Below are 72,089 nucleotides of genomic sequence, written 5' to 3' on the forward strand. Positions count from 1 at the left end.
TCCTTGGATCCATGGGGCATGTCATTGGCTTGAGGAACACCCATGGAGATACTGCTATAAATCCTCAAGGCTCAATGAACCAGTCAAAGTGGCTATAGAGTGGTTAGCAACGCACAAGGAAACAACATCTGAGAGAGCAACAACATCAGCAGTAGTAGAGGGCAGCACACCTGCGCATGACAAAGGCAATAGGAAAGTTATCAATAGCGCAGAGGCAGAGCAAAGCTGCAAATTTCAAGGAAGATCCACTTGTATTAAGAGAAGCTTTGGAGATTGAGTCAAAGAAGCGACATCACAACAGAAGGATTGTGCAAAGACAGAGGGAGAATAGAAACTAGATGAGGTAGAGAAGAAGTTGTGGGAAGTGAAGCAACAAGTAAGGGAAGAACAAGAGTTGTGAAAAAGGGAGAAGGAAGGCAGCAAGAATAGGAACAACAGGAAACGCAATGTGTACACATTGATGAAACTGTGCAAATATAGGTATTGATTCATCAAAACAGCTAGCAGATAAAAAACAAGGTGAGCAGTCGCAGGAGTAGGACTTTGCTCAGGAGATTGAACAGATGGACATGAATGTGGTTCAGCCAGAGAAAGATCAAGATACAGACCTCATGCCCAAGGACCAAGAGGTCACTCCACCGGCTTCACCAGATCCAGGAGTAGAGAAAGTCCCAAGTGATCAAGGAGACACCGAAATCCTTGAAGACAATCCAAAAGCAGATGTGCACAACATATCCTTTGACGAGTCACAACACAGAGTTTTGCAGTCGCACAGAGTGCCCACTCCAGATGTCCATGCATCTCATGTGAATTTTCAAGAACAAGTGATCATGTCCGATGTGCACAAACATCCAGCTGCATTGGCCGATGCTACAAAGGCATATTCTAAAGCCACCAGCTCAAGTGTGAGATTCTTGATAGTTGAGAACAAGCACATGGATAAGGAATTGCAAGTAGCCAAGCAGGGAGAAGAGCAAGCTACAACATCCACCAGAGTAGAGTTGAAGAAAGAAATACTTGATGAAGTATCGTCTCTTGAGACAATCATGCAGAAGTTGTACTTCAAGTTCGTCACCGTGCATAAGTCAGTTGTCCATCTTAATGGTGGGCAATAGAGTTTGCTAGGAGAGCATGCATCTTGATAGACATACACACCGTTGTCAATCACATGCATATGTGGACAATGAGGTACAAGGGAGACCCATTATACTTGCCAAAGGCAGTGGAGTTGAAGGCACGCATCCAAATTCAAATCCGAAACTATGAGGAACTCCCACAACTCATCACCAACTTACAGGATTCACATGCATGAGTGTTCAAGAGCATGGATGTCATTATGTGCACGCATACGATCCCATCCATTGACACACTCACCGAAGTGAAAGAAAAGAACCAATTCTCACTGGAGCTAGACACGTACTTTGAGCAGTTGATGCACATAGTGACCAACGCACATTTGCAGATGAGCGTAGAAACTATGCACCAATATGTCGTTGGTCCGACTGCACTCAAGACCATGATGCACATTCTATATGATGAGTTGGACAGAGGTGTCAAATCATTGTACACAGATGCAACAGAGGCAAGAGTTTGCTTTTAGAAGGATGTCACCACAAAGTACGTGGACACCATAATAGAGTACCAAGCTTGGCATCAGTTCACTACCATCGATCACCAAGAGGATGTTGATGAGTTAGTCTTCCAACAACTATCTTAGTCTTAGTGATGCCTTGCATGGCTTACTTAACCCCATTTTTGTCTCACATGGGTACATGTGCAGATTGTATTGTAAACATGTTGTAAAGTGAAAGAGCAAGTTTCAATAGTAGAATGTAAACAATCATGTGTAAGTTGAAGAGTCATGAGGGTAGCTCAAGAGTCACAAAGGGGAATGTTAAGGGTCACCCCACCCTTTGCTCTATATATAACCTCATAACTCATTGTACATGATTTTTGGAGCCAAGCTTCTGATAGGTATAACTTAGAGAAAGCTTGGAGTGTATTGTAACAAGCCTTGGCTTCTCCACAGTGTAGAGTGAGTACATCTCTTTGGAGGAGCAGGCAAAAGTGATTGTAATGTTCCACTATTGGGGCTAGTGGATGTCATGGTTGTATGTTTGATTGGATATTCCACTCTTTTAATAGAACAAAGCCATGATGTTTCATGCATATATTGTTATTGTAGTTCTGCTATTTTGTTACTCTAACGATGTATGTAATTGTAATTTATGCATGTATGTATGGACTACTCCGTATGTGTTTGTATGAATCTTATCGAAGCGTGTTGTTGGTATAACTCATCACTTTGGATAGTTGATGATTATGCTTTCCATCTTGTGATGTCTTTCAGCACGGTGTTCCCTTTCAAGCTGCATTCTATAACAGGCTTTTAAAGGGTGCACTCCTCTCCCCTTCCATGTGTTAGAGCCTTTCATGCATCTCCCTCGACTTGCAATATAGCTTCATCCTTTCATGCATCTCCCTCGAATTCAAATCCCAACAAAAAAACATACATTTGTATGGCCAGTATAATCAAACTACCATGCCTCATTTCCTGGATGAACCTGAGAGGAAGAGAAAGGTAGACACTTTTGTAGACTTTATGAGGTCTTTCTTAGAGGGGATTGATGAGTATGATGCATTGGACCCCAAGGTCAGGAGGTATCTATCATTTTTGCAGTTTTGTCATTTGAAAAATAAGCATATATCAAGAGTTGGATCTTCATATAGAGGGGGGAAGTTAGAGGATGAGATCTAGAGAGACCTCGGGAGGAGGAAATTTGGCTTTACATTTCAGGAGTCATGGACCCAAGGGCACAGGTACACCAAGGGAAAGGCCCACTTCATGGAGGTGATTCCTGACATCAAGCATGAGGAGGAAATAGTGTGTGAGAAAGATAATATCAGTAGTTGTGAGGAGGACTTAGGTCAACCTAGTGTGACTAAGGAGTCACCATTTTTTGAGAGCCCATTGATGGATCAGGTTGAGACATTTTCCAAGAGGGTAGAGTGTACTCTTGTAGGGCCATCCACTAATGAGGCGCCAATAGGCACAAGGGTCACAAGATTCGTGACAGAGTTTCTAAACAAGAACCACCAACATCAGCATGGAGAGAACCGTGAGGAGCATGAGATAGATGAGGATGTTATGCACAATGAGTTATTTGTGGAGGGACAACTAGTGACTCCTATTGAGCCCATGGTAGAGGAGGGTGGGTAATAATATTTTGGGCCTGCCATCATTGGGGAGCATACATATGCATAGGTTTCCAGCAGGGCTGCAATACTTCCTGACATTAGCTCTCTTCAGGCTTATATAAGTGGGACTTACAACATTATTATCCCACCTCTACGCATTGGATAGAGGGAGGCAAAGTTGTCTAGATAGATCATAGGGGATGACCAGGTCGGCGAGAGTGAGTGACTTGAGCTGAGCATGGAGGGCTTATTTACAAAGGAGATTGTACCTTCGATCCCTCCTTTGGGATTGGATGGCGAGAGGTACTAAGCTGGTACCTGATGGAGCATGCTAGGAGGTTGGATATATCCATGGCCATAGTTCAGCAGAGGTCGTGGGTTACCAAAGGGGCTAGAGGGAAAGACTATTGTTGGGATCCAAGTGGGATTCCCCATCACATCATGGACTTAGTTAATGATGGAGTTAGCAGGGTGGTGGATCCAGAGACTGATCTTGCCCGCACTTTCGGGTCTTCATCAAATTCTCAAGAAACACTAGTGACATGATGGATTGATAGGATACTGGGTAGACACCATGAGTTGTCCTAGCTTGTTGGTTAGGCATGGGGTCGTAGGATGACCAACATACTCTGGTAGGGGCTAATCAGAGAAGGTGGCATCGACATACCACCATACAGATCATTGTATGGGGATGAGTATTTTTCACAAATATGTGGGGCACATAGGTCACCCAGCTGCAACACCTTAGTGACACTTAGGGAGGTGTGTCTGTCATATCTCTCTAGTAATATCAGGAGGGGAGGTCCACTCATCCGATGTTATGGAAGTGAGTTAGTGGAGACGATGATGCAGACAAGATGTGGAATGATGCATACTAACACAGCTTTTGACCGTGGCATCTAGAGGAGTATATGGGTATACAGTGATGTGCAACAGTATGTAGAGGAGCACGAAGGTGCATGGTGGTGTGTAGTGATGTGCAAGGTTGCACCATGGTGTAGGAGGGATGGTTCACATAATTTTTCATTTCCTCATAGACTTATGTACACATCAATACTAGAGGGATTCCAGCTAATATAGGATGATGTGGCTGCATGTAGGAGGATCCAATGTTGCACATAGATGTGCAATTGGGTGCAGTTGTATGCCAAGGGGAACAAGGGTATATGGTTATATTTTATAGTGTGTGGTGTTGCGTGACAGACTGGGGGAGTGTTACTAGAAAGGAGATTCCTTGACGACGATGTCAGGCATGGAATTGAGGTGGGAATACCCAGGTTTGGAGAGTGGGTTGGACACATGGTTGGTTGTGAGTTTCTGGACAAGTTCTTGAACATACCCATCAAATCCCATGCATCTATCACTCTTCGGCACCACACACAGTCACAGAGGAGTTAGGTCATGTCTCTTGATGCTCACCTCATGAGAAACAATGCACAAGAGGTTCATCTAAGACAATTAGACAGAGCACGGGGCATTGAGAGGAAGACTCCCTAGTTTAGGCATGTGGTCGAGATGAGAAATGATTGAAGGAAAAGGATATTCGATGTCACTGTGTGGTTTGGAAAGCACAAGGTAGTTTAGCATGCATTAGATATATTCATGATACATGGAGTAGTTATATGGATGGCATGCAAGGACCAAATATGAGGCACAGAGGGATTCCAACAGTTATCAGAGTTATGTCGCAACAGATCTCGCTGTGGGATCTAGGGATTCAATTGGCTAAGAGGTCACTCCATTTCATGATGAGTAGGATCATGGCAGAGAGTGATCTAGTTCACTCTTCATTTGACATATGGGGGAGTGTCGATGCCTTTGTCACATGGCAAGGCCATTTTTCCTTATTATTGCTTCGAACTGAGATTGATAGTAGATGGGTAGACATTGATATCATGGAGATGCCAGGGTGGGATGTGCTTGGCCTTCACAAATTTTTCGCCATCGGGTTCCAGGAGAGGAGGATACAACCTGCACACAATGGGAAATTTGTCATATTTAAAGTAACATAGCCTCAGCATGGTGGCACCCTTCCGAGACTAGCATGGGATCTAAGCATCACAGGATTTCACGGTTCAACTATTCTCACGAGGTGATGTGATTCCTATAGGTAGAGATCATTCAAATCTTCCATTGGGTTTTAGTGATTCACTGATGACATGGGAGACTTCACCAATATGGCAGGATATCTGCTAGGAGAAGACCAGGTTTGTTTCAGACCCTAGTGACATAGGATTAGTTCATGTGTTGGTGGCACGATAGTGAGGAGAAGTTCAGTGGCATATTTGGGACCCTAGCATTAGCTTGGACAGCATTTGGATCAGCAGCCTAGGGTGATATTGCTTGAGGAAAAGAATTTTTTGTTAGGGAGGACTGTCATGTTCCCATTTTTTTGCATGCAAAACTCACTTAAGAGTTTTTGCAAAATTTTGGAAATACTAAAAAGGGGAAATATAATTTTGTGAGATAAGGGAGAAATTATTATTTTAATGTGATGGCGACAAAATAATATTTTATTGGAGGAGGAAGGAAAAATATTATTTTAATGGAATATGGTGGAAAACTAATATTTTATTGAGTAAAGGAAAATTATTATTTTATTGGAGAATGGTGGAAAAATAACATTTTATTGAGAAGGAGGAAAATTACTATTTAATTTAAAATGATTGTGAAAGGTATCCTAGTGGAAAATGGGCCCCACCAATAAAATAATAGGGAAAAAGGGAGATTTTAGAAGCTAGAATGAGGTTCAAAGGAGAATTATAAATAGAGGATTGGGCTCAATTGGAGGGGATTCTATTCTATCATTTCTATTTGACATTGTTAAGAAGCTCAAGCAAGTTTGAAGAGTTTCAAGTGAATCTCAATAGCTAATTTAGGTGGACTTCGAGTGCCACCTTAGTTATCTTTTAGGGAATATTATCTCAGATCTTCCATTATGCTTATTGCAGGGGTATTCCAGCATATGAGTTGATTGTTGCAGGGTCTCCAATGTTATGATTTTTATTTTTGATTGCATTACTAGTTAATCTCCAAGGGTTGAACTCGTCTCCATCTATAGGGCCAAATTAAACCTTGTACCAGCATGAAGGACCAAATATTTGCCATATCTTCTAGGAGTCCAAGTTGTGAAGGAGGAGTTTGTATTGCAAAATTCCAGATTTAATTATGCTAAGAAATCTCATATATCCAAGGACGAACTTGTATTCAGTGTCTTCATCAATGGAGCAAAACTGATAGATCAATTCCCAAATTTTAAAATCTAATCTATAGTAGAGATATCAAGTAGTTTTCCATCACATTATTGAGGTTGAATTATTTTTGAAAGAGGATCACAATATGTATTCTAAGGAGGATCAGACCATTCCAAAAATGGAGGTTGAATTATATGTTACTAACAGTTATTTTCAAGGAGGAACGAGTAGTATTCTCAAGAGACTGAATGGATTTAGGGATTGTTTTCTTTGGGTTCAATTTCTGAAGATGCAATGACAAAGAGAGGGAAAAATTCACCTTTGTTTCTTACTGAAACATTTGTTCCCAACACTGATGTATAATCTCTTAAATCAGCCATAGTCCATTAAAGGAAAGAGACAATTGTCCACCATGCATAATGAGTTTCAGATCCAAGAATTTCCCTTGTGATGACTTCATAATCAAAGCAGAGAAGCATAAAAAGGAATGTTGTAGCATCTTATCAGTTGGAGTGGTTGAATTGCACAATGTGTGTCCAAAAGGGTAACTATTGGCATAGTTTGTAGCAGATGGATAATTGTTTGAGTATCCAAGAGAGTTGTCAAGTTATCAAATCAGTCTTGGAGAATTTTTCATGTTTCATCCTCCAATGACATTGTAATTGTTGAATTGTGCTCTTAATTAAATATTGTATTTTTGCCCAGAAATTGATTAGTGTTCCTTCAAGTTTTTTGTACAATTGTTTGACAAAATAATTTATGTTGTTATTTGAGGTGAATTATCAAAGTTTTCACACTATCTGTTCGTAGAAAGGTGTCAATGAAAGTCTAAAATATTTTTGAAACATTTTCTTCAAATCAATTGGAAATAATTTTGTCATTGTATTGAAAACACAAACATACACCTACAGTAGTTTACTCACAAACCATTTGACAAAATATCTCATTGGGAAAACTCACTTACCTTAGAGAAATTAGTGGTGTTTGAGGCCATTCTCTAAAAGGGATATTACACAAAAACACCCCTTCAAATTAGGGGGGGAGTGTTATACACCTAATCCTCAAGGATTGGGTGAATAAATTGTAAATATGTAAATAAAGGGAAATTTGAATAGTTTGAATTGGAACTGATCTTGGAAGATGAATTCAAAGCTCTCTCATTTATGTTATATAATTTTATTCTTATCAATGCAATAGCATCTAAGTTTTAGATTTACTTTACCTACCATGACCATGTTAATCAAAATGTTAATAAATAATCGTTACAACTATTGGTAAGTCATTGTAATACGAATTGAGATAATATGTCCACATGAAACAAAATGTTTTGTTTTTATATAATCATTCCAAAATATAAGACTTATAACATTAAATTATATTAACCATCATTCATCACTTCAATTGTTTTCATTTCGCAAGTTACTCCATGCCTCATTCTTCGTCACTTGTAGGTGATATTGTACTTGGGTTATTTGCAATGTTTTGTAGATTAGCTTGATTTTCTTTCACCTTTTTATGCTCCATCTACACACATTCAAATAAAGAATAATGAGTATATCAACATTTATAGTATAATATGCATGATTGTGTAAATCAATAAATGTACCATAGCAATGACTTATACATAAACAATATGCATTATTTTGAAGTCGTGCTTCATATCATCTCTCGACATATGTTATTTTGGCTCCACTCTATTCTTTATTCCCTACAAGTTTCATATACCATGATAAAGTATATATATCATTAAAAGTTTATTGTTATTCCATTGCTTAGATTATAGGGGATGTAAAACAATAGATCTACTTACAAATTATTCAATTAACTCTTGATACTCCAACATATTCTCACAACCCATATAATCCAATTCCATTCAAATTTTTGGATGAGTCTTATTTAGACATTATCACACAATACATCCATGATATGATTGTGAATTAATTAAAGTATAAAACTTCACAATAAATATGAAATGTTAATTAAAGCAAGAACTGCTTAAAAAATCTACAACCAACTCTCTCTTGCCTTGTCATCTTGTCTTATATATCTTTAATGGATTTCACAAAAAAAACAATTGAAAATTAATTTTTTATACAATAAAACTTCCTGATTACACATAGAAAAACGATGATTACGAACATTCAATTCATATTGTCATCGAGATAGCTATTACCATGATTCAATTAGTTTAACTTTTTATTCTTTCCTTGTACAATTTTTTGGACATCCCTACCAACATATTTTGAATTTATTTTTGTTCATTGTGTTTAATTTTCTTAATATTGATGAAGAATAAAAAGAAAAATAAAAATTGGGTGCTATTTCTATGAAGTAAATAAGTAGAAATAATAATTTGGTAATTTTTGGACTAGTATATACATGTTATAGAAAAATATGGTTAATAATCGTTCTTTCTAAATAATTTTTTTAGTTATTGTACATTTTTTCTATTGCAAATCTTAGAGGTATCATTCACCATTGTTATAGAAATACTTTTTATAATTTAAATGTAACCTAATTCTTGGATTCATTTCCCTTTAAATAGTGAACAATTTTATGAAGATTTTTTCAAGTTTTTTTCTCTGCATGATAGATGTTAATCAATACACATAACTTAAAACTATAAATATATTGAAAAATGTTACTTTTATATTAAAATTTTAACTCACCATATTCTCTTTGCGAGACATGCTTCTGTGCTCATTGCTACATGTTTCTCTTTGACCTTCTATTAATACAATATCTACATAATAAAAGTATGTCAATTATAAAAACACATTTTATAGATTAAGTAAAAAAAGTATGCATAAAATTGTTTTCTTGCGAAGAATGCACATTATATATTAATAGAATTGGTGCATTTATGTTTGCATGGAGCAATGCATACTTCAATGCACAAAACTCTTATGCAGTAATACACTCATAGTTTTTCATGCCAAGCATTGCACTCCACATTACTAAACACAATTATGTGTATCTACTATATAATGTGCACCAAGAAATATAAAAACCTTTTTATAAAAAAAATGAGGATGGGATTTGAGATCCAAATAAACAAGGCTCCTAATCCATTGAGGTCAACAAATATCCAATGCTCCCTACAAAATATATCATAATGAAAGGGTAAATAAGCTAAACATGACCCACTACTAGGATTTATAAAAACAAAAAACAAAAAATCACCACCAATTTATGGTTTGCAACATTGAAGGTGATTGTAAACCCTTTTATTTAGTTGAAATGAACTATAAATATGAATAAATAATAAATAAAATAATTTGAGAATTTGTGATATTGAGGGAAAACATTTTAAGATAAAGAAAATGAACTTGCTTACCTAAAATTTCTTTTATGTTGATTTGTATGCAATTCTTAGTGTCCCTCAACAATTTTTCCTCTTTAGAAAATTTGTCCACTCAAATCTCACTCTTGGTAAATATCTCTTTTACAAGCCTCTCCTCTAAATTTAGAGTAACAATGGATTAGGGTTCTATTTAAATAATGTTTACAAAATAATTATTTCACTATTTTTTCATTTGATTTTTTTTATAGATTAATGAAAAGCATGTTTTCTATTTAAAAAATAAATTAAATTCACAATACCTTTATTTTAAGTGCACAAATGTGTTATATTATTGAAAACACACCAAAGTAACAATTTCATTCGAAATGAAAGTGCAAACCTCTATAAATAGTACTTTGTGGAGGTTTTTCTTTCTTAAGGCTTAAGTGTAGGTGCTTTCTCAACTTGAATTAAAATCAAGTCCACTAAATCATCTAATATAAATAACTACGTCAATGCATCTATCTAAACTAGGTGAACCAACTACTTTACAAAGGCCTTCACAATTATGTTTGAAGTTAACATGTTACATGATTTAATTTTTTTTTTAAGAATGCATGCATGTATTAATTGTGGTGTTTACTCAAATGCAAGTTAGGTGGGTGAGGGACTAATAATATCAAATGGTTGATACTTCAAGTTCCTTGTTCCATATCATTCCAAGTTCACTAAGTTTTCTCGTCTTTTGTAGTTAAATCTATTTTTATGTTTATATTTTGATAATATGATTGAATATATGTCAGTTTCATACTTGCATGTAAATACCTATGCATTGAATTTTGTAAGATCCAAATTCAAGATCAAGTTTGGATGCATAGGTCAATACAAGGATGATGCAAGCTCTTATCTAGAGTAGGATATCATAGGTAGATGGCATATGAAAATAGAGAACCACTTTACCTTGCCAAGTGTGACATGTCATCCAAGGTGAACAGGACTTCATCGCGAACTAGATCATTATCACACCTAAGTTATATACAAATTTTCAAAATGGAAAGAATTGAAGGTGCATCCTCAACTTGTCACTCTAATGACGAAATAGCAAAAGTTGATAGTATGATACTTGCAAGTTTGGTCAAATATCCAATACGATATATATAAAAGAGACATATGAGCACTTCCTAGCCTGATGTTGAGTATGAAGTCCAATCCTATGAGCCATGTAAAGGTTTAAATGCTTGATGCATGTCTCTATACCCATAGATACTAATTGAGGACTGTGGCATTGTTTAATGGTGCCATTACCAATAAGTAGCCCCTCTTTTAAGGATGAAGCTATATTGACAAACCAGTCCACTTCATAGTTGTTTTTTGACAAGACATGGTAGAATGTGATTTAAGAGAAATTGAGCATCACTTGTCTGGCTCGGACAAATAAAGATGCTAAAGAATTATCAACTGGCATGGAGATAGCAACCATATGGTTGAAAACTACCTTTGAGTCTCCCACCACCACCACTGATTGGATACTAGAGCCATAGCTATTCTCAAACCTTGTAGTAGGGCATAAACTTCTGCTTGGTTATTGGACATGATACCAAGTCCCCATGTGAAGGAAGTCTGACTTGTTCCTCTAGGGTCCATGATGACTCTCCCCTACAGTTTCCACCCCAAAATTCCCCTTTGAGGCTCCATCAAAATATAAAATATAAGAGTGTTGAAAAAATTTCCATTTTTTATCAAGGGTGCTTCGTTGAAGCCACCAGTTTGGTCTAGTGTTATGTTTGGACATACTAAGGCCTGTAAATTGAGGAGCTATATGGAATTGACAGAACCATTCTTCTTCATCCACACTCAAGATTTGATTTGCAGTAAGTTGTTTTCATTTGGAGTTAAAAGTGTTACGCTATGAGGCCTTTTAATTTTATTGCTACTGAGGGGTTATTCAATTCCTGGTGAAATACTTCTCTATTCTAGGAAAACCATATTTTGAAACATAAACACTTTGGCAATGCTAACCTGTCTTTTGAAAACCGGTTGGTATTTTAGGGTTCCATTAGTTGTATTCCATTGAGAGAACATGGTTTTCCACAAATCTGGCATTCTCATTCTATTATTTAAGCCAGTGAAAGTTGATTTCCATACTCTGATTGTAAATTTTCACTCAAAGATGTAATGAATCGATTTCAAATTTGAGACACAAAACACATCTCGAGGGGACAATGATGCCATGCTTTGCAAATTTTCTGCAGTCAGTATCTTCTCATGAACTAATTCTCAATAAAAGATATTAACTTTTGGGAGGTCGTTAGAGTGCCATATTTGATTCCATATTGTTGATTCTAGGGGGAGCGATAGAGACTGCAACTGATGTGAATACCCCTGCCTGACACTCTAATTTTCATGTCCCCAACCCCTATGATCTGAAGATCTTATTTTCCAAGGTGCACAACCTTTGTGACAGAGGATAAGCCAAGAAACATGAGGTTGCAAATGTGATGGGGACGAGTCAATTTTCCACTCCAAACATTGACCCAATTCATTGCTCCAAGAAGAGATATCAAAGAGCTCTTTCCATTTTGATTGTCCATTCATTCTTTTAAATGGTGGATCTTATTTTCCAAGGTGCACAACCTTTGTGACAGAGGATAATCCAAGAAACATGAGGTTGCAAATGTATTGTTTACCATACATAGATTGTTTTTTTGTGAAATTCCATTTTGCCTCAAAATTCAATTTCTGGTATATGTTCTTGTGTCGATATATTGAGGTTTACCTTCCCCATGACAGGTGTCATGCTCATGATAATATAATCCATGGCATAGCACAAATTTTGTGAGGAATTTGTTGATGATTCAAGTTTCTAATCCATTAAAAGCTGAAGTGAAACTTGGAGCAAAAAACCATCGTGTATTTACATGTACTAGTGAGTCTATTAGATATCTATACCAGATTGGTTCTGACAATTAAATATATAAAACTGCATTCTGAAACTTTAAACTGCATTTTCCAAACTGACCTTTACACAAGGAAGTATGTGCTAGATTGCAAGTTGAGGATTCAATATTCTGCAAAAAATTGTCACCTCTCTAGCAGCACCAATATGAACTTTTGTTTCATTGTCATGCAACAATTGCACATATGTCCCCACCAGGTCCACCCTTTATGTTACAAGCATGGAATTTCATATTAATAATTATATGGAGCAGATAGAAATTATTTTTAAGACTAAACGTAAATTAACCTATCATAATTTATGGATGCAAACACTATTGAATATATAGACAACTGACTAACAACAATACTCCAACCCTTGGTTGAATCATAGGGTCACCAAAAACCCACTAGAAACCTTTAGCATGCCAAGAATATAGGATATAGGGTAACTAAAACATCCCTCCATGTGTAGGTAACTTGTAAATGACTTCATTAGGTAAGTTGCAAACTATTGACCTCTTGTAGTCAAAATATTTAGCTCTCAAACATGTCAGCTAAAAACATAAGTGGTTGCATATTTCCTTTATGGAGGTAGTGGGATCTAAATTATATGCATGAGTATAATTATTTTTAACAACTTTCTGTGAGTGAAATGCTAAGATCTAGGAGTCAAAACATTTGTAGATGATAGAGGATAGAGAAAAGAGAAAGGTGTGCCCTTCAACATTAACTTTCTCATAAGTCTCTTCAATGATCCCCTTCATTAAAGGATGGAAGTAAAGGGAAATGTGTTGGTTTTTAAACACACTACAGTAGTTGACTCTTGGAAGAATATTTCTTATGGGGGTTTGGGATTGAGATATAAAATAAACTACAGTACAAGAAAACTATATTTAAGGATGGGCAATGCTTATTTACATTTTCATCTCTTTGATTTATTTTCATCCTTTGATCTTTACTTTAATATCAATATTCTTCTTCAAGTACATTTCAGAAATTGTATGGAATATATAATGCAAAATAAATAGATAAATAAATATGAGCCGAAAATTCCTTCTGCAAGATCTAGGGAATTAATATGTAGGTCTTGAGGTGATTTTCACATATTTAACTCCTTTTACTGATGATATACTAACACCAGGAAAGATAATGATGGGAACACATCACCATCATCCCATGGCAGTGCACATTACAGAGAAATATCTGAGGCAAGCTCTCATTACCATCATTACACCAGAGATAGCCAAGAAAGTTATAAACAATCTCAGTATTCTAATGTTCATTTCAATTACAATCATGTTGTTAATGATGAACATAAATCATGGCATCGAAAAACATGTACTTTTTGTGGTTTACGTAACCATGTATTTGATGAGAGCTGGAAGAGATGGCAGCATGAAAGAGGATGAGGGGTGAAGGGTGAAAGGCCTTCTCCACAACAGAGAAAGAAGCGGATTAAGAAGATCTGGAGGAAGAAGACTTATTACAGTCATCGCGATAGAGGTGGCCATCAAAGAGCCACGTTGTAAGGACCACAATTACCAAGTGTAAGGACCACAATTCAAACTAATTTTTATTTTTTTTTGCAGCAAATACAACCAGAAAAGAAACGCATTGAAATTTCAAATTTATTTAGCACACACATTCCTGACACTCATTTCAGGAAAACATATCATAACATACATTTACATATGTTTAACTAAGATCAATAGTAATGAAATACATGTGTACCGTTCACCAGAAGGCGAGACTCCGCTTGCTCTGCTGTTACTGGTATTCCCTTGTAGCCAGTCACCTCCGCGAGTGAATGATGATGCACTTGATCCGAATGCGAAGACCCACCGGTTAACCTCCCAGCCTACTCCTTGGGTACTCTTCTTCCCCGCGGACCCCCGAGCTGCAATGGGGTTGTACAATGGAGGAAAGCACTAGCTAGTAGAGGAGAGCATACCTTGGCTCAAGAGTCCCCTCTCTAAAATCCTCTACCTCACCAAACTCACTATAGCTTCGTAATCACTGCTCTAACATCATCTCATCCATCCAACAATAGGGTTCCCCAAAAAAGTCCCTTCTCCCATGGCTTGCCCCTTCTTTTATAGGAGTCCTCATAGGTGACACTTGTCATGTCATGCATAATAAATTATTTTTTTATAATTCAATAGGTTTATTATTCACCCACCCATGTGTCATTCTCACATCAAGGGTCTCCCAAAATTATTTACTTAAATTTTTATTTAAAACTAATATTTCCTCACCTCAACAAGATTCCTATTTCTTCTCCTAGTTGTCTCTTTATTCCCCCCTTTTATTCCTTAATTTGTGTTCATTACTTGAAGTCAATTAATGAGTCAAGATTTTATCCCCAATCTACTCCCTAATTTAACTCAGGTTATCTCCTAGATGGATATTCTTATGTTGGTTGTTGACACATGGAGCTTCTCTACATTTCTCTAAATTTAATTTATTATTCTCATTTTAATTCACTGTTATGAAACCAGCTCACAAAAAGATAGAAAGGAGAGATCCACGCCTTAGAATTCAGCCTCTTCGAGGGGGCAACCTCCTTTACATTACATAAATGAACAATTCTTAGATGATACAAATGAAAATACCTCCTTTCTATATATAGGAGTCTAAGTGGTCCCAATACAATCAAAGCCTACATAACAATAATATTGTAGGGCACAACAATAATAATAGTGGGCTTCTATGTGGCACAATAGTAACAATATGGGCACTACATGGGTACATCAATATAAATAAGGGGTATAACTACAATAGTAATGGGGTAATCACTAGTATTATAGGGACCCAACATGCCCCTCTCCTTCAAAAAAGTGTTGTCCTCAACGCTTGAGTAGTTCAGGATACTTCTGCATAAAATTCTCATCCTCCCATGTGGAATCTTCAGCGGATAAGTTCTTCCACTTGATAAGGTACTCTGAAATTGATCGATTTCGTAGCTGTCGAGTTCTTGTTTCTATGACTGCTTCCGGTTCCAATATAATTTTTCCTTCTTCGTCAAGTTCTGGCAATATTGTTTGAACTGGGAGCTTGTCGCCTATAACCTTCTTTAAACATGAAACATGGAAAACTGGGTGCAATCGAGAAGCTGCAGGAAGCTCCAATTTGTATGCCATAGTACCAATCTTTTGCAACACCTTGTACGGACCATAATACTTTGGTGATAATTTATTATCCTTCTTAGCTTGCTTGAGGGACATTTGCTTATATGGTTGTAGCCGTAGGAATACCCAATCACCTACATCAAAACTTCTTTCACTGCGATGTTGATCTGCCTGTTGTTTCATTCTATTCTGTGCCAACACGAGGTTATCCTTTAAGAGTTGGAGGACTTGTTGTTGATGTTCGATGTGATGTTCCACTGCCTGAACCTTAGAATTTTCTCTTAAATATGATGTGATGGATGGTGGTTGATACCCATAAAGTGCCATAAATGGGGTCATTTTTGTTGCTGTATGAAAGGAAGTGTTATACCACCATTCAGCCAGAGGCAACCATTTGACCCATTGTGTCTGTTTATCAGATACAAAGCAACGAAGATATCCTTCCAAACATTTGTTTACTATCTCAGTTTGCCCATCAGATTGAGGATGATAAGATGAGCTATGAGCTAACTGAGTACCAAGACAAGAAAATAATTCTGTCCAAAAATTTCCAGTGAAAATGGGATCTCTGTCACTTACAATAATCTTTGGGTTTCCATGTAGCTTTTGAACTGTTTCCATAAATGCAGTAGAAACTGTACTGGCTTTAAATGGATGTGATAATGCACAAAAGTGTGCATACTTGGTAAGTCTGTCAACTACCACCATGATGACACTCTTTCCCTCAGACTTGGGTAAACCTGTGATAAAATCCATTGAAACCTCCTCCCAACGTTGGCTTGGAATGGATAAAGGTTGTAATAGACCCGGTGTCTTAATTGTTTCAACTTTATTTTGCTGGCAAACCAAACATTCCGCCACAAACTTTTGAATATCTGATTTAAGGCCATCCCAAAAAAATTCCTTCTTAACCCTGTGGTAAGTTTTTAAAAATCCTGAGTGCCCTCCTAAGGGAGAAGTGTGCAATTCCATAAGAATCTTTTGTTTTAGCTGGGAATTCTTACAGAGGTATAAGCGATCTTTGTACCATAACGAATCATTTTTCCAGCTAAATGTATCAGAAGTACTGGAATCTTGTTGTAGCTTTTGAATAAGTGCCCACACTTCTTCGTCATTCTTCCATTCCTCCCTTGCTTCGTTTATCCAATCTGGTTGGATAATAGAAATGGCACACAACAATGCTTCCACATCCTCATCCTTTCTTGAGAGTGCATCTGCCACCACATTTTGCTTCCCTTTTTTGTAGATGATTTCAAAGTCATAACCCAACATCTTTGTGACCCACTTTTGTTGCTCTTCAGAGGATAATCTTTGTTCTAAAAAGTATTTAAGGCTATCATGATCCATTTTTACCTTGAAGTGTCTTCCCATTAGGTAGGGTCGCCATTTCTTAAGTGCATGGAGTATTGCCAACATTTCCTTCTCATAAATAGCTTTTCTTAAAAACTTTCCCTTGATTGGACGACTTTCAAAAGCAATGGGTCTTTCATCTTGCATTAGAACAGCACCAATTCCATTTCCTGAAGCATCACATTCCACAATAAAGGTTTTTGTGAAGTCCGGTGTAGCTAAGACCGGTGCTTGGCACATTGCCTCTTTAAGATGTTCAAAGGCCTTTGTTGCTTCCGAATTCCATGAAAATGAATCTTTCTTCAATAATGTTGTTAGAGGTGCTGCTATTCTCCCATAATTCTTAACAAACTTGCGATAATACCCTGTCAACCCAAGAAATCCTCGCAGATGCTTTATGGATGTGGGGATTTTCCATTCCTTAATGGCTTTAATTTTGCTAGGGTCTACCTTAACTCCTTCATGAGATACAATATGACCCAAATATTCCACCTCCTGGACTCCAAAGAAACATTTGGATCTTTTTGCATATAATTGTTTCTCCTCCAATAGTTGTAGCACCCTGTCAACATGTTCAACATGATCCTTCCAAGACTTGCTGTAGATTAGTATATCATCAAAAAATACTAACACAAATTTTCTAAGGAATGGTTTGAAAATTGAATTCATCAAACCTTGAAATGTTGAAGGTGCATTGGTAAGGCCAAAAGGCATGACCAAAAATTCATAATGACCCTCATGAGTTCTAAATGCTGTTTTCGGAATGTCTTCAATCTTCATTCTGATTTGATGATATCCCGAACGAAGATCCAACTTGGTGAAGTAAATTGATCCATGCAATTCATCCAGTAATTCATCAATAACAGGAATGGGGAACTTATCTTTAATAGTGAGCTTGTTGAGCTCCCTATAATCTGGACACATGCGCCATGATCCATCCTTCTTGTGCACCAATACTACTGGAGCTGAGAAAGAACTTTGACTCGGTTGAATTATACCAGCCTCTAGCATTTCTGCAACCATACGTTCAATTTCACTTTTTTGGACATATGGATATCTGTACGGCCTGATGTTTGGAGGAACACTTCCTGGAATCAGATGAATAGCATGATCATGATCACGCATAGGTGGGAGACCTTTGGGAGTCTCAAATACCTTGGAATGATTGTCCAGGACTTTTTGGAGATCTGGAGAAATAGATGATTCCAATGTGGAAACATCTAGCGAACATAATTGTGCAATTACACCTCTTTGCTCCTTTTTTAGAAGCTTTGTCATTCCATTAGAGCTGATTATCTTTCCTGGTTTCCCTGCAATACCCCTTAATTCAACTTCCTTTCCTTCCACAGAAAATTTCATGAAAAGTTCTTGAAAATTAAAAGCTATTGTACCCAAGGATTGTAGCCATTGGACTCCTAGTACAACATCAGCACCTCCCATTGGAATGGAAAGCATTGGGCTAGTCAATACATATTCTCCCATGGATAGCTTGATATTATGGCACTTTCCAGAACAATTTATTGTTCCTCCATTTGCAATCATCACTTGACACTCTGGTGCTGGATATAGGAAGCAATTCAATTCTTTTGCTACCCTACAATGAATAAAATTGTGGGTGCTTCCTGAATCAATCAACACTATTACCTTTTTCTTCTTGATTTGTCCTTCTATCTTGATGGTTTGAGGAGTGGTAATTCCCGCCAATGCATTACAAGATATGGTCGGATTTATTTGTTCTTCATCTAGGCTTTGTTCCTGGAATATATCCTCTTCTTTTGACCTTTCTTGCTCCTTTTCTTCTTCCTCTTCACAATCTATGTAGAATAATTTCTTCTCAGCACACTTATGACCTTTTGTGTATTTGCTATCACAATTGTAACAAAGCCCTTTTGCTCTTTTTTCTTCCAATTTTTGTGGTGTCAACCTTGTAGGTTGTGGAAGACTATGGGCAACAACACTTCCTTCTTTATAGTTGTGAATGGTATGCTTCCTAGTTGCCATAATTTTGCTTTCCATTTTTCTTGCTAACCTGAATGCCTTCTCTAATGAATCAGGTTCCCAAAGGCGCACATCATGTTGGATATTATCCTTTAAAGACCCTATGAACACATCAATCCTATGCTCCTCTGGAATATCTTTTACCCTTATGTTCAATTTTTGGAACTCCTCAATGTGCTCCATTATTGAACCCTTTTGTTTGAGACTTATCAATTGGCTAAAAAAAGTGTTGCTTTTTGTATCCTCATAATGTGCTATCAATTCTTCCGTAAAAATTGCCCAAGTGATAAATTGTTTACGAGAACAAAGCCATTGATACCATACAAACTGATTTGGTTCCAAATATAAAGTTGCCATACGTACCTTTTGTGTGTTTTGCACATTATTGAGATCGAAGAATTGCTCCATCTGTAATATCCATGTGGCGGGATCCTTGCCATCAAACTTCCTCATATCGATTTTTGGAACATGGTGAGTCTTTGATCCAACATTAGAGTCTATGGAATCATGATTAACATTTCTTTTGTTCTCATCATGAGTTTCCTTTACTACCTTTTCACCATTAGTGACCCTTTCTTGTAGCAACTTCTTCAATTCTTCCATGTTTGTATTCAAATCTATCTTCAAATTTGCCATCGAATCCTCCATCTTAGCTTCCATGCCCTTTATCTTAGATTCCACACCATTTACCTTAGATTCCACCACTTATCTTAGCTTCTGTTAGCTTTTGTGAGCGTGACATTTGTTGCACTTGTTCTTGTAATTTTGATATATCATGTAGCATTTCTTCCTCTTCTTCATGAGTCATGCTAGAGCTTTCAGGTTCCTTACTAGGTGTTTGCATTTTCTTTCCTCGGGGCATCAGTTACCGATAATAATGCTTTACTATGCCCTTTGAATTCGTTAAACCAAGCTTACACAAAAATAAAAATAAAAACTACACACATTTTTTCACTTTATAGAAGCCTGATATTGAATCTGATGTATCTCTGTAATTTCGGATCATCCAATTCTGAAATTGCTACCTGTAGTAGCCTTCTGCGTCCTCTTTCCAATGCCACAAGTCTGAGCGAAATTGGATTCTCCAAGGAAGAGTTATGTGAAATCTCCCACGGTGACTTGCTTTTAGACTGGTTCAGTAGAGCGAAGTTGTACGACGTGCCACGAGTCACTGTTTCGATCTTTGGATCTGAAAAACACCCACAAGAAACTAAAGTCCGTCCTCTTTCTGTACCTTCTTAAAACTTCAATCCGATGCTCAGAAAGAAAGTTATGACGATTTTCCCCAGGTCACCTGTTTTGAGTGTAATTCAGGAGTCATCAAAAAGACCAACTTCCTGAAATCATATCTCTGAAAATATCACGCGAAAAGCTCTGAAATTCGGACCCAAGGTTCAGCGCGATGTCTTCTCAAATGGGTTTTTTTTTCGACTTCTGAAACGTCACAGAAAAAAAGTTATAGCGAAAATTCCACGATGACCTGTTTGGAGCAGCGAAACCCTAGAATCCAAAGCTCTGATACCAAATGTTATGAAACCAGCTCACAAAAAGATAGAAAAGAGAGATCCACGCCTTAGAATTCAGCCTCTTCGAGGGGGCAACCTCCTTTACATTACATAAATGAACAATTCTTAGATGATACAAATGAAAATACCTCCTTTCTATATATAGGAGTCTAAGTGGTCCCAATACAATCAAAGCCTACATAACAATAATATTGTAGGGCACAACAATAATAATAGTGGGCTTTTATGTGGCACAATAGTAACAATATGGGCACTACATGGGTACATCAATATAAATAAGGGGTATAACTACAATAGTAATGGGGTAATCACTAGTATTATAGGGACCCAACATTCACCTTCCTCTTTTCTTAATTAGGTTTAAATTAGTTTAGGATTAATCTTTATCCTTACCATTATGTTTGTCTTTCCCCTTTTTCCTAATTAAACCACATAACCTTCCTAGTATTTTCCAAAATGGGAAGGGTAGAGTTTTTAAGGTACTCTATTTTAATTCTTCCTATGATCCTCCTTATTCCAAGTTTTATTTTTGATTTAATTACATTGGTTTCTAATCATCATTTACCCTTGATGTAAATTTACCTAGTTTTCATTCCTTGCTTATATTTATTTATTATTATTTATTTTTAATGATTCCAAGGATGCCAAGTTTGGTTGTGCCCTTCAAGAACTTCCCTAGAAGTTCCAAGGGTGCCACACCTAATAGCTTATTTGTGATGTCAAGGGTGCCAGTTTGGTTGTGCCCTTCAAGAACTTCCCTAGAAGTTCCAAGGGTGCCACACCTAATAGTTTATTTGTGATGCCAAGGGTGCCAAGTTGGTCATGCCCTTCAAGAAATTCCCCTGAAGTTCCAAGGGTGCCACACCACTTGCCCTTCAATCATCCAGTGATTACGAGGGGAAAGTATAGTGCAACGTCATAGACCACTATCATCTCTTATGTTGCCTGCTATAGTGAGACTAATGGTGTCGGGGATCAAGGAATCCGCCTTGATGCGCGCCCCCCAGCAAAGTCCTCATGAGCGACCCAACTTTGGAACCTGCCCTCATGGCATCGTGATCTTCAAGGCGAAGGTGTTTCAACCCTTCCAGCCCAAGTCACGGCGGGAGTGCTAGTGGGTGAGATCAGGGACTCTGTCCCACCCCTCCCATGTAGTTCCATCCACTTGTACAACCCCATCACCCATATGTGAGTCATTCGGTCAAGCAACTAATCTGTGCCTGCAACCATTAATATATCATCAGAATATAGTTAAACATATATGGCAGATTCCAAGATCGACTTAGACTTTCAAAGATAAAGTAATATAAATTTTCATCAAACCAGGTGTCATCGACATGTCATATGCGAGTGCCTCTGATGGTTTCCTGCCATACTCAATAATCATCAGTAACAAGGTTTCTCAATGTTAGTCAATTATTATAATAGCATCATTAACAATTCCTGGTCATTCACATCATTGTCCATTGTAAGTCTGAACTAAAGGAAGTAGGTAACATAGGGGACACATCCCTCATGGCTATCATCAATAATCATCAATGGAAACATACATATTCATTAAGCTATCAACATCGTAACATCGTAGAAATATACCTATCCATAAAATTTATCCTCATTATGCTTTTAGTAGAGTGCATACATATTCTTTACTACCCTCATCATAATTTCAAATAGAGACCAACTTAACTATTTGATATTGCAATCATCAGAATACTGATAGATAAGATACATAACCATTCATGCTACCATAATATCAATGGAAAGCATTCATAAACATCACAACCATGAATATCTCCATCGCTAATAATAGTGTCATGGGTCCAGATTCTCAATCTGAGGTCCTCGAAGAATAAAGTGTCTAAGATAATGTCGTATTAGGGTCAGAAACCTAGAGTGGGCACTACACACGTGTTGGAGGCTCTATCCAGGGCAGTGCCTTAAAGTCAAAGCGTCGGTGCATGAACCAGTTGAAAAAGTCGTTCGACAAGCAAAACCACCATAGGGGGGTGACCCATTCACATTGATAAGTGAAAAATGGTTTCTAGATGTGTTAGCTTGTCATGGCCATGTTTTTTTAAATCATTTGTTGCAATTTAAAATGTAAAAATTATGATTTTCTTTCCATCACTTGTTAAGCAACAATGATATGTTGGCCTTGTTTTCATAGCTTGGGTATTATTTCCATTTTGATGTAAACTTGACCATAGAGTATGTGTTATAAACTCGTGGAAAGTATGGGATGCTTGGGTCATTAGTTGGTCATGTAAATTAAGCATGTAATTTGCATAATTGTACTACAAGTTTGCAGAGGGCGCAGGTGTTGGCTCATCACTTATGGCTCTGAAGCACAAAGGTGAAGGAGAAGGAAGGGTGACCTGTCAGAACACTTGTAGTGCAGACAAGGTACAAAGAATTTGTAGATTATTTTCATGCTTTTGGAGGACCGAAAGCTCCTCAATGCGTAGAATTGATCTAGGTGGCTCCAGATACATGTAGAAACCCAAGGGGGCTCAGAAATGGCAAAAATTAAAAGTGGTCGGATTTCTCTCAAACCAACACCAGATCGAAGTGCTCATTTCCCTTATTCCAACAGTGTGAATGACACTCAAATCCAAGCTCGTATGAGCGAGATAGAGCCAGTCAATTTTTTGGTCAAAATTTCCATGTGGGCCAGGTTTAATGGTCCTACAAATTGACCGAGCCCGTGACATGGAATTTGGATCTCGAGAGTGGGCGAATTTGTTGGATACGTAATTTGTCTAATAACCCTTATATTAGAAAAAAAATGGAATGGTGGTGGGCCATGACCCACGCCACCTCCATCAGACCCTATACAACATTATAAAAAAAAAAAAATTGGGGTGGCAGGCCACCAACCCCGCCAGCCAAACTGTCGGCATACCATATCTAGTGGCGGGTGGTCCAACCCCGCCACCACCGGAACCATGCAAAGCAACAAACCTGTAGGTTTTAACCTGGTACAAAAATTACATGCATACGAATTCTAACAACAGAAAATAAACAATGCGAGATCATAACACATAAAACACATATACACAGAGATTTTCCCCTGGATCCCAAAACCAGGACCACTAGCTTGATTTTCCATTATGTTCCTTTCAATGATACAATACATATTTATACATGTTGATGCATCTAATACCATGGACCGAAAAACCATCGCGTCTAAAACCATGGACCAAAAACCATCGCGTCCAAAACCATGTGCGAAAACCATGCACAAAACCATAGGTAGGTCCGCCCAACCTAATATAGGGTCCAAAAAAAATTTCCCCAGGGCATTGCCCTGGACCTCGTAGAGGGGGGCTACCTGCCCCTTGTCACCCCCCCCGCTGTAATTAGCACAATGAAGGGGGGGCTTTGGCTCCCCTCTCACCCCCCGATTAATTATGTGGGCTAGTCATGGAAGGAATATAACACAACCCAGCATTCTCCTACTTGTTGTTTTCTTTCCATAGGGGACCACATGAGAGCTTAGTCATTTATCCAACCCTACAATGCCCATTGTTTCTCTACACCAAGAGAACTTCTCAAAGTTCACAGATTTTGTCAATGCATCAGAAGTATTCTTCAAAGTGTCCACCTTTATCAGCAACACCTTTTTGTCTTCTATCATATCCCTCACAAAGTGATACTGAACTCAATATGTTTTGTCTTTGAATTATAAGCAAGGTTCTTTGCCAAGAAAATTGCACTTTGGTTGTCACAGTCTATCCTTATAGCTCCCTGTACTAACCCCATACTTGAACACAATCTCTGCAACCAGACTGCTTCCTTGCTTGCATGAGTGGCTGCCATGTATTTTTCCTTTGTAGTTGATAGTGCCACTACATATTATTTCTTACTCATCCAACTGACTGCACCTCCAAATAAGTTAAACACATACCCACTTGTAGATTTTCTCTGATCCAGATCTCCAGCCCAGTTTGCATCAATAAAGCCACGAATATCCAAAACTCTGTCCAATCCTGGTCTTCCTTAGTAGCACAAACCATAATCACTAGTGCCACACAAATACCTGAAAACCTACTTCACTGTTGTCCAATGCTCCTTCCTTGCTTTTGACATAAACCTGCTCAATACTCCCACTACAAGTGCAATGTCTGGTCTAGTACAGACCATCGCATACATCAGGCTACCGACTACACTTGCATATGGAACACGGGACATGTCCTCTTCCTCTTCTTATGTCTTGGGACACTATTCAACAGATAATTTTACACCTACAGGAATAGGAACCTTCACTGGTTTACTATCCTGCATATTAAACCTCTGCAGTATTGCCTTGACATACTTCCTCTGGTTTAACCAGAGCTTCCTCTTTTCTCGATCTCTTTTAATTTCCATGCCCAAAATATAGTTTGCAGCACCAAGATCTTTCATGTCGAATTTGGAGGACAATTGGGTCTTCAAATCCTGGATAATTTCTTTGTCATTTCCAACTAGCAACATATCATCCACATACAAGACCAGATAGATAACATGGTCACCAATTAATATAAAATACACACAGTGATATGCTTTGCTCCTGGTGAAGCCAAGTCCTCGTATAAATGTATCAAATTTATGATACCACATCCTTGGTGATTGTCTTAACCCATATATAGACTTCTTTAACTTGCATACTAGTTCTTTCTTACCCTTCACCGCAAAGCCTTCAGGTTGCTTCATGTAGATCTCTTCTTCCAGATCCCCATGAAGAAATGTTGTCTTCACATCCATCTGTTCTACCTCAAAATCAAAAGTAGCAGCAACAGATAAAAGTAACCTAATAGAAGCTACCTTGGCAATAGGAGAAAAAATATCACCAAAATCAATTCTCGGCAAATGGGAATAACCTTTTTCTACCAATCGAGCTTTGTATTTCTCCACATTTCCTTCTGCATTTGTCTTCTTCTTGAACACCCATTTGCTACCAATGGGTCTCCTTCCACCCAGCAACTCCACCAGATCCCAAGCCTCTTTTTTGTGTAAAGATTCCATTTCATCAACCATGGCCTCTTTCCAGAGTTTGCCATCCTCTGAATCTACTGCTTCCTTCACTGTTTTGGGATCATCATCAGTAATAGATAAAGCAAAATTTAAATAGAAAGCAGATGGACTATACCTTTCTGGCTGCCTTCTTTTTCGAACTGATCTTCTCACACCCAGATTTTGTGGCTCTTCGTCTTCAGATTCCTCCTCTGTTGTAGAGTCTGATTCTTTCTCCATAAGCTCAAATTATATCTTCTCAGGTTCCTTTTGTTGGACTTCTTATTTAATAACATCTTTCACCTCTCTGAACACCACATCTCGGCTATACACAACCTTCCTTGTTACTGGATTCCAAAGCTTATAACCCTTTAAACCATCCTTATACCCAATAAAGATGCACTTTTCAGATTTACTATCCAACTTGGTTATTTTCTCCTTTGGAACATGTACATATGCATCACATCCAAATACCCTCAGATGTGAAAGAGAGGGTTTCTTACTAGTCCATACCTCTTGTGGAGTCTTATCCTCCAACGCTAATGAAAGTGATCTGTTGACCAAGTAACATGTTGTCTCCACCGCCTCTGCCCAGAATTCCTGTCCTAATCCAGCACCACTGAGCATGCTTCTTGCCCTTTCCATCAACGTCTTGTTCATTCTTTCTACAACTCCATTTTGTTCAGGTGTGTATGGAGTAGTCTTCTGTCGTGCTATACCACACTTCTTACAGAACTCTTCAAATTCCTTGCTGCAAAACTCTCCACCATTATTTGACCTTAGCACCTTTATCTTCTTCTCTGTCTGGTTTTCCACCAGAGCCTTAAATTCTTTAAACCTGTCAAAGACTTTAGATTTCTTCTTAAGAAAATATATCTATGTATTCCTTGAGAAGTCATCTATAAATGATACATAGTACATAGACTTATCCAGTGATGGAACCTTCACAGGTCCAAACACATCACTGTGCACAAGCTCTAATATATGTTTCGCCCTCTTACCACCAGAGGAGAAACTCACCTGATTCTGCTTCCCATATACACAATTTTCACAGAAATCAAAATCCAGAGAGTTATTACTCATACCTTCTACAATACCTTTACCATGAAGTATTCGAAGGCCCTTCTCTCCAATATGTCCAAGCCTTTGATGCCATAACATGGTATTTTGATCTAGGTGGATATTGGTGGCCACCCGCCAATTCCACTTGGACCCCCACCATTGCTTCTTTCAGTTTTTTAGTTTCCTTAATTGTAGCACAGTTTACTATTTTTAGCAGTTTTTCGGGTCCTAAACTTCCAGAGCCGTTTTGAGGCCCTAAACGACGTTTTTTGGAAATCTACTACCAGCAATTTCTTGTCTAAAATCATTTTTTTTGTCGTAGTCCTCGGAGAAATCTTTCCAACGGGTTATCATGCGCGTCAAATGGAGATAATATGACCAAGTCGCGACACCGAGAAGTTGGTTGTCCAACTCACCCCAACGGGCCCATAAACTCTTGGTGTTACATCTCCTCGGGTTAGAGTTTTGGTTGTTTAGGGTTTGCTCTTATTGTTTAATAATAAAAAGGCCCTTGAGCCTCATTGTAAGGCAATTCAGAGGCATGTAGCTGACACATATCTTCTCAGAGATAAGCTACCATGACCATAGCTAGTTTTATTTCCATTTCTGTTTGTAAGCATATTTCAGTATTTTACATTAATGAAATGAAGTATTATTTCCGTTGCATCTTTGTGTTTATGATTATCTCTGTAATTTGTTACATTCCTCTTTAAATCTAGATCAGTGGTATCAGAGCGGTCTGCTTTTTTTCTCTGTTTTTCTTTGCATGTCCCCAATGAGGTCGAGATATAAGGAGTTAGGGCTTGAACTGGTCGAACCTTTGCAAGACCAGCCTCGCAAATCCCGACAGCCTCCCATGGCGAATGAAAAGAAAGACGAGGGGGCAGGAGATCCTATCAAAATCTTGCTCGAAGAAGCCCTCAAGCGACAAAGGAATGCGATGATGGACAGCTTTGCCCAGATCCTTCAGCGGCTACCCAGGGGCAACGCATCGGCTTCCAACAGCTACTTTGGAAATGCCACACCATTTAAGGTACAAGTTAATTTTGAAATCTCCATATTCGAAGATCAGATAGACGCAGATGCCATCAATAAATGGTTAAATCTGCTAGAGGGTTATTTTTCTATTCATGATTTTTCCAGTCGGGAAAAGAACATTTTCGCTCTTCTTAAAGCAGCCCCTCACGTCAAGGACTGGTGGGAAACCTACTGCAAGCAAAAGGATGAAAGTACAGGCTCACTATTTTTAGTTGCACCCACTTGGAATTCATTCCGGGATGCCATCAAGGAGCAGTACAACCCTGTTAGAAGCTATGAGGATCAATACATAAAGTGGACCACGCTGCGGCAGGGAAGGGACCAAGACGTGGCAGAGTTTACCAATATTTTCCATACCCTTTGCACAAAGTTGGGTATCAAGGATTCGGAGCAGCATTTGGTACTCAAATATTACGGCTGCCTACACAAGTACATCCAGGAAGAAATAGAATTCCTAAACATCTCCTCACTCGGCACGACATATCGATATGTCGTCAAGGTCGAGCAAAAGTTTAAATAGAAGAAGTGAGACTTTGGATCTGCGAATCCAAAGTAAGGGAAAGGTGCCCCCAAACCGCAGAACAAAGGACAAATCCAAGGTGAGGCGGCCCAAGACAATTGCCAAAGTTGCAAGCAAAGAACAGTGTCGCGAAGCCGAAAAAGGACATGGGAAAGTGGTGTGAGTTCCATAAGAGCTCCACTCACAACACAAGTGAGTGTTGGGCCAAGCAGTCACTGGTGGCCAAGCTAAAGGTTTCAGAATCAGATGCATGTTCCAACTCTGAGTCGGAACCCGACAAGGGGAATGACAAAGGGAAGCAGATTATCAATGTGGAGCCCAACGCCATTGTTGCCACCACAAAGATCTAGAAGGAGGAATCCGAAGATCCAGAGGAGGAGGAGCGTCTCTTCCACTCCCAGATGTAGGTAAAGGGCTCCCTGCTACAGTTCATTATCGACAGCGGGAGCCAAAAGAACCTCATTTCGGCAGAGGTCGTGAAGTTTGTGATGTATTATTAGGACAACCATACTTGTGGAAGCGACATGCTATGTATGAATCAAGGCCCCGTGTTGTTATTATTACCTTGGGAAATAAGTTGTACAGGATACCGAAGGTAGCACCGCCTACCGCCATCTCTTTGGTTACTGCAAAACAATGCAGTAAGCTCATTTCCAAAACTGGGAAATTTGTTTTCCTGATGATACGCCCTCAAGGAAAGAAGAAGACGGTGGCCACGACCTCCAGACAGGGCCCCTCTGCATGACAACTACAGATGGACAAGGTCATGGAGGAGTACGAGGACATCTTCACCTCCCCCGCGGGGGTTCTTCTACACTATCAGGTCAAGCACTCCATCGATCTGACTCCAGGTGCATCGCTACCCAATGGACCAGTCTATCGGTGCTCTGTTCTGGAGAACGATGAAATCAAGAGGCAGATTCAGGAGTTGCTGTAGAAAGGTCACATCCGTCTAAGTTCATCGCCCTGTGGGAGCCCAATTGTGTTGGTACAAAAGAAGGATGGGACTTGGAGACTCTGTATTGACTATCGAGTGCTAAAAAATATCACTGTTCGTAATAGGTACCCAATCCCACGGATTGATGACCTCCTGGACCAACTGAAGGGGGCAAAATATTTGAGCAAGATCGATTTGAAGTCAGGATATCACCAAGTACCAATTGAACCCTCTGATGTGTGGAAGACTGCCTTCAAAGCCAAGGAGGGCCTTTTCGAATGGTTGATTATGCCTTTTGGATTGACGAATGCTCCTTCAACCTTCATGAGACGACGACATCTTGTGGCCATTCACCAACTCATTTGTAGTGGTATACTTGGATGACATCCTGATCTTCATCCAGAGTTGGGAAGAGCACCTCCACCACATCTGACAGGTTCTCCAAACACTACAGCAACACAAGTTATGTGCCAATTTGGAGAAATGCACTTTCGGCATGACCTAAGTTCAGTATCTGGGATACATTATTGATGAACAGGGGCTGCATGTGGATCCAGCCAAGATCCAAGTCATTTGGGATTGGCCATCTCCAACCACTCTGACAGAGCTTCACAGCTTTCTAGGTATTGCCAACTTCTACCGCAGGTTCGTGTTGGGATTTTCTCATATCACTTGGCCCTTGAGTCAAGTCACCAAGGGAGGAGTGAAAGAAAATTTCTTTTGGTATGAATCTCAACAGAAGGCATTCACAGAGTTGAAAGATCGCCTCTACTCGGCACCAGTGCTTGCATTACCAGACTTGCAACAACCATTTGAATTCGAGATAGATGCCTTTGACTATGCTATTGCGGCAGTCCTTACTCAACACGGGCATCCAGTGGCATATCACAGTGAGACACTTTCAGACACAGTCTGGAAGTATCCCACTTATGACAGAGATGTATTCCATTGTGCAAGCCTGCCGACAATGGAAGCATTACATTTTGGGGAAGGAAACGGTCATCCACACAGACCACCGACCCCTGCAGTTCATACAGACCCAAGGGAAATTACAGAATGATCACCATCAGAAATGGTCCACAAACATGCAATAGTTCCATTTGAAGATAAAGTATAAGAAGGGAAGCACCAATAATGTTGCAAATTGCCTCAGTCGACCACCGATCATTGCGTTAACCACCGTGCTCAACTCTTATGGGCACGAGACTTCTGATTGGCCACTTCTCTACAAAAGCGACCCAGAATTCGGCCACACATACCAGACACTCTAGGAGGGTCAGCATGTTCCAGATTTTCACCTCTAGGATGCCTTGTTATGCCACCTGGGTCACCTCTATGTTCCTTCAAGCGAGCGTGCCAAGATTATTTAGGAAGCACACTACAGTCGGGCTGCTGGGCATTTCGGGGTCGAGAAAACGGTGGCAGTACTGCAAAAGTATTTCTATTGGCTGAATCTTCGACAAGATGTCGAGAAGTACATTATATCATGCACTGCCTACGCCATTGCCAAACCAACCATCAAGAAGCAAGGCCTCTATACCCCGTTGCCTACCCCTAGTCGACCTTGGGAATCCATCTCCATGGATTACATGTCAAGCCTTCCTTCCACTAAGCATGGAAACGACTATGTTTTTGTGGTCATTGACAGGTTCTCAAAGATGGCCATTATGGCGGCCTACAAGAAGAATATCACAGCAGAAGCCACTGCTAAACTCTTCTTTGAATGAGTGTGAGTACACTTTTGGATCCCACAGTCCATCATCTCAGATCGGGACAGCAGGTTCCTCAGTACATTTTGGTCCAGACTTTGGTCGATGCTGGACACCAAACTCACTAAGTCCACAACCTTCCATCCTCAAATTGATGGCTAAACGGAGGTTGTCAACAGGATGATCGTACACATTCTGCGCATGTACAACTCAAAGCATCCACGCACATGGGACGAGAGCCTCCCCTATGTTCAGCACAACTACAACCGGGCTCTCCACAACTCGACTGGCCACAGCCCTTTTCAGGTGGGCTTGGGATTCCAGCCACTATGTCCCATTGATGTGGCCATGCCATTTGCAGCTACTCATGCAAATTCAGCTCATGTCCAGTCTGAAACAGATAAGGTAAACAACTTCATTGAGCACATCCAACATATTCGCCAGCAGGTCCATGACATTCTGGGGAAATCAAATGCCAAGTACAAGCATCGACATGATCAACATCGGGTGCCACACAAGTTTCAGGTGGGCGACAAATTCTGGTTGCATTTGCAAAAGGAATGCCTTACCGAAGCTTATCGGAAACTCAAACCACTCTGATATGGTCCTTACACCATTACCAAGGCTGTGGGAGATAATGCATTTGAGCTCAGCATTCCCCCATTCCTTGGCCTGAACCCAATGTTCAATGTGGACCGACATCGACCATACTTTCCACCATTACTAGACACATCTGACATTGCAGAATAGCTCACACCACAGAGTTAAATCCATATTTCATGGAACAAGCTGCAACTGATAGAATCATGGACACACAGATCAAGCACACTCGCCAACAAAATATCCAACTGTATCGAGTTGTCAAAGCAGGCCAACTCCTTCACCAGGGCAAGTGGCTCACCAAGGACCAAGTTCAGCAGAAGTTTCCTCATCTCATGGAGGAAATCAACGCAATGGGGACCATTGCTTCCTAAGGGGGGAGGAATGATCCAGGAGGATATTGGTGGCCACCCGCCAATTCCACTTGGACCCCCACCATTACTTCTTTCAGTTTTTTAGTTTCCTTAATTGTAGCACAGTTTACTATTTTTAGTAGTTTTTCGGGTCCTAAACTTCTGGAGCCATTTTGAGGCCCTAAACGATGTTTTTTTGGAAATCTACTGCCAGCGATTTTTTTTTCCAAAATCATATTTTTCATTGTGGTCTTCGGTGTTGCGCAAAATATTGTCACCATGACATTCTGTAGTCAATGTGAGTCTGTCACCACTCATACTGTCCTCCTTTGCAAGCCTTAAACCTCAGCTCTTCATGTCAAGCCTTAAAAATGAGAGAAAGTCCTTGAAAATCTCTAAAACTCTAGTTCCGCACTTTCTCTTAGCATTACCTGCGGTCCTGCACCCTCTGGTCATGTCCCTTACGGACCTGCCCACTCTGTCTCTAAAGGAAAGGGTGCGGACCCCTGTAAAAGTAAAAAAGGCACAAGTTTATTCTTAAAAACTCACTTTGGGTTAATTCTGGACTCTTCTAGAAGGAATCTTGAGGTGGCAAGTTCGCTCCTAAGTGGTTCATGCATCCCATAACTAAAGGAGCTAACCCCTTGATGTGAGGAGATTATCCCTTTGAAGGAGGACTCTATCCCTTTGAAGGTGGACCTGGTAACTTCCTTCCTCTGCACTATAAAATGAGGCATTGGGCTGGTTACTAGGGAGGTTGAAAGCTGAATATTTTTTAGGGTAAATGCTGTTGGAATTTAGACTTCCTAATTGAGCTTGAGAGGAGATATTACATACCTTTTGATCTCATTGGGAAGAGTGTGAAGCTTGTCAAAGTAGAGGAGATTCTTGCTGGACCCTGGGAGGAGCTTGTACAGCATCAAGGCACCAAGGTTGTAAAGTTCTTCTTTGTTTAAAGTTAATACAATCAAGTTCATTTTTCTCAATAAGCTGTCTTCTATGGTTTATTTCATGAATTCCTTGATCATCATGATAAATATGGTTTATTATATTGGCTATGCAGGTGTTATTTGATGTGTGCTTGTTTGTGTTTGCAGGTTCTTTAAAAGGAAACTCATTTGGACGGTCAGAGCATGGCTACCACAAACTAGCGTTGGACTTGAGGTAGGGTCTAAAACATCTCTTGGCTCTTATTTATAAATCGCAATGTTTAGAGAAAAGTAGAATTTGCTTGTTTTCCTTGTCGCTAGATATCTGTAGATACTAGGGAGATCGGTCTTGTCCGCAAGAACAATTTATCCGGCCGACAAAATGGCGACTCCACTAGGGACTTGAATTTTGGTTTTTTACCTTTACTTTTACTTTGACTTGAGAAACTTTTTCTCTGTTTCTGGTTTTTACTTGATGTGTGTGGGATTGGGTAGTTTCTTTAGATTTTGAATTGTTTTTGTTTTTTCACACTTTCGAAAGAGGACCGCACGTTCTAGTTGTAACACAATGCGGACATCCCCACACTGTTGCTTTACTACACAGAGCGGTACCGCACCTGGTTATACTGGGAGCCTACGGACCCTGTCAAATTTTTGAAAAAACCTAAAATCTTTTCATTCAGTTAAGCTTAGGATTTGTTTATGTGTTTTAGCCTCTGCTCAGATCTACATGTGTCTTATCAGAAACTTTTTGTAGGTGAATTCCATTGGCATTTTGGTTTTAGGTGAATTTCTAGAAGTTTTGTGTGTCTGGCTTGATTTTCGTTTGGTCTTTGTAGTAACTCAAAGTTTAGAAGCCTAAGAAACCTCAGATTACCCTTGTTTTTGCTAGTCTTCTTTGTGAGTCTGACCGATTTGTAAAATCTGCCTTTGGAGAGGAATACATCTCGTTTTTCTCTTTGTGAAGCTTTGAAAGAACTTGTTTTGAAAGTTTTGGATTTCATTTTTAAAAAAAGAAAACATAAGCTGGTTTTTTTTTTTATTAATTTGTTATTCTGAATGAATTAGTCCTTAGTTTGCTGATAACTAAGTAAAACATCCTCAAAAAGAAATTTTGTAAGCTTTTACTTCAATTAGGTTTTTGGAATTGGTAGATCTCAAGATTAGATTTTTCATAGTTTTGAGTGTTTTCTAAAAAAAAATTCTCTTTTGAAAAAGTTTGTTTTTGTAGTTTTTGAGTGGAAAAAGAAAGGGATATTTTTCATGAGCATAATTAGTAGTCTCGTTTTTGAGTTTATTGAAAAAGACAAAAAAAAAAAAAATCTTTTCATTTATTTCTTAAGGAAAGATTTTTTTTTCAAGCAATTGCATTCTCAACTCTTTCTTTAGCTAGAAATTCATTGAAGAAAAAGGATTGTTTATCATCTTAGGTGCATTTTTAGTGTTTTGGAGTCGAGTCTTCACACCATAAAGTTTCATCTCCACACCTTTTGACTTAAGAAACAACCATAAAAATAACGCTTAAAGTAAAATTTATCTAGCAATATTTTTATTTCTAGGGCTCTTTATCACCAACATAGCTTAGGCTAGTATCTTGGAGTAGGGAGTAATTAACTCTCCAAGATAGTAAAAACAAACAAGTAGCTTTATCTTGCAGTAGGAGATAAATTCGAATTGTTACATCTATGCTCTAGGAAGCTCCTCTTATAGGAGTCAAGCACGAGATCATATCTGAACCAGTGGGGTAATCAATCCTTCCTCATTGGGAATGATAGAAGATATACACGTATTAAAAACGGTAAACCTCGGATTAACCATTGTCGAGGAGCCTGGGGTCACTTGTTGGTAAACCTTGGATTATGTCAAGGAGCCTTCAAGGGGATTGAGCTTTGCTACTCTGCCCTTGTGTGTGTATCGGATCACAGACTGTTCCCCCAGGTATATTTGTCTTTGTTGGTAACCATAGTGACCATAACCTATAGGATTCTTTCCTAAGGTGACAGTGGAGGGAAGATCCCACTGTACCTGGAGCAGACGTCGACTAGACTCACTTGGACTCTCTGGGGGTTCTCTTCACTAAGGACGGTTTAGTGGAGAAACTTGTGCCAGTCTGTTTCATTAATCAGGTTGTTGAGGTAACTGTTCCAACCGCCATTTCTGTATTGAATTTTGTGACGTTGGATTTCTTCACCAACTAGTGTTTTCGGTACGGAAAGTTACTGTTTGCATGTGGTTTGAACTCCTAGATTCTTTAGGCGTGTGATTCAAATTGTTTGGTTCTTTAGAGACTTTAGGTGGCTTTATTGAGATTTTCCTTTGTTTGCGTGTGAAGTAATTAAAATATTTAATCGTGGCTGAATTACCGAGACAATCCCATAGACTTCAGGGGCAACCTTCCGAGTATTCACCAAGCCAGCTTGAAGGGCTATGAGCTCTTGTAACTCATAGGGACAGTAGAGTTCGGTCACTAGAAGAAAGAGAATCTTCTTTAGTTGTGCATCCTGATTATCAAGTTCAAGCACCAGAGTATATTACTGAACCAATTTCATTTTCCAAAGTTACTGGTAGTGTTTCTTCTACTAGTGAATTAGCTGAGGAGCCTGAAATTTTTGAACCTGAAACTGAACCTGCTGCTACTCCATCGTCAGGATTTGCTTCTCCAACTTCCAGTGGTCCTGGTTCACCCAGGGTAGGAAGAATCATTACCCAAAATCTTCCTTCTGGACTTATTGCTATTGAAGAACTTGTCACTCCGGAAGAAGGTATATCTATCCCTAAAAATCAACCAACTATAGAACTTAGGGAGCGTGAATCGATCTTTTACAGTCCACCTAGGAGGGACACTTGGTATCTTTCATTGACCAATTTTCTAGAAAATCCGGGTCTAAGTTTTTTGCCACCTCGCATTCCTTTTCATCCAACACCTAGAGGTTATTATCCTCCTTTGAATATGTCGAGACAGTCATCCATGTTTTCTCAATCTCTAGAAACATTTTTATATGGCGGTCCTTTTGTTCCTTCTGGGTATCAGTCACTTACTGGTACTTTTTCGGGAGCATCTCCTCAACCTGTTGAACAAGGGTTATTAACTGGTAATAACGGAACTAAATCGTTGAGTGTAGAAGACATTCTTATGATGTCAGGTACCATTCCAAATCCGCAGCCTCAAGGTAGTCAGTTACCACCTAGGGGGCAACCTCAAGGTCCTCAATTATCACCTGGGGGGCAACCTCAAGGTACCCAGTTACCGCCTGGGGGCAACCTCAAGGATAGTACATACCTTCAGGATAGTACATTCCTCAAGGTCAACCCCAGACTCAGTACATACCTCAAGGTCAACCCCAGTATCAATATGTACCTCAAGGTCAACCTCAGTTTTAGTACGTGCCTCAAGGTTATCAAACTCAAGGTCAATACCCAACCCAAGGTTTCCAACCACCTTCAGGTCAATAATTTGTCCAAGGAGCTGGAAATGTACGTTTGAATTATCAACCCTACCCTCAACCCAATTATGGTCCTCAATATGCTCAACCTTCTATGGGTCCATACCCCGGAATGAACGTAGTGTGGGATCCATCTCAATCTCAACAGATCTTGCAACCGAATGTGCAGTTGTCATCTCAATCTGGACAACCCTTGGTTTCTGGTTCAACCCAGCAACCTATCCAGCCTACTATTCAAACTTCTGCACCTGGTGTAGTTTCTCAGCCTGGGCCTAGTTCGCCTCGAACTCTGCCTCAAATGACTGCTACAACTACTGCAACATCTGTTCAATCTACCCCACCTACTTCTGGAGTATCGACAGCTCCAGTTTCTATTGTTCCTGCATCAATTCCTCAAGCATCTTTACCTCAGTCTGGACCTACAATTCAGACTTCAGTTCAAATGCCTGCAGGACAACCTGGTCCAAGTACGGTTGTCACAAGTCAACCTCAATTTACTTATCAACCGTACCAGGGATAGTACCAATTCGGTCCTGCTGTGTAGAACCCAGTCTATCAGTATCAATCGTACCCTGGATATACTTATTAGCAACCTCAACAACCCCAGTATGGTCCGGTTAATCCTGGTTTTCCAGGAGGATATAATATCCCAAATGCAATTCCAATTCCAAGTTATCCTAGATATCCTCCTCCTGGGGCTGGTCTTATGACCCAGGGTTTTCGAGACCCTAATCGTTAGTTACCGTTCTTTGCAACTTTGGATTTGCCTGATTTGTCGTGCCTTATGAACGATCCAATTAATTATCTTCAATTTTGGCCGCCAATGCCAAATAAGTTGCCCAGTGATATCCCAAATTTTGAAGGTAAATCAGGAGAGGATCCGTCAAACCATGTAATGACTTATCACCTCTGGTGTGCATCTAACTCCATTACAGATGATTCAATTTTTTTACATCTTTTTCAATGCACTCTAATTGGTCTTACGGCCAAGTGGTACATTGAGTTACCGCGAGCCACTTTTTATAATTTTAATTAGCTAGCCACTTCCTTCTTAACTCATTTTCAGTTGCTTGACAAATATGACAATGGCATGGAATTATTAACTTCATTAAAAACAGTCAAAATCCACTTATATTTCAGATCACATTCATGAATGGAGACGTCGATGTCGTTTAGTGAAAGTTTTTATTCCGGATCAAATCTTAGTAGAATGGTTTGTTAAATCATTATTACCTAAAATCACTGAGGATGTAGCTAAGGCAAGATTTGTTACTGAAGAGCAAGTAATTGCTCAAGCTCAGTACCTTGACCTCGTTTATACGCAATTGGGTACTTTACACGAGAAAATCCCTGACCTTCCTAAACAAAATCAAATAACTGCAGCTCCTTCAGGGTCTCATGCCGTTAACGGTATGATTGGTTCAGTTAACACCAAAAGCAAGAAGAAATCTTCAAAGAATTCTTCTCCTATCATAACTTTACCAGATTCCCCGACAGGAGACTCTTCCGTGGAAATTCCTGCTGATATTCATGTCGTAGAATCATGTACAGTCAAATCAAAAACCAGTGGTAAAAAGAAGGGGAAGAAGAAAAATATGAAAAATAAGAAAGAGAAATCAGATAAAATGGAATCTACTGATGAGAAACGTAAACCTCATTATCCTTGTCTCATTTGTGACGAAGAGCATTTTACAAGAGACTGCCCTCATCAAGCTGAGGTTGCGAAAATCGTCAAAGGTTCTCAAACACCTGCTGTCTTGAAGGATACTTTTCCTAGTCAAGACAGTAAGATGATAGGTTCTTCCTCAAATGCCTCAGAAGAACCCATAATGATGATGTCCCATGTTAGGATTGTGACAAGATCGCAAGATTATGGAAGTAAAAGTCCTGTTGGTGGTAAGGAAGCAGAATCTTCTAATTCGAACCCATCAACTTCAACTCCTGGTTCTGATCCGCTACAGATCGAGAAACATAACCCAGACTTAGTAATCAAACCACCTGCTAAAGGTATACTTCGAAAGTCAGCTTTCAATCCACATGCGAGAGCTGCTCAGAACTAAAACATTGTTGAAGATTTAGCTATTTCACCTTCAGCAATGTTGGCTTTGGAGGTGTTGCAATCATGTCCAGCACAGCGTAAATTGCTATTGTCGGCTATAGGAGCTGTTGATATTCAGGACTCAAACCTTATAATCTTCGATTTAGAAAATAGTACACCTCGCTTACCTCATCAAATGGCTTTCCAGATTCCAGTGTTAGTCAAAAATAGACCTTGCTATAGGACTGTAATTGATGAGGGAGCTTCAACGTGTATTATGTCGATCCAGTGTTGGAGATAACATGTTATTTTCAGCGCTTTGGGCATACCGAGCCTCAGTAAAAACTGGTTTCACTCCTTTCCAACTAGTTTACGGTTTGGAAGCTGTGTTACGCATTGAATGCGAAATCTCGTCATTGCAAATAGCCATAGACTTACTTCCAGCCACTTCCGAAGAGGAGAAATGTTTGTTGTACTTGGATCAGCTAGATGAGAATCGACGTGATGCTGCACTAGCAATCGAAACTCATGCCAAACGTACTAAAGCTCAGTACGATTGAAATGTTACACCTCGTAATTTTTCGGAAGGAGACCTAGTCTTACTATACGATCAAGCAAATGATAAGTTAGGCGCTGGAAAATTCGTACCCATGTGGCATGGTCCTTATGTTGTTAAGTGAAAGCTGGCAAAAGGGGCCTATGAATCGGTAGATTTTGACGGTGTCTCTTTAGGTAAACCCAGAAATGGTCTTTATCTGAAGAGATATTATGCTTAAATCTGGGTGTGGAGATTTTAGTTAGATTAGTTTTCTTTCTAGCTGGTTTGTTTTAGATTAGAAAAGTGTGCTTAGTTTAAAGAGTGTTTTTGTCATTATTCCTGCTTATCTTGATTTTACTCTTGGTATTGCAGATTTCGACGTCTCTTCAAACATACATTGGTTTTGCTGATGGTGCTTGTCGTAATATAGAGAACATTTCTTCTGCAACTTGGGTTATCTATTCACCCTCTAATGAGTTGGTATCTATGCATGGGGTAAGCCTCAGTCAAACTGTTGGAAATACTGAGAGGGGGGTGAATCAGTATTTCTTTTTCTCACTATTGTTTGACTAGTTAAAACATGTATGTTCAGAACACAAAATGAACAGCAGGAATAAATGCTTTTATTAATATAACTGTGCAGTAAAATAAATACAATAAATAGAATGTCACAATTGGTTGCCAAGCTCCAACTTGGACTTTGGTGAGGCTCCAACCTCCTGAGCACCAACTCTATTTTGCCATGACACCAATCTTGGACTTAGGAGCACCAACTCCCAAGGACTTCAATCCTTTTCAATTCTGAGGCTCCAACCTCTTTGGTATACACTGGTGTGCTGCTACGCTCTTTTCAGCTTCCACTGCTTCTGCTGCCCCCTTTTCTTCTGCTGCTTCCACTATCTCATGCTCAAGTTATGCCATCCACCAACAACAACACAGTTCTCTGTTTTTGCTACTTTTATATGCTCCATGCCCCTGTCCATTCGTTTCCTCTTACGTGCTGGCTCTTTGGCTTCCTCCTCACTTGATCGCTTGACACTTCGGCTTCCATTTCTTTGCTTTCTTTATTTTTTCTTACAGGCTTTATCGGAGGCGTTTAATCACCCATCGGAAGCCACCACCCGAGCATTTTAATCAACCATCAGAAGCCACCAACCGAGCCTTTTAATCAACCATCACCGAGCGCTTTAATCAACCCGCCACACTGATAGAATCAGAGCCACCCTTTTATTGCCGCTTTTATGTCTATCGGAAGCCACCGCCCAACCGTGTCCACACATACAATCAACACAAGCGTTTCAATATATGTCTTAAGGCTTAAACTCGCAGCCACATATAATATATGGGAAACATTATAAAACCCCTTTATAAAGATTTCAGTCACATATACATTACTACACAGGAACCCATGTAAATCTGCTCATTTGATCATTCGCGGATTTCAAATCTTATCCGCCTGCCTTTATAGTTATCGGCGAGTCCGAATTTCGGCGATCACAATAAATCCCTTTACTCCGACCTCCGATGAGGAGCGGACCCGATGCTCTTTAGACTCCCTTTAATATTGTTTCGGGTCCGATGAACATCGGCATTCGCTGTAAACAATAGAACAGCCTCCTCCAATGCGACGGACCCGACACCCTTTTATGATCCAGCCTATTCAAATTTCGACTCCGTCAATTCGGCGAGTTCACCTCGGCGACTTTGTAACACAAAGGGTCTGCGGACCTGACACTCCTTTAAGCTCCCTTCTAAAGAGATTTCGGGTCCGGCCTATCGGCAGTTCCCTATCAGCAGATTTGCAATGTAATGGGTCTGCAGACCCGATGCTCCTTTAGGCTCTGTTTTATAATATTTCGGCTCCGAACAGTCGGAGCTTACACTTAACAGTCCCAAAGGCCTTTGTGGACCCGATATTACTTTATGCTCCCCTTTATAATGGTTCGGCTCCGGTCTGTCGGAGCATACACTTCGGTGATTGCGAAAGGCTCCACTCCTCCGATGCGATATTGATTTCGGACCTGAAATCCTTATCTCCTGTACTTCATAATACTTCGGCTCCGGGATTTCGGAGCATACACTTTGGCGGTTCCGAGGCCTCTCCTCCGATGCGATGGTTTCCGGACCGGATATGGGTCTGGACCAAAATTAATATTCTTTCAACTCCGCCACTATCCCACCTAAGGGGAAATATTTTGAATTCTCTGTGTAAACAGAGATATTCGATATAGCACTTGTAAAATGATTTAAGGAGTCTGTATAAAAAAAGAAATGACTCCCAAGGCTTCAATCATATGACACCGATGGCCCTATTTGTTTGTAATATATATATGGCTCCTCTTGGCTCCTCTTGCTCCATCTGCTCCTCTCGGTCCATTTTCTCCATTTGCTCCATATATATTGCTCCTCTCTTGCTCCATCTGCTCCTCTCAGTCCACTCTCTTTGCTCCTGTAGCTCCTCCGATGGCTCCTCTTGCTCTGACACTCCTTCGATATGGCTCCTCTTGCTCTGGCACTCCTCCGATATATGTGGCTCCTGTAGCTTGGTCCACTCCTCTTGGCTCCTTTTGCTCTATCTCCTCCTCTTGAATATTGCCATATTGACATCAATGACAATCTGTGTCCAACAATCTCCCCCTTTGTTATTGATGGCAATATTCTTCTACCTTCTCCCCCTTTGACATCAATGGCAAAGGAATGAATACGAACTCCCCCTGTCAAGCTACTCCCCCTGTCTTGCTGCATCTTTATGAATAAACTTGAGCGATGATAAAGAAATAACCCCCATCTTTTGTCGCAGATGTTCGAATGCTTCCCGAGGAAGAGGTTTTGTGAAAATATCAGCTATCTGCTCCTTAGTACTGATATATTCCAGAGCGATGTTTTGTTCAGCTACTTGCTCACGGAGGAAATGATACTTGATTGGTATGTGTTTGGTTCTTGAGTGCATCACTGGATTTTTGCTGAGACTGATAGCACTAGTGTTGTCACAATAAACAGTAATTGGTTGATCTGTACATATGTTGACATCCTTTAGCGCTTCCTTCATCCATAGTATCTGAGTACAACAGTCTGCTGCAGCAATATACTCGGCTTCGGTTGTGGATAATGATATGGATGACTGTTTTTTGCTGAGCCAGGATACCAAACAGTCTCCTAGGAAGAATGCATTTCCACTAGTACTTTTCCGATCATCTATATTTCCAGCCCAATCAGCGTCAATGTATGCAGTTACAGACAGTGTTGAGCTCCTTGGGTACCAAAGACCGAAATCTGAAGTTCCCTTCAGATATCTGAGGATTCTTTTTACGGCTAATAAATGGGATTGTTTGGGAGCCAATTGAAATCTTCCCACCATTCCTACTGCTTGCATTATGTCAGGTCGTGTAGCTGTTTAGTATAGGAGGGCTCCAATAATTGACCTGTAATGAGTTGCATCTACTAGAGGGGAGTCATCATCTTTGCTCAGTTTGCAGTTTGTGGTCATGGGGGTGCTCATGGGTGCACAGTCTTCCATTCCATATTTTTTGAGCATGTCTTTTAGATATTTGGTTTGAGATATATACAATCCTACTCTGGTTTGAGATACTTGAAGTCCAAGGAAGTGGGACAGTTCTCCTATCATCGACATCTCAAATTCTTTTGCCATGCTTTGAGAAAATTCATGGCTCATTTCATCATTATTACTAGCAAAAATCAGATCATCGACATAAACAAGAGCAACTAGTAACTTACCTTGATCTGTCTTTATGTATAGATTTCTTCCAGCCACTCCCTTTTTGAAGCCTTGTTGTTGGAGATAGTTATCCAGTCTTGCATACCAAGCTCTAGGGGCTTGTTTCAGCCCATACAAAGCCTTTTTCAACTTACAGACTAGGTCCTTTCCTGCTGTCAGATCAAAACCTTCTGGCTGCTCCATGTAGACTTCCTCCTTGAGTTCGCCATTTAGAAATGCTGATTTCACATCCATTTGATAGATTTTGAATCCTTTCGAGCAAGCAAATGCTAAGAACATCCTGATAGCTTCCATACGGGCCACTGGTGCAAATGTCTCTTCAAAGTCAACTCCTTCAATTTGTGAATAGCCTTTGCAGACAAGTCTTGCCTTGTTTCTGATAACCTTTCCTTCCTCATTCATTTTATTTTTGAACACCCATTTGGTTCCTATTATGTTTTTGTCCTTTAGACGAGGTACCAGCTCCCATGTCTTGTTATTCTCAATTTGGGACATTTCTTCTTCCATTGCTTTTACCCAATGAGGATCCTTACTTGCTTCTGTGAATGTTTCTGGTTCTATCATAGATAGGAGGGCAATGGCTTTTCTCTTGGGTGAGGTGGTTATCCTTCTTCTGGTCTGCACACCTTCATCTTTATCGCTAATGATTTGTTCTTCTGGATGATATCTTTCTACATACTTCATCTTTGAAGGGGTATGAGGTGGTTCTCTTTCCTCTTCTTCTTCTTCATCATCTATCTCTTCTTCTTTAGGTTCTTCTTCTTCAATGAGAAAGTCATCTTCTTGTTCTTCAATTTCATTTTCTGGAAGATCTTCATCAACCTTTACATCGATGCTTTCCACTATTTTCTTCAGTCGAAAATTGTAGCACTTGTAAGCCTTGCTCCGTGGTGAATATCCAAGAAATATCCCCTCATCAACCCGAGAATCAAATTTTCCAGGTGAACCATCATCTATTTTTATGAAGCACTTGCTTCCAAATATTTTGAAATACTTCACCGAAGAAAGTCTCCCTTTCCATAGCTCATAAGGAGTTTTGTCACAATTTGGTCTCAATTGAGTCCGATTCAATGTATAGACAGCTGTCCCTACTGCTTCCCTCCAGAATTTAGGTTGTAGATCTGCTGCTAACAGCATGGTTCTTGCCATTTCTTGGACAGTTCGGTTTCGTCTTTCAACTACCCCATTTTGCTGAGGTGCTCTGGCAACCTAGTATTCCCTTTTAATTCCATGAATATTGCAGAACTCTCTGAACTCGTTTGATGTAAATTCTCCTCCTCTGTCTGTTCTGAGACACTTAATTTTTGAATCTTTTTCATTTTCTACAAGGGCTTTTAGATTCTTAAAACACTCAAAAGTTTTAGATTTATACTTTATGAAATATATCCACATCATTCTAGTATAATCATCAACAAATAATACAAAGTACCTTTCTCCTTGGAGTGCTTGATTTCTAGTTGGCCCACACACATCAGCATGTATGATTTCCAAGGGCTTTGATGTATAGTGTTCCTTTGTCTTGTGGCTGGTTCTGGTCTGTTTTCCATGTTGACATGGACCACACACTACTTGATTTGGTTTGGACAGCCTTGGGATGTCTTGTACAACTTTGATTTTGCTGATATTGACTAGATTTTCGAAGCTGGTATGTCCAAGTCTCTTGTGCCACAACCAACTCTCATCTGCCTGACTCAAGTAGCATTTGTTCTCTTGAATCTTGTTCAGAACGTAAATATTGTCTGGTGTTCTTACTCCTTTTGCCACAAGTTTTCCAGAGACAGAGTTCCTTATTTCACAGTCTTTGGTGCTGAAGACAACCTTATGTCCTTGATCACAAATTTGGCTGACACTCAGAAGGTTGTGTTTGAGTCCGTCAACCAGTAGAGCATCTTGAGCTTTTCTTTTTCCATTGATCAGAGTAACTGTTCCTCTTCCTGCAATTTTGCCAGTTCCGCTTCCAAAGGACACATTCCCTTCCTTTTTGCTCAGTGAGATAAATTTCCTTCTGTTTCCTGTCATGTGTCTGGAGCACCCACTATCCACAAACCACTGGTTTCCATTATTTTGCGCAAATAGAGCTAGGCTGCATTTGTCCATTGCAGAGATCTTGCTACTCGTCTTTCTTCCTTTGAGTGGGCAGTTTTGTTCATAGTGTCCATTATTGTAGCAAAAAGAGCAAGTCAGATCAAATTTAGTCAAGGGATCGAATGAATTGAAGGTTTTGATTTGTCCCTGTCTTTTGGGAGCATATGAGTTGATTACTCGGTCCTTTTGCATTGTCTTTTCACTTCTGCGAGCCATGCAGTGTCTAGCTTGGTGACCGAAGTTTTTACAGTGAAAACATATGGTTTTGAAGCAACCACGGTTTAATTCGCCTTCCTTTCTGAGAATTACTCCTCCCTCATCCTTTGGATTTTTGATGGGCCCTTGGTGAAGTACAGGTTTGTATTTGCTGTAGTGTCCATGATTCGACTCCACATTCTTCTTTGGAATAACTCTTTCTTGATTCTTGGAATCTGGGATGCACTTTTGATAAGATACTTTTTCATCTTTTGGGTTGCAGGAAAGTGCATCGGCATAGCTTTTCACACTATTCTTAGTGCTTGAGTATTCTCCCTTGAAACCTATTCCAGACTTATCATGTTGAGGTTTTTGATTTTTCAGAATAGTATCAAGTATTTGAGAGCTTTTACAGCCCTTTTTAATTTGCTCCAACTCCTTTCTCAAAGATACTACTTCGACCTCATGTTCTTCACAAGTCTCTTCATTTTCCTTAAGATTTGTTTCCAAGAGATCTTCTCTCCTTCTTATTTCCTCGTTTTCCACTTTGAGAGAGATAATTTTGTTCCGTAGTTTCTCGTTCTCTTCAATGGCACTTATTAACAGTTCATCCACATTTCCTTCTTGCTCCGAGTGATCATCATCTGTGAGTGCCATGAATAATGCTTCTTGGCTTTCATCATGATCGCTTTCCTCATCTGATTTCTTTTTGATGACCATAAACTCATCCTCATCAGACTCATCTTGCTTGGAGAGAAGGTTTTTCTTATTGAACCCTTTCTTTTTGTATGTCATTCTTTTAGAATTTCTTTCATCATCACTGTCATGTTTATGAGGACATTTTGTTGCATAATGACCTATTTTACCACATTTAAAACAGATAAGAGGATACTTGCCTTTAAGCTTAGATCCTCTCTTCAGTTTTCGTACATATTGAGCCAATTCGGATTCCACATTTGACTCATCACTACAGTCATTCCTTTCTTTCCCTTTCTTTGACTTTGAGGCCTTGAATGCTGCATCTTTGGAGCTAGGTCCACCTTTCCTCATTTCATAGGCAGTGAGAATTCCATGGAGTTCATCCATTTTGAGGGTGTCAAGATCCTTTGATTCTTCTATAGCACTTATTTTGGAGTCAAATCTGTCTGGAGGGGACCTTAATACCTTTTGTACAATAGTACTTTCTTCAACCTTTTCGTCCAATCCTTTCAGGGAATTTACCACTTCAGCTACTCGGAGGAGGTATGCTGCAATATTTTCTTCCTCTTCCATCTTAAAACTTTCAAATTGTCTTCTGTGAGTTTGAAGCTTTGCCTTTTTGACTTTTGAGTCTCCATCGTACAAGCTAACTAGCTTCTCCCACATTTCTTTGGCAGAGTTACAGTGCATGATTTTTGTAAACTCGGAACCAGTGATTCCACTAGTGATGGAGTTCATGGCCTTTGCATTTGCAATGTAGGCTTTCCTCTCGTCTTGGTCTGTTGGAAGAGTAGAAGTCGCTTGGTATTCAGTTTGACAAAAATGCCAGACTTCAGGTGCAAGGGACATTAAATAGTAAGTCATTCTTTTCTTCCAAAAACCAAAGTTAGTGCCATCGAACAGAGGAGGTTTTCCTGATGCTTCATGATTTCTCATCATGGTTGCTGATCCTTCTTCAAGCTGTTAGGCTAGAATGAAGAAACTTGGCTCTGATACCAATTGTTGGAAATACTGAGAGGGGGGTGAATTAGTATTTCTTTTTCTCACTATTGTTTTACTAGTTAAAACATGTATGTTCAGAACACAAAATGAACAGCAGGAATAAATGCTTTTATTAATATAATTGTGCAGTAAAATAAATACAATAAACAGAATGTCACAATTGGTTGCAAAGCTCCAACTTGGACTTTGGTGAGGCTCCAACCTCCTGAGCACCAACTCTATTTTGCCAAGACACCAATCTTGGACTTAGGAGCACCAACTCCCAAGGACTTCAATCCTTTTCAATTCTGAGGCTCCAACCTCTTTGGTATACACTAGTGTGCTGCTGCGCTCTTTTCAGCTTCCACTGCTTCTGCTGCCCCCTTTCTTCTGCTGCTTCCACTATCTCATGCTCAAGTTATGCCATCCACCAACAACAACACAGTTCTCTGTTTTTGCTGCTTTTATATGCTCCATGCCCCTATCCATTCGTTACCTCTTACGTGCTGGCTCTTTGGCTTCCTCCTCACTTGATCGCTTGACACTTCGGCTTCCATTTCTTTGCTTTCTTTATTTTTTCTTACAGGCTTTATCGGAGGCGTTTAATCACCCATCAGAAGCCACCACCCGAGCGTTTTAATCAACCATCAGAAGCCACCAACCGAGCCTTTTAATCAACCATCACCGAGCGCTTTAATCAACCCGCCACACTTATAGAATCAGAGCCACCCTTTTATTGCCGCTTTTATGTCTATCGGAAGCCACCACCCAACCGTGTCCACACATACAATCAACACAAGTGTTTCAATATATGTCTTAAGGCTTAAACCCGCAGCCACATATAATATATGGGAAACATTATAAAACCCCTTTATAAAGATTTCGGTCACATATACATTACTACACAGGAACCCATGTAAATCCGCTCAAATGATCATTCGCAGATTTCAAATCTTATCCGCCTGCCTTTATAGTTATCGGCGAGTCCGGATTTCGGCAATCACAATAAATCCCTTTACTCCGACCTCCGATGAGGAGCAGACCCGATGCTCTTTAGACTCCCTTTAATATTGTTTTGGGTCCGATGAACATCGGCGTTTGCTGTAAACAATAGAACAGCCTCCTCTGATGCAATGGACCCAACACCCTTTTATGATCCAGCCTATTCAAATTTCGGCTCCGTCAATTCGGTGAGTTCACCTAGGCGACTTTGTAACACAAAGGGTCTGCGGACCCGACACTCCTTTAAGCTCCCTTCTAAAGAGATTTTGGGTCCGTCCTATCGGCATATTTGCAATGTAATGGGTCTGCGGACCCGATGCTCCTTTAGGCTCTGTTTTATAATATTTCGGCTCCGGACAGTCGGAGCTTACACTTAACAGTCCCAAAGGCCTTTACGGACCCGATATTACTTTATGCTCCCCTTTATAATGGTTCGGCTCCAGTCTGTCGGAGCATACACTTCGGTGATTGCGAAAGGCTCCACTCCTCCGATGCGATATTGATTTCGGACCTGAAATCCTTATCCGTTGTACTTCATAATACTTCAGCTCCGGGATTTCGGAGCATACACTTCGGTGGTTCCGAGGCCTCTCCTCCGATGCGATATTTGGTTTCTGGACCCGATATGGGTCTGGACCAAAATTAATATTCTTTCAACTCCGCCACTGTCCCACCTAAGGGGAAATATTTTGAATTCTCTGTGTAAACAGAGATATTCGATATAGCACTTGTAAAATGATTTAAGGAGTCTGTATAAAAAAAGAAATGACTCCCAAGGCTTCAATCATATGACTCCGATGGCCCTATTTGTTTGTAATATATATATGGCTCCTCTTGGCTCCTCTTGCTCCATCTGCTCCTCTCGGTCCATTTTCTCCATTTGCTCCATATATATTGCTCCTCTCTTGCTCCATCTGCTCCTCTCGGTCCACTCTGTTTGCTCCTGTAGCTCCTCCGATGGCTCCTCTTGCTCTGACACTCCTTCGATATGGCTCCTCTTGCTCTGGCACTCCTCCGATATATGTGGCTCCTCTGGCTTGGTCCGCTCCTCTTGGCTCCTTTTGCTCTGTCTCCTCCTCTTGAATATTGCCATATTGACATCAATGACAATCTGTGTCCAACACAAACAACGAACAACATTGCAGAGTATAGTGTAGTGATTGAGTTATTATCTGAATCCATCTCATTTGGGATTTGGAGTTTGATTGTGAGGTTAGATTCTGAACTCGTTGTGTTACAGCTTAATAGAGTTTATGCCATTAGAAATCCAGCGTTATTAAGATTATTTTTGAGAGTTCGTCTCTTGGAACGTGAATTTTACTATATTGAATATTAGCATATTCCAAGATATTTAAATACATTAGCAGATGCAATTGCTTCTCGAATGTTAAGTAGACATTTGCAATAATCAAACAGTAAATTTAAAAACATTTCATAACATGTTTTACAAGATAGCCAGTAATAGTGATATAACATAGCATAGAAGTGTGTCAAATATACATCATCTTCGATCATAGGTTGAAAAACACCTTATGATTGGCAAAAATGATAGTAAAAAATGCAAAAATGTCAGATGAGTCTACAAAAGACGATCATCCTATCACTGGTGATGATCACGATAAGAAACCACTGCTCGGGCCACCCTACAAAGGAACCTCCTAAAAGGTCCTGGGACCCTAATCACATAGCGTTGTAACCTAAGAGGAATGTCATCTATGCTAGTCTCTGGAATGTTTGCTGTCAAATGCTCTAGATGGTTTTCCAATTCGGCCAGGGTCTCTGTAGATTCGTCCCGTGGGGCTGGTGCTGCTGCAGCTGGATGTTTCCTCTCATAGCGCCAGAGAGTGGCTGGTCGCTGTGGACCTACATCTGCATTTGAAACTTTTTGCTATTAGTTTTGGGAAAAAACAAAACAAAGAAATTTAAATGAAAAAATGTTGAAAATGATTTTACCTGAGTCATCCCATTGCTCTCCTGGTAGAAGAGCCATGTCTGGGTCACCACGATAATCCATCCCAACATAAGGAAAATCTTGAATTGTGAAAACTTGGTTCTCTAACCAATGAAAATACTCAGGAGGAAATCGAACAACCTCTGAACCCTCCTCAGGATGACGGGCCATAACTGCAACCCAACACATCAGTTTGGGCTCTTGGGGAAGTCCAGTTTCAACGGAAAGATGCTGTGGGACCAACATTGGGACCTTCTCTAGACCAAAGCTCACAACTAAGAAACCATATCCAAAGTTTTTCAGTTGTCCGTTCTTTGCTCTAGTCAATTGGCCTTTTACATTAGCCAACACAGCTTCGCACCAGTTGAAGACGGTGCCTCGATAACAGTCTACTGCCATCCGCATTTGGGATCCGATGGCCATATGCAGTGCTGCGCTTCTGCAGAGTCTGGTGACAGTAAATGCAATCACTTTGAGTTCAGGATGGGAGATGGTTTTGATGTCAATCCCTTTGTCTTTGGTTTGGTCGTTACAAAACTCTAGCCGGAGACTATCAACAGACTGGCCACTTGGCCTAGTCCCGAATAGAGTCAATTGTTCACCTCTCTTGGGAAAACCAGTCAAAAAGTAAATGTCCTCTGGCTCCATTTCGAGCTGGTGGCCACCAATAATGAAACACTGGTCCTGTATATTCCACCTGTCCACCAGCCACTGCAGAAAGTCTACTTGGGCCCTCATGCCAGGTATGGCCCAGAATTTAAATAACCCGCATGCCTTCAATGCATCTATTGAAGGTTGATGATTAATTGTGGCAAGGTCCACATCTTCGTGCTCCCATTCCCGCCAACTAAGCATGGTATATATCCTACATTGAAAGAAAAGGCGAATTAGAACATTTTAAATCAAAGTTTTTGGGCGGAAATTGAAGAATTTGAAATTGTAAAACCTATGTCGCGGGGACCGCACTCTCCAGTTAGAGACAGTGCATAGGTCCGCACTCTGCCCGAACAGCAGGTGCAGGCCCCTGGCTCTTTCCTGTGTAGGAAAAAGTCGGGGTCCGCAGGTTTCGCATGCTGTGCCTGCGGACCCCCGCGAGCGGACTTTTAAACAAAATTCTTCCTAAAAATCAAAATAGAAACCTAAAAACAAAATTCAAATGGTTGAAATGCAAGATTAAAGTGATGTGGATTACCTGGAGGTGACGGTTTTCGATTCCAACGGACGGATTTTCCGCAATATTCACAAGAAGTTTCTTACCCAAAAGCTCTCTTTTCTCACTTTGAAGTCAAACGGTAAAAATGAATTTACAAAAGCCCTTTTTATAAGCTTTTTTGAATAAATGAATTTTTAATTTGTTTATTTTTCACTTTAAAAAGGTAACTTTTTGATGCATTTTTATTTATTTTAAACAGGTATGAGTAATGTTTGAGTTTTTGTGCAGAATATCGGATTTTTCAAGCAAAATTGATCATTTTCAACAAAAAACATTAGAGTCATCTTTAAGCTCTTTTCTGACTCCTAAAATATGAAAAGATTGCCGAGTTTTTCTTTTTAAGCTCGTTAAAACGGAATTAAAAAGACGGTCCACTTACAGCTCTTTTCTAACTGTATAAACATGAAAAGATTGCCGGATTTTTGTCGTTTCAAATTTGATATTGGTTATAAAACGACGTGTCGTTGATCGCTTTTTTACTTTTTCAGATCAGAGACACTAATGATGAAAATTACTCCTTGATCGTAATGGTCAAGCGATTCTCTCAAGTATTATTTTATACTTTTTCGGGCTTGGGAGACACAAATTTACGAAAAAGGACAACCATGGAGTTTTCTTACGTTTTTCTTCTGACTCCCTAAAATTGAAAAACGTCGAGTTTCTCCTATATTGGACTCGTTAAAATTTAACAGTAAAGGACCTATTCAATTATAAACAGGAACGGACCACTCCTTCTTAGGGTTCGAATTTAAACTAAGTTGGACTCATCCGAAGGATGAGCTTATAATCAAGCAAATGTTATCCTCCTCAAGCTTGTCAAAAATAAAGAGGTACTTGCCAGAAATGGTGGGGGAAAAGAGAGAAAAATGAACCTGTCTGTCATACTTTGTGTCTCAGAAAAACATTTAACCACTCTTGAACACGACACTTTTTGTTCACCTCGGTTGGGAAACCCTTTGCCTAACAGCTAATCAAACCATATTGAAAGTCTTCAGCCAGTTTTTGGGTATTAGCTTTGGGTCAATTGTCACCGAACCATCTGCAGTGTCGTTATGTGTTCAAGAGGTCAGTGCAAATAAACCATTCATCTGCAAAACATCTGTCATCCATTTTGACCATCACTGAGTCAGTCCTTGCAACTATATTTCTTCAAACTCGATCTATGATTTCGTGTTGTGGGCTTGCCTATGATGGATAGCTTTCTATCAACTTCAACTCATTATCTAAAAATATGATCTAGAAATCGACAGTACCTTGGGATCTGCATGCCTCAATGGCAGGTCTCTCGCCTTCGACGATAGGTTGCATCATTGACCTTCAATCAAAGGATTTTGTGACATGTTCGACATCAACACATCTGTTCACATTTCATGGATTGTACTGAGTACTTTGAGAGCCATTGACATTACTGGTGGTTTCTCTCACACTTGTTAACATTTTACATCAATGACTGGTAATCAAGTGGTTTCTACCATGTTCGATTTCGACACATTCATTCACATGGATAGAATCATACTATTTTGGGAAATAGAAATCAAGACCCTGGATCTAGTTTCCACCATCTAGATTGCGAGGAATTTTGTTATTCATTATACAGTGGACTATTCATAAATAGATGGCTACGCCCATACTGTGTCTACATATGTCTATACTTGTGATGTATTGCAAGATCATTCCTATATTAGAGCAGTTTAGTTAGTTTTCTAGTCAGTTTTGATCTGAGTATGGGAATGCCTACCTCAGTGATGATATGATCTCATATATATATATATATATATATATATTTTGTATTGAATGTTTTTACAGGTTCCAACCAGGCTCTCCACAAGATGATCCTCGAAATGATAAAGTACTTCACTCTTCTTAGATGACAAATACTATCTATTACAGACTTCGCACTTTAGGGGGCAATCTGTTGCACAAAATATTGTCACCATGACATTCTGCAGTTAGTGTGAGTCTATCACCACTCATATTGTCCTCCTTTGCAAGTCTTAAACCTCAGCTCTTCATGTCAAGCCTTAAAAATGAGAGAAAGTCCTTGAAAATCTCTAAAACTCTGGTTCCGCACTTTCTCTTAGCATTACCTGCGGTCCCGCACCCCTTGGTCATGTCCCCTGCGGACCTGCCCGCTCTGTCTCTAAAGGAAAGGGTGTGGACCCCTGTAAAAGTCAAAAAGGCGCAAGTTTATTATTAAAAACTCACTTTGGGTTAATTCTGGACGCTTCTAGAAGGAATCTTGAGGTGGCAAGTTCGCTCCTAGGTGGTTCATGCATCCCATAACTAAAGGAGCTAACCCCTTGATGTGAGGAGCTTATCCCTTTGAAGGAGGACTCTATCCCTTTGAAGGTGGACCTGGTAACTTCCTTCCTCTGCACTATAAAATGAGGCATTAGGTTGGTTGCTAGGGAGGTTGAAAGCTGAATATTTTTTAGGGTAAATGCTGTTGGAATTTAGACTTCCTAATTGAGCTTGAGAGGAGAGATTACATACCTTTTGATCTCATTGGGAAGAGTGTGAAGCTTGTCAAAGTAGAGGAGATTCTTGCTAGACCCTAGGAGGAGCTTGTAAAGCGTCAAGGCACCAAGGTTGTAAAGTTCTTCTTTGTTTAAAGTTAATACAATCAAGTTCATTTTTCTCAATAAGCTGTCTTCTATGGTTTATTTCATGAATTCCTTGATCATCATGATAAATATGGTTTATTATATTGGCTATGCAGGTGTTATTTGATGTGTTCTTGTTTGTGTTTGCAGGTTCTTTAAAAGGAAACTCATTTGGACGGTCGGAGCATGGCTGCCACAAACTAGTGTTGGACTTGAGGTAGGGTCTAAAACATCTCTTGGCTTTTATTTATAAATCGCAATATTTAGAGAAAAGTAGAATTTGCTTGTTTTGCTTATCGCTAGATATCTGTAGATACTAGTGAGATCGGTCTTGTCCGCAAGAACGATTTATCCAGCTGACACTCGGAGAGATCTTTCCAACGGGTTATCATGCGCATCAGACGGAGATAATATGACCAAGTCGCGACCCCGGGAAGTTGGCTGTCCAACTCACCCCAACAGGGCCCATAAACTCTTGGTGTTACATCTCCTCGGGTTAGGGTTTTGGTTGTTTAGGGTTTTCTCTTATTGTTCAATAATAAAATGGTCCTTGAGCCTCATTGTAAGGCAGTTCAGAGGCATGTAGCCGGCACATCTCTTCTCAGAGATAAGCTACCATCGCCCTAGCTGGTTTTATTTCCATTTCTGTTTGTAAGCATATTTCAGTATTTTACATTAATGAAATGAAGTATTATTTCCAATACATCTTTGTGTTTATGGTTATCTCTGTAATTTGTTGCATTCCTGTTTAAATCCAGATCATCTTTTCTCCAAAGGCCACTAAATTTTCTGCTCCACTTTCAGGAACCACAGAATTGTTGCACCCATCAATAACAGTACTACCTTGCAGCTTGTACAAAGCTCCAATCCGAACTCCCCGCATCAATACCAGTGCTCCCCGAACCATCTTGCAGGTATCTTTCTCGAACACTGTTTTTACACATGCATCATCTAGCTTACTTATAGAAATCAGATTTTTGGCCAATGCAGGAATATGCAGAACACCCAGAAGTGTTCTAACCCTTCCACCTCGCAACTTAAACTTTACTTTTCTGCGACTAATGATTCTAGCCTTCCTATCATCCCCTAAGAGGACATCACCACCATCGTATTTCACATACTCGCAGAACCACTCTCTATGAGGAGTGAAGTGAAAGGATGCATCTGAGTCAATCAACCATGCCTCATGATCTACATGTGTACTTGAAGAAGCCAAGTACACATTCCCACCTTCATCTGAGGTGGTTTTCGCCTCTACAGAAGGAGCATCATCAGATCCCTTCCCTTTGTCAGGAGCTTTAGATTTACAGTCCTTTTTGTAGTGCCCTTCCTTTCCGCATTTCCCGCAAACCACCTTTACAGATTTTCTTGGAGTTTTAGATCTCCCTCTAGATTTAGATCTCCCACTCGATGACTTATTTTTGTTTATGTTCTGGGACCGTCATTGTACAGACAAGAAATCACCATTTTCGCTCTCCATGTTTTTCCATCTCATCTCCTCTATCAACAAGGATGAGACTATTTCATCAAACTGCAAGGCAGTTGCATTACTACATATTGCAATAACCAGACTATCCCACGAATCTGGTAGAGAACACAACAAACTAATGCACTTATCATCAGTTGAAATTTTAATATCAACAAATAATAATGGACTTACCACATTATTAAATGCGTTCAGATGCTCTGTCACCGAGTCTCCATCTTTCATCCTCAAGTTATACAGTGTTTTCCGTATGAACAGTTTATTCACCAGAGACTTAGATTGGTACAAAGTCCCTAACTTGTCCCACAAAGCCTTAGCCATGGCTTCCCCTGATACATTTAGCAACACTGAATCTGAGACACACAATCATATTGTGCTCTTTGCCTTCCGATCCAACTTCCTCCATTCTTCATTAGACTCTCTTGTTGGTTTAGTACCCAGATCTACCATGATCCACTGATCTTTATCCACCAACAGATCCTCCATCTTGAGTTTCCACAACTCAAAACTCTGGCCATTAAATTTCTCGATCTGTATCTTTCCACTACTCACCATCTTCTTTCACCACCAGAATCGATCCCGCAGATCTCCCACTGAACAGGGTCTACCACAAGTCCGAGCGAAACCCCTCAGCAACAAAGGTGTCCCCCTAAAGCCAAAACATCTCTGATACCAAAAGTAGGTTTTAACCCCGTATAGAAATTACCCGCATATGAATTCTAACAACGGAAAATTAACAATGAGAGAGCATAATACAAAAAACACATATACATAGAGATTTTCCCTTGGATCCAAAAACTGGGACTACCAGCTTGATTTTTCATTATGCTCCTTTCAATATTACAATACATATTTATACATGCCGAAGCATCCAATACCATGGACCGAAAAACTGTCGCGTCCAAAACCATGTGCGAAAACCACACACAAAACCATAGGTAGGTCCGCCCAACTAATATAGGGTCCAAAAAAAATTTCCCCGGGGCACTTCCCCTGACCCCATGGGGGGGGCTACCTGGCCCCCTCAAACCCCCCTGTGACCCCCCCGCTGCGCAATCGGCCCAACAAGGGGGGGGCTCCGCCCCCTGATAAACTACATGGGCTAGTCATGGAAGGAATATAACACAACCAACGACAAATTTAAACATAAAAAGTTTCATTGTGTATTTGTGGCATGGGCAAGGATTGACCCCGGGTCATCGCCACACAACCCGTAAGCCAATACCATTAGGCCAAACAGCCTTGTGTTGTTTAATCCACCGACATTTTGTTTATAAACCATGTGTTTTCTCATTCGATGGGGGGAGAACAGAACGGAGAGAGAGAGAGAGATGACAAAACGAAGAGCATCAAAATGAGAATGGAGTTACATGCAGTGGAACTACACCTAGTTGGAACCATGACATAGTTCCAAGAGGCGAAACCTTGACACGTTTTTCGAGACGAGGAATATTCTCTTAATGCCGAAGATTCCTTGGGAGGTAATTTTTCTCAGTGTCAGAATGTAATCGAATTTACAGTAATTTTTCTCAGATTTTCATATGAAACGCAATGGCAAGGATGGATTCATCTTTTGAGCAGTGGATTTGCAGATTCCCAGCAGAGGAGAATCTGAGGGAATCTTCCAGATTCCTTGGACGCTGAAATTTCCCATATCCATAATGCAGCCAACTTTATACTCATTATTCTCAGAAGTTTGCAAGGATATCAATGGTGAGATCAGTTTTCTGATTTGAGTTGCAGATCTCCAGTCAACTCAAAGGAGGGAATCTTTGGAGAATCATGGGGTAATCTAAAAGATTCCTACAGGCCCAGATTTGTCGGCGTCAGAATTCAACAAATGGATAGTCGATTTTACACCTATCAATGACACAAATTCAGTGGTGCAGTCAGTTTTTGTAGCTAAGCCTTATATTTTTCAGCCATTTTCTAGATTGGAGTGACGATGTCAGATTTCAAAGCATGAACAGTGGATTCTATGCCATTTGATGCCATGATTTAGATGGTGCATTTAGATCCAACAGCTAAGTATTGTATTCTTTAACCAGTATCAAAGTTGAATTATATGAAGTGTTGTTGTCATGTACTTATTTGATCATTTGTTGTGAAAAGTACTATGTTGTTTCGATTCCTACTTAATGTATGATGCGGAATATTTGTGTCTATTTCATGTGAGATGTATTCATCATGGATTGTTATGTATGTTTTGATTGATATCCCTTTGTTGCCATGATGGCGAGATACTCATTGTCACCATGGGTGTTTTGGTTGAGATCCCTTTGATGCCATGATGGCGGGATACTCATTGTCACCATGTGTAAGATTATGTCATGCTAATAAGAGGTCTATTGTGAGTGATAGTTCCTGTAGTGGAATGTTTTATGGAGAGACTTTGCCACTCATGTAGAGGGAACATGTCCTTGTATGACAAAAAACATAGTCCATGTACATCTTCACCATTTCCAGCACTGAATGAAGTGGCCAACACCATCTTGACACTAGGCCCGGAGACGTAGTCCACACTGGATGAACTCCGTTATCAATGTCTCTTGTTTATGATTTGTTGATCGTCATTATGTTTCCATTTGCTTAAGCATGCATATATGTTCATTTATGATCTTATAAAATGTAATTCTAACTACAGCACGATAGAAAAATATCTTGGTTAAATCTGGGAGTTGAGTCAACTTGGATCAATGCACCCCAGTAGGCTTATAGGGAGTGTTGGTCCTAAAACTAGCTCAGATGAAGCAGTTTAGGGTTGAGACTTTGGGGGATGAAAGGAACATGCTTAGGGATTTGTGCAACATGGTGAGAAGGGGGAATATGATGTTGATTGATCCCATTAGGAGACTCACTAATTGGATGTGACAAAATGGCCTATAACAGAATGCCCCCTAAAGTGAAAAGTTAGAGATGATGATTGATTATTGAAGTTCTTTACCTTGTGACAAGTTGAGATCAAGGACAACTGGCAAGCTTCATCTGTTACAATACATTTACAACATGAAATCTTTGTTTGTTGAGGGAGGCATACCCATACTCAACTCATAAGCTAACATAACATGTACAATGATCAAAAGACGCGTCCACAGATGCAACTGGTGGACCCATGACTAGATAGTGTCTATATGATTGGTGGGCCCCAGTATTGCAGAAATAATGCTGCAACTCCTAGGGCTCCCTTCTTTAATTTTATCAACCCGGTAGTTCGTAACAAACTTGGAAGCGACGGTGCTATATGCACAAGTACTAGCTCTTGCCGCAGCTGTCACTTGATCAGCTGGCACAAGTCCGCTAGGAGCTTAAGCCAACTTCTATGAGCTATTAAAAGAAGCTTTTTAACTGATGGATGAAAGCTAACTCAAAGGAGGCTAATCTACTTGCAGAAAGAAACTGAAAGCGGAAAGGAAATGCAAACCCTAGTTTTACCGACTAACCCTACTGGTGCAAGAAAAATGATGAAAGTTACAGAAAGGAATGCCATTGACTCTTAGAAAGGTAAAATCATGTGACGAAGCTACTTCTAGAGTAAAATTTGGAAGAAACATCTTTTTGTATTTTTGAGTAAGTTGGCAGAATTATTATGCATGTGCTTTAACTATTTTTGACTGTGCAGAGGTGGATTGGCAAAAGGAAATGCTTGCAGGAGGTTGGGAAGGTTAGAAGAGGGCCTAAGGGGTCCCTAGCACCCTTCTAGAGAATTTCACAGAGTTTGGCTATCAAGAAACCGCTTTCGTGAGCTTCTACAGGAAGTCTGCAGGGGTTCTACAGGATGTTCTGAAATTTCTACAGGATGTTCTGTAATTTTCTACAAGATGTTCAGAAATGGCCTTTTGGAGGGTGGATGGAGAGAGAAAGGTGAAGGAGTGAGTATGGAGGTAGGATAAGGGTGTTAGGAGGTCCAGGACTTGGTGGATGGAGCTGGGGAGAGATGAAGATGGATGGATTTGTTCAAGGAGGAGTGAAGCAATGTTGCACAAAAATATGGAAACTAGGTCAAGGTGGAGCAAATGTGAGGCAAGAATCAGAGTTAGGGGATGAAGCAGATGGGATTGGTGGAGTACGGGTAGATGGAGAGGTGTTACAGGTTCTCTGCAAGTTACTTCTCAAACTGAACAAACAATGACTTGGAAAATCAGAGACCTAGTTACGTTAACCTAATCTGATCTAGCTAACAGTACAAAGAATGAACAGAATTTTATTTGCAATGAGACCATGTATAATAACTATGCAACGAAGCAATCAAGAATCTGAACATGTAACCAACTTCTACAAACAAAAATCGAACACTAATGATTACATGGTGAGGCAATGATAGTGTTTTTGTTGGCAGCAAGGTCACCTTTGTCCCAACTCATGATCCCACTGAGGGAGAGGTGAGATCAGAGGTCCTTGATGGCCTTTTTCTAGATATCTTCCTTGTTAATAACTTATCAACTCAATCTGAACATAAAAATCCTTTTTAATCATCAAAATCAATCTAAATAACAAAGCAAGATTTAAATCTAAATAGCAGATTTTATTTTAAGAATGTAGCAAAAACACATAAAGGTAAACAAAGGAGGTACTGGGCACTTGGGTTGGGCCCAACCCCAAGAGCTACAGCCTCCTAAGAGAGATTAGAGCTGGTGCAAAGCTGGATTCATCTTTATTGAGCAAGAAATAATAGTTACATCAAAAACTGTCCACAAGGGAAAGCTTGAAAGTGTGCTGAAATGCAGAGCTAATCTACTGCCTAAAAAATGACTAAAATCGAACTACAAACTAGCTAACTTCTTCCTACAAAGTGACTAACTGAAATGAGGCCCTAAGCCCTCTTATTTATACAAATTGAGGACCCCAACAACCCTCCTAAACTCTAGGAACTCGGCTGCCAAAACTTGTAGTTAACAGCACCTTTACTAGCCCTTGCTCGGCTACCCTTGTGATAATTGATTTGGTGGCCCTTGAACTCCAAGCTGATGGTGGAGAATTTGAGGTGAGGGCCCATAAATTAAGGGGACACCTTCCTAAAAATCCTCTCCACTAATTTGGCTGCCAAGTGCTCATTTAAACCTTTGATTTTGTCTCCAAATTGACCAAAAACACTGCATAATGCACACATTAGACTTGTTGGCATAATGACTAACCCAATTCACTCTATTAGCATAAATATAATCAAAAACATGCAATAAACTAATGAGAATGGTGGATTAAGTCGAATTAGGAGGCTGAATGAGCCCATATAATTATCCATTTTTGGGGCTCATCATCAAGCCCCTACTGAAAGTGTTGCTCATCCTCTGAGCAACTAATCTATCTCCTCATCTTTGATGGCCCTAGTGGCCTCCCTGTCATGCCAAGCTTCTGAAGTGATGTCCTCTTCTCGGTCATGAAACCATGCTTTTCTCTCTGCTTCTTCCCACTGCCTGTGCTCATTTTCTTGTAGCAGTTTTGTTAGCGCCTCAACCTCAGCTGGCAGCTTGTCCTCTCTTTGTTGTTCATCAGATGTTTCCCTGTCTTTCCTTCTTCCTGCGATTGTTTGGCCACATTTTCCTCCAATTTCTCAATCTCTTTTAACTTAGCCCGAGTTTCTTGTAAAACAGTCTCAGCATCCTGTAGAGAGGTCTTTGTGTCCAACATTTTAATCCTTTCTCTCCAGGTGGACGTTTTCGGGCTTCCCCGTTCATAGGTGATGGATACCTTTGAAGGAGACTTTTCCTTTTGTTTAGCTGGGGTGTCTACAATCATAATTGGCTCTTTTGACTGTGGCTGGGGTCTGCCAGTTTTTATCCGCATACTCCTTCTTGCCTTAAAATACATGGAAGGCTCCCTCTTTCGCTTTCCTTTTTGCTTTGGAGATGTGCTTAGGGTAGCCAGCACAGCTGCTGCCTCCCTGGCTAAAATCTCAGGCGATTTCTCCTTTTGTTGCCCTGTTTCCATGCTTCCTATAGAAAGTCCTGTGTCGACTGTTTTCTGGCTTCCTGTAGAAACTGTCTTCACTGTTTCGGTCTGCTTGGCTGGGGGTGTCTTCCCTTTTAATTTTTGTGTGGTTGCCTTGGTTGTGCCCTCCTTTGTTTGGACTTTTTCAGTCCTCTCTGCTCTACCTGTGTCTTTGATTTAGGTTGCAGGGACATTAAGAATTCCTCCATTATCTCATCGTCATGACCCTGAATTTTGTCACAAAAGGTCATCCAATTGGCACGAGTGAAGAGGTTCACCACCTCAGGATGTTCACGCAATTTCCTGGAATCTGAGGGTTCCTTCCTGATAGATCCCCCTGGCATGGTGAGAGTGCTCTGTTTTAGGCTCTGAGCAGAGAGGGACTATTGTTTTATGGTTTCCTCCTTTGAACCTTAGGACAGGATCTCTCAAGTGTTTATAGTTTAACTTGCACCAATTCCCTGGTTCTAAAACCTTTTCTACCCAAAACTCAGTTGTCCGTATGTAAAAGGAAGAATCAGGTTTTCACAAACAGGGCATAGAGCTCAATTTTCATCCTTAGCATACATACAATTATGAAAATTCAAAATGCAGGTTAGCCCCCACGGTGCTTCATCTTTTTTCAGGAGAAATTTTTTTATCAGGGACCATGGAGGAGAGTTTTGACGCAGAATCGACTAAGTAATTCCGAGCAACACACAAGAAAACCATTATTTTCGATTCACAGGCAGACTTGTCTTTGAATTCCTTATTCAATATAGTTCAATTCATCACCTTTCGAACACACCATGCATGGAAGAGTGTTTTTCGAACCTACCTCTTTCGGGACTGCAAATTTGTCGAAGAAAAATCCATTTTCTCTGCTCCGGAAGGCTATGCTATATTTCCTGCAGAGCCTCTTCCTGTAGAACGTGTTGCTGACTTCTGTAGGATGTCACGGTGCTTCTGAACAAGCCTGTGACGCGGGAGAATTTTGAAACAGGCCGAAAAGCTTGGGCTAATAGAATGCGAAGGAGGAGGACGCGTACTTCGCTGAGAATGGTTGCAAATGTAAATGAACAGCAGTTAACGTGAGTTCTTCGGCCGAGCATTTTTGAATTACGGCGCAATTCATGGTGAGGAGGTGAGGTGGCCAGGTGTACGTGGCCACTTGTAGATTGCAATGCTATCATGAACTGCATGTTCTCTTCTGGATCAGTTGCACTGGAGTTCAAACGGCCAACACTCCCTGTTTTTTAATTTTCACGTGAGTCGACTGTCCACGTATACTGCATGATTTCCGGCTGAGCGCTAGAGAAGGCACTATCGGGTTAACTTTTCTAGATTCATGGCTTAATCCCACAATTTCATTTGTTTAAGCATTTTCGAATCATATTGATGCAAATAGAAGAACTGGTTTAGATGCATACCTGTAAGTCGACGTGCTGTTGGGTCTTTTTGCTGCTGCATGCATTTGTTTTTGTGGCTGCATGATGGCTTGGTGGCTGATTCATGGCTATTTTCTTTGTGCATGTGTCCTCTGGCCAGATCTAAGCTGCAGGCATTTGTTCCCATGTTCAGACTTGCACCCTTAAGCTGCTAATGTTGAATTTTTACAAGGCAGAAACTTTTTTTCTCCATTTCTCTCGAACGATAGACCGGATTGATCTGAAACTTTCTGAGCATGTTCCTATCATCATTATGCACCTCCCATAGCAAAATTGCGATCAATGGATGCACAGATTTTGAGAAAAATGGAAAATGGCTGAATATTACAGAGATCAATTTCTCGGAAATTGTGCATCGGAATCGGATGAAACTGCTTGGGTAGGCTACTATCACCCACGTGCATCTCCCCATGAAACAGGTTTTGAAACGGATGCACGGATATGGAGAAAATGCAAAAATAGCTGAAGGTGATGGAGGCTGATTTCTTGAAAACCGCGCACCAGAATTGGCTAAAATTGCTCGGGCATGTTTCCATCGTCCCTATACAACTCCCCCTATAACATTTTTACAAATGGATGCACGGTTTTCAAGCTAGGGAAAAAACAAATTCAGTTCTATGTATTTTTTCTTCAAAGCATTCTGCAAGTTTTTGCATGGTATAAAAAATGAGCTTGGGTTGTGATGCAGGGATGGAGATGATGGAGTAGGAGTTTGAAGATTGCAGGAGGACTTCTGAACCCTTGAGGAAGCTATCATGTTCTCCAAACTACTTTTTTGAAATCCATTTCTAGCTTCCTGTAGAAATCCTGTAATTTCTACAGGAACTTCCTGTAGAACACGCAGTTTTGAGGAAAGAAGCGCAATGAGATGGAAAAAATGATGGAGAAGGGTTAGGGATGGAAACATGGATGCTTGCAGGCCTCATGGACATATTCCTAGCCTTCTGGTCCTCTTCGAAGATCGATTTTGGCTTGTTTGTAGGCTTCCTGTAGAGGACACAGAACTTCCTGTAGAAAACACAGAACTTCCTATAGAAGGCACAGAACTTCCTCTATCTTTGTTTTGAGCGACCCTCCTGACCTGCAATGTCCTTGCTGCAACCTGCAATTATTCAATGGAAATTAGGTTTATTTTTTTTCTTTTTCTCTTTTTTTTGAAAAACAACTAGGGCGCCTCATGGAGGTTTTCACCCTAATTACCTACCCTGGGCGCCTCCAAGGAAGGTTTTCACCCAGGGATCTTATTTCCTTTTTATTTTCTCTTCTTTCCAACCTATTGACCGCCTCATGGAGGTTTTCAATCAATGAGCCAATCTAAGGCGCCTCCGAGGAGGTTTTCACCTTAGATTTTTATTTTCTTCTTATTTTCATTTTTTTTCTTTTTCTTTTTTTTTCTCTTTTTTCCTACCCTACCCTACTTGAAAAACAAAATTATTTTCAAGTATAAGAATACTTCCAATGGAGCCATGTGCACATTGAGATTAGAGACCAAATGATGTGGTGGCTTGAAATGCATGCTTTGACAGCTATCCAGATTTCAAAGACCAAATGATTTGACTTTGAAGGGATAAAACATAGCTGAAGAAGAGAGTACTGCTGCAACTTAGTGACCGTCTGGAACCATGTCTCAATATAGCTTTGATATCCTTGGTCCTTTTGCTGATCTGGATCATTCTTCATATCTTCTTCTATCATGACCTTCACATCTTCCTCTTTTTGTTGATTTTTCTCTTGACTACATGGAAGGTTTGATGGTAACCATGAGGGAGCTTTCTTGATTTCTGCTTCTGATGTCTTCTCTTCATCAAGTGCAGCCCATGTTGCTTTGATCTCCTCTTTTGAATCTTCTTTTTCCTTTGGTCCTTCAATGTTGTCAATATAATCTCTGTTTTGCAATACTCTTCCTGAGCTATGGTGAAGATAATTGAGCTCAAGAGGAGTCATTTGGACATGTTGTGCCTCAGCATTGTAATTGGGTTGAGCTACTCCAATGTGTGGATTTGGAAATGGTGTCACGGGTAGTCAAGTGGGGGTGTATATTTGAGGTGGATGTGGATGGGGTTGTGGTTGTGGTTGGGCAAGTGGTGGAGTAGGAGGCGGTGGTTGTGGTTGAGCAGGTGGTGGAGGCAAAGGAGTGGGAGGAGAGTTGTACTAGGGCCTCCACCCCTGATGAGGTGCATTCCACTGAGGCTGTGGCTAAGCATAAGAGTGAAACGAATGAGCAACCGGAGAAGCATGGTATTGAGGAGCATACGACCAAGGAGGGGGTGTGGACCAGGAAGGATGAGCAGGGGGACCCCAAGAAGGCATGGAAGTGGCTTGATAAGGGTTATAATGAGTCTGGGATGTCCCTTGCATTCCCTCCTGGTAGGCTATGGGTCCATGTGGCCTCCTTTGGTTCAGATAATAGAGTGATTCAGTGGCTCCTTTGGCGCTCTGATATGCAGCTTTAAGTCCAGGCAAGGAAGGGCACTGATTCGTAGGATGGTATTCTTCACAGACGAAACACACTTCTAGGGAGTGCATTGGACATTCGTTCCTAGGATGCTTTCTAGTGCACCTAGGACAAAAGATGACCAAAGCCCTCTTGGCTTCCTTTTGCTTCCTTCGGATCTACAAGGTATCCAGTTGCATGGCAAGAAACTACCTCATCTCGCTCTTGAAATCTTCCATCTTATTTGCAAATTCATTTTTGGATAAGGTACTGCTCCCAACATTTCTGCTTGTAGCCATTTGCTCCAGAGGAATGTTTTCTTCTTCTTCTTCCCTTGAGGTTCTTCAAATATGTCTTGTTGTCCACCTAAGGGTTCTTTAATCACAGCCATCGAAGAAGAGAGAAGGTTGGCTGTGTGAAGCAGTGGGGGTGTTGTGCAATCATTTTTCTGAATTATCTCTACTCCTACAAGGCATGAAAGGAAATCTTTTTGGTTGATTTTTGTTTTTTTTTTCTTGTACCTACAAAACTAAAATAGATTGAACTGCAACTAACTATCTTGCTGAAATGAAAATGTGGAATTGAAAGTAAAGCAGGAAATGACTAATCTATTTTGCTCAAATGAAATTGCAGGAATGAAATGCTAGTCTACGCTTGCAGAATTGAAATTGCGGAATTTAAATGCTAATCTACGCTTGCAGAATTGAAATTGCGGAATTGAAATGCTAATCTATGAAAGCAAGAAATGCTAATCTACTTTTGCAGACACGAAATTGCATAATGGAAATGAAATAAACTACTTAGCAGAAGGTTGCAGTGGAAAATAGAAGAAAAGCAGCAATCACCAATACTCTGACGCTTCCCCCGGCAATGGTGCCAAAAAGAATGGTGGGCCCCAGTATTGCAGCAATAATGCTGCAACTCCTAGGGCTCCCTTATTTAATTTTATCAACCCCGTAGTTCGTAACAAACTTGGAAGCGATGGTGTTGTATGCACAAGTACTAGCTCTTGCCGCGGCTGTCACTTGATCAGCTGGCACAAGTCCGCTAGGAGCTTAAGCAAACTTCTATGAGCTCTTAGAAGAAGCTTTTTAACTGATGGATGAAATCTAACTCAAAGGAGGCTAATCTACTTGCAGAAAGGAAATGCAAACACTAGTTTTACCGACTAACCCTACTTGTGCAAGAAAAATGATGAAAGCTACAGAAAGGAATGCCATTGACTCTTAGAAAGGTAAAATGCATGTGACTAAGCTACTTCTACAGTAAAATTTGGAAGAAACATCTTTTTGTATTTTTGAGTAAGTTGGCAGAATTATTATGCATGTGCTTTAACTATTTTTGACTGTGCAAAGGTGGATTGGCAAAAGGAAATGCTTGCAAGAGGTTGGGAAGGTTAGAAGAGGTCCTAAGGGGTCCCTAGCACCCTTCTAGAGAGTTTCACAGAGTTTGGCTATCAAGAAACTGCTTTCGTGAGCTTCTACAGGAAGTCTGCAGGGGTTCTACAGGATGTTCTGAAATTTCTACAAGATGTTCTGTAATTTTCTACAGGATGTTCAGAAATGGCCTTTTGGAGGGTGTATGGAGAGAGAAAGGTGAAGGAGTGAGTATGGAGGTAGGATAAGGATGTGAGGAGGTCCAGGACTTGGTGGATGGAGCTGGGGAGAGATGAAGATGGCTGGATTTGTTCAAGGAGGAGTGAAGCAATGTTGCACAAAAATATGGAAACTAGGTCAAGGTGGAGCAAATGTGAGGCAAGAATCAGAGTTAGGGGATGGAGCAGATGGGATTGGTGGAGTACAGGTAGATGGAGAGGTGTTACAGGTTCTCTACAAGTTACTTCTCAAACTGAATAAACAATGACTTGGAAAATCAGAGACCTAGTTACGTTAACCTAATCTGATCTAGCTAACAGTACAAAGAATGAACAAAAGTTTATTTGCAATGAGACCATGTATAATAACTATGCAACAAAGCAATCAAGAATATGAACATGTAACCAATTTCTGCAAATAAAAATCGAACACTAATGATTGCATGGTGAGGCAATGATAGTGTTTTTGTTGGCAGCAAGGTCACCTTTGTCCCAGCTCATGATCCCACTGAGGGAGAGGTGAGATCAGAGGTCCTTGATGGCCTTTTTCTAGATATCTTCCCTGTTAATAACTTATCAACTCAATTTGAACATAAAAATCATTTTTAATCATCAAAAGCAATCTAAATAACAAAGCAAGATTTAAATCTAAATAGCAGATTTTATTCTAAGAATGCAGCAAAAACACATAAAGGTAAACAAAGGAGGTACTGGGCACTTGGTTTGGGCCCAACCCCAAGAGCTACAGCCTCCTAAGAGAGATTAGAGTTGGTGCAAAGCTGGATTCATCTTTATTGAGCAAGAAATAATAGTTACATCAAAAACTGTCCACAAGGGAAAGCTTGAAAGTGTGCTGAAATGCAAAGCTAATCTACTGCCTAAAAAATGACTAAAATCGAACTAGAAACTAGCTAACTTCTGCCTACAAAGTGACTAACTGAAATGAGGCCCTGTTGAAGCCCCGAAAATCGGATCTTCAACAAAGGGGATACCCGCCCGGTCCGGACCTTGGTTGGTAGCTCCTTTTCCGTTTGGTATAGTTGGTCTGACTGGGGATATGGGACCAGTTCCCCAATTTCCGTGTGTGTGTGAGAAATATGAATATTTCTATTTATACCAGTTTCTAAATGGAATACTTCTGCTCTAATTCTAATCTAATAATAAGGAAAATATATTCTAATAAACAGAAATATGTAAATCTACGCTAACCCGGGGTGTGATCTTTCTTCTATGCGATCTAAAATGATTTCAAACAACAACTGGTAATAAATATCATTCAGCTATTATGAGAAAAGAATTCAATAAAGATGAACCACTTTGTATAAAAAGTTAGACGAAACAGTTGTGAAAAACATATCGCATAATGAGCTATTCATACACTAAGCATAAATAAATAGCTATCACCATACAAAAGTGCCAAATGATAACTCAAGCATTCATACATTAATATATAAATAACTGAACTGGAAATCACTCTAACACAAGGCAGAAATAGTTAAGAGATAGAAATACCATTTATAACTAGTCCTACTCATGAGCTTCAAGCGATAACTATTTATCTCTTTTTGATCTAACATCCACTAAGGGTACAAAAGTGCAACATTAGTAGCAGATATCAAATGAAAACATCAATAAATCATGTTCCATTCATTCATCAAAACCTCCTCAGAGGGTACAGAAATGCATGTTCTGGGGATAAGTTTTTGATAAATTTCAGGACCCTTCTCTAAATGCATGAGAAGGGTTTAAATACTACTAACTAATTCTAAAAATAAATTATTACAAAAATATAGGATGCGGTTTAAATGACCGTCCTCTTTTCAGGAAAATAAAACAAAATTAAAGCTAAAATTAAATCTAACATTAAACTACTTCTATATTTGGTCCTTGAAATCGCACGCATGCAGCATCTGTTTGAGAAGAGTCGGTTGGTTGACTTCCGCTTTTAGCTGAGCTGAGAAAACAGAATCGACAAGAGCTGGCGCCATTTTTTCGGCCGAATTAATGATACACTTAACAGTCATCCACTGGCTATGTGGCTTTACCAAGTATGCCCAGTAATAATCCCAGTTCAACTTGGTTAACCCTTGGATTGCTTTTGCCTTTTCTTGAGCTCTCTGTTTCCAATCTGCCTGTAGTGTTACTTTCTTGTGATTTTCGGGACTTGCAGGTGACTGGGCAACCAACAGCTTTCCTTTTCTAGAAATTTTTCTCAGCGATGCACGATTGGAAACTGCCTCCGTTTCTTGATCCGGGTTTCCTTGATGTGTTTTTCGCCTTTTGCGCTTTTTCCTTCCAGCAGATATAAAGTTCAATATTTGTAAACATAACAGTTCCGTAAGCTCTTGACCCTGAGTTTTAAACTGTCTATTTCTAATTTCTGCACTGTCTAGTATCCACTTGACCATGTCCATGTATGGGAGGATTTTTGGCCTTGCTGCTATCCGGTGTAAGAATGAGCAAGCTAGCTCTGTAGGGGATGCTTCAGAAGAACCATTTGAGCCCGCAGTAGCAACTACTTCCATTACTCTGGGATTATCCTCTTCGAGCATATTATATATGCCTTCCCACGTAGCTATTCCCGCGTCTCTGTTACAGGTCGTGCCTGTATACAAGGGCGCCATTTCCTTTTCTTCAGTGCTTGGGGCTTTGCTTTTCTTTCCCATTTTATTAGGCGTATTGCTTCGTATTGGCCTCTGTTCTCCATTCCTGCAATTCACAAATGAAGCGAACATGAATGACAAGGAAGGGTGATGGGAAAGTTTTAAATGCCGCAGACATACCAAGTATACCACCTTACGTGAAATGATTCTTTGAAAAGCACGCACCCATATTCCATTAATAACTGACAACTAACTCATTTATTAGCATTAAAGCGCATAACCAGGTGTCAGCTTATGGAAAATACTTTTCTTGAATAGCGTGCCCGAAAGATCTGCGATGGAGTGATTTTGCGATTTGCTTCGCAACATCACAAAATTGCAAAATCGCAAAGTTGGCGACTCATGACATTGCATTATCGTATTATCACTGCATCGCTGTATCGCGAAATCACAATATCGCAATATCGCAAATCACAGGAATGTTATGCATGACAATCTTTGTTAACCTATTTTCTGCGAAATGTGATCGGCGTTGTCGCATATTGGCAAATTGAAGTGTTTCAATGTGATTTTTACTGAATGTGATGCGATATCTTTTTATTATCGCATATCACGATATCGCAAATGTTGGAATTGTGCTTGTAAGGTGGCATACCGCTATCTTATGCGATGCAATATCTCCTAAGGAAATATTTTCATTTTACCTTATCATAAAACTTAGCTTTTTAGATTTTCCAAGGGGCTTCCTAAGCTTATGATGGTAATTTTATTTAAAAAGGAAATTTAACCACTACTTTGATTTCTTAGATTTTTAACTAAGGGTCCCCACTTATTTAGTATTAGGAATAACACTAAATAAGAAGGGGGGTTGTTGCTGGCCACAATAGGCCCTAAGCCCTCTTATTTATACAAATCTCTTATTTATACAAATTGAGGACCCCAACATCCCTCCTAAAATTTAGGAACTCGGCTGCCAAAACTTGTAGTTAACAGCACCTTTACTAGCCCTTGCTCGGCTACGCTTGTGATAATTGATTTGGTGGACCTTGAACTCCGAGCTGATGGTGGATAATTTGAGGTGAGGGCCCATAAATGAAGGGGACACCTTCCTAAAATTCCTCTCCACAAATTTGGCTGCCAAGTGCTCATTTAAACCTTTGATTTTGTCTCCAAATTGACCAAAAAGACTGCATAAAGCACACATTAGACTTGTTGGCATAATGACTAACCCAATTCACTCTATTAGCATAAATATAATCAAAAACATGCAATAAACTAATGAGAATGGTGGATTAAGTTGAATTAGGAGGCTGAATGAGCCCATATAATTATCCATTTTTGGGGCTCATCAATGATCACAGCCATCATACATTGTGATATTTGTATGACTCCTTAAATCGCAGCTCGGATGGATGAAACTAGGTCTGGGGTCTTCTATCTCATTCACATGACCAACCAACTTACAAGTCTAACCATGTGAATCAATTAGCTGAAGTCGAACATGGTAGAAACCATCTAATTACCGGCTAATGATGTAATTCATTAACAGACGCGAGAGAAACTATCGATGATGTTAATGGCTCTCAAGGTACTATAGTACAATCTGTATGGTGTGGATAAATGAGTTAATGTCGACCACCACATAGAACCTTTCGGTCGAAGGACATTGATGTAAAATTGTCGTCCAGAGCGAGGAAACTTGACATTGATGTACGTAAGCACCAAGGTACCAAAGGTTTGTTTCTACGTAAAATTCCTGGATGATGTGCTGATGTCGACAGGAAGCGACCTGTCGCAGGAGGGCCTTGATGTATCCCCCATCAACGACACGAAACAGGTATCATGATTGTGACAGAATGATCAGAATGATGCTTATATGGAACTAGATCAGGAAAGGCAGACATGAAATGAAGGCTTAAGAGTATTGTAGCATAGATCAATTGAATGACTTCTCTTGAACACACTGGTGACACTGAATGGAGTTGGCAGCATTGACCCAAAACCAAAATGGAGGCTTTGAAAATGGTATGATAACCAAAATACAAGAAGATTACCCAACCCAACAACACAAAGATGAAGTGGAAGAGTGTCGTGTTCAAGAGAAACTCCCTGCCATTAGCAAAATGGAATTATTGTTTTCCCAATTTCCCCAACCATACTGGTTAGTACCTCTTTATTTTTTAACAAGCTTGAGGAGGATAACATATGCTTGATCTGTAAGTTCATCCTTCGAATGAATCCCTCTGAGTATATTTAACGAACTCTGAGAAGGAGTAGTTTGGCCTTGTCATATTCAACAATTCCATCATTGTTTGATGTCTTAACGAGTCCAACGAAGGTAAAACTCGACATATTTTTCATGTTTAGAGAGTTTGAAAAAGAGGCGGAAAAGAAAACTCCAAATTTCCCTTTTTGTAGGTAGTCCCTTAGGTCCAAAAAGGTATAAAACAATACCCAATAGAACCTCTTAGACATGTTCGACTAAGGCATTCCTTTCTTGTATCTAGTCTATCTCCGTCCGGAAAATGGTTAAACTTATACTGAGTAGATGTATTTTCATTTACTTTTACGAGTTCAAAAAAACAAGTGCTCAACAATATTTTCATATTTTGGGAGTCTAAAAAGAGTTCAAAGAGGACTCCTCTTGGAGGAACGAGTGGTATAAAGTGTAGCAACTGGTTCTGGTCATGATGAAACTTCTCAAAACACATGGAGGTCAAGAGGCTGGCTAATAAGACCACTCATCGCAACAGTTCCTTAGGAAAGGGTAAAACAACCAAGTGAAAGATTATGATCAGCTAAGCAAACGGTGACGATGGAATGAAAAAACCAAGGCCCATATGGAAAAAAACAGGTTGATAAAAATGGAAATCGTGAGGGATAATATGGGAATGGTTTCATTTTTACAGAAGCTTCAAACATGGGAAACTATGCTTGAAATTGGTTTCATTTTTACACAAGCTTGAAACAGAGGAAAACTATGCTTGAAATAAGTGCATGCCCCCAACATAATGACTCAATTCGAGGTACATGCCCCCCAAACTTCATTTCATGCACCTGAGTAGACTACTGGGTACCAACAGTTGGATGGAATGAAGGTTCCTTTACAAGATCGAGTGAAAGACTCGAATAGGAATTTATGAGATATAATCAAAGACACTGGAAAAGAACTATGCTCATAGGGACCTATTACATTTTTTAACGAGGTTGACATAGTAAAACAACTATCTTATAAGAGATTGTTTCATTTTTTAACGAGCTTGACACAAGAAAAGGAACTATGCTTATAGGGACCTATTTCATTTTTTCACAAGGTTGATATAGTAAAATAACTACCCTCATAAGAGCTTGTTTCATTTTTTAAGGAGTTTGACACAAGAAA

This window comes from Pinus tabuliformis, chromosome X (assembly GCF_031772625.1).
Source record: "Pinus tabuliformis cultivar Carrire ecotype Pingquan chromosome X, CPIR1, whole genome shotgun sequence".
NCBI classification, from domain to species: Eukaryota; Viridiplantae; Streptophyta; class Pinopsida; order Pinales; family Pinaceae; genus Pinus; species Pinus tabuliformis.